Source organism: Saimiri boliviensis, chromosome 12 (assembly GCF_048565385.1).
Source record: "Saimiri boliviensis isolate mSaiBol1 chromosome 12, mSaiBol1.pri, whole genome shotgun sequence".
Classification (NCBI taxonomy): Eukaryota; Metazoa; Chordata; class Mammalia; order Primates; family Cebidae; genus Saimiri; species Saimiri boliviensis.
The window spans coordinates 62,754,841-62,826,132 of record NC_133460.1 but is presented as its reverse complement, the minus strand read 5'-3'; the positions used below and the strand labels follow the sequence as shown (position 1 = coordinate 62,826,132).

At 44.1% G+C, this 71,292-nt stretch overlaps 2 protein-coding genes across 2 annotated transcripts in view; one reads left to right on the top strand and one right to left on the bottom strand.

Moving 5' to 3' along the window:
- Positions 1–44,298: 44,298 nt before the first annotated feature.
- Positions 44,299–58,863, bottom strand: RGR (retinal G protein coupled receptor). The gene is made up of 7 exons (XM_003942563.4): positions 58,766–58,863; positions 55,883–56,039; positions 54,693–54,814; positions 50,754–50,907; positions 49,294–49,411; positions 46,129–46,242; positions 44,299–45,631 (listed from the first exon to the last, which is right to left on the bottom strand). Exons 1-7 carry the CDS (start codon positions 58,842–58,844, stop codon positions 45,500–45,502), a joined length of 876 nt encoding a protein of 291 aa, XP_003942612.2. The 5' UTR covers positions 58,845–58,863; the 3' UTR covers positions 44,299–45,499.
- Positions 58,864–63,015: 4,152 nt separating this feature from the next.
- Positions 63,016–71,292, top strand: part of LRIT1 (leucine rich repeat, Ig-like and transmembrane domains 1) — a 10,455-nt gene continuing 2,178 nt past the window's right edge. Inside the window, exons 1-3 of the mRNA XM_003942562.4 lie at positions 63,016–63,253; positions 67,241–67,707; positions 70,655–70,960. Of these exons, the coding sequence (XP_003942611.3) occupies positions 63,132–63,253; positions 67,241–67,707; positions 70,655–70,960 (895 nt within the window). The 5' untranslated portion in view covers positions 63,016–63,131. The remainder of the gene's footprint in view (positions 63,254–67,240; positions 67,708–70,654; positions 70,961–71,292) is intronic.

Sequence of the window (71,292 nt, the reverse complement as noted above, 5' to 3'; positions counted from 1 at the left end):
TAATTGAATAACCTTTATTTCTTTTAGCATGAAACCAGAGTGAGATGAACTTCTCAGGAAATCAGCTCAGCAGTTGCAAAGACAGAAAAAAAAAAAAAAGAAAAACCTCACCTTTTTATATAAAAAGCAGATACAACCTTTAACATACAAATTCTCAAGGTAAGCAATAACTTGTCCTCAAGGGGACTTTACAGTCCCATTTGTCACACACCTTTCATTTTAAATTTTCTTAGCAATTGGGGTAACCGTCTCTGTTAGACAATTGGCTTTTCCAAAGAAAAAATAAACTTCTTATGTCTTTATAAAAGGAGGTTGTCTTGCAACTTGGAGTAAGATACCTGCTGAACTTACCCTCCCAGCCTCCTACTGAACCTGAGAAATGGAGGTGTTATCTTCCTTGATTATTTTCAAAGTGATGATTCCCAGGCTTTCAGAACAGCATCCTTGGGTCTTAAAACTAATGAGACTAAGTTATCTTTTAAGAATATTTACATACATTTCAAAATGACAAAGATGTACAAGCTTTCTAAAATAAACGCCCTAAGCAAAAGGTGCTTCTTTTCTTATTTTTAACATGGAGAATATATGAGTCAGTTAGCAATTATAGGCTTCCTAACAAAATACTACAGATTGGGTAAGTTAAACAACAGATATTTATTTCCTCACTGTTCTTGAGGCCGAAAGTCCAAGATGAAGGTGCCAGTGGGGTTGGCTTTTGGTGAGACTGCTCTTCCTATCTTGGAGACAGTTACCTTTTCACTCCCTCCCATATGGCCTTTTCCCCATGCACAGGGAGAGAGATCTCTTGTGTCTCTTTCTCCTCTTAGAAGAACACCAGTCTTATCATACTGAAGTCCAATCCTTGTCATCTCATCTAACCTTAATTAACTCTTTAAAGGCCCTCTCTTCCAATAAAGTCACACTGGAGGGTAGGACTTCCACATGCACATTTAGTGTGGGGCACAATTCAGTCCTTTACATAGAGTTGAGCTTCTTATTTTTAGTTGGCCTTTGTCCTTATGGGAATAACAAGCCAGGCTGAGTCCTTCTCATCATGGGGCATGTATTGGAAGAAGAGATGATGAAAAGCAAGTACATTTATCACTTGCAAGTAATAATCAAGGAAAGAAACAGTGATGAGTGAAGGCCCTTGGCTCAAGGATGAGAAGATACCTGTGAGCTCCTGGTTAGCCAGGGAGTAAATCAAGCATTCCTGATGATTTGGAAAGAATGGAGCTAGAAAAACCAATTCATGGAAGCAGAATCATCTAGATAGTCAGTGATATAACTAAGTTGTATGTACTATTTAGGCCATCGATCAATAATTTATCAACATTCCACTTACATATTAGCTCATTTGTTTATGCGCTCAACATTTAATCACCCCTAGATTCATTGTACACATCAGTATGGCTGAAAACTACCCAGATAATTTTTTCCTTCCTGCAATCACTTACTACCACTGTAGATTCTATGAAATTATTAATTAGGTTTGAACTTAGATTTCAATTTCAAGCTGTTGTCATGTTGATTTTACACAAAGAATTATGAGGTGACATGTCAGAATTCTCTTCTTACCAGTACAGTTCACAAAACCCATGAAACGCTTATATGGCTTGAAGCATCATATGTGCTCAGTTTATGGTGAGAAAACAGTTATCTGCATTTCTTCCCAGTTTTAAAAAAACAGCCATCAACTAATTGAAAAAGCATAACTCACTCAAAATAACTGAAAGATGGTCTAAATAAATTTACAAGATTATGTAGTCTGATAACATCCACAGATAGATAGTAAACTTACATCGAAGGAGTTTGGGATGAGTCTTCACTCATGAAGTACTGAGTTTCAGAACTCAGTACTTCACTCTTCTCAATTTATGGCCATTCTGTTGGTAGGGTGGATTTTCATCACTGGAAGCAGATGTTACACTGCTCCTCCCCTCAGGCAGTCTGGCTTAGAGGAAGGCAAGTGAAGGCCAGATGAGACTGAGCCTGCACCCAGCTCCCCATGCCCATCCAACCCTCTGATTCTCTACCCTGTGCATCTTGAAGTCAAGTTAGGTATGTTTTAATGACTGCATCATAGTTTAAAGAGATGAAAGCGATGATGATTCATTGTGCATTTGTTAAACCAAGTTTCAGACATGATTAACGTGGGCCCTAGACACCAAGCATGGGTGAATTATTTTAGTCTCAGGAAGACAGGTTTTGTACTGTATTTTGTATTAGGCAGAATGAGAAAGTAGAGAGATTGGAGAGTCCTAGATAAGCTAATAGAGAATGGGTAGGACCCCACTGGCACCTTCTCACCCTTCTCCTGACCAGCAGACTGCTGGTTAACCCCGGCTTTGGTCTCACCTAGCTTCCTACATGGTTCATCAGTAGCAGTGGGGCACAATGCATTATCTGCTGAAACACAAAGAAAATGCTGATGCATTTCACATTTATTTCCTCAAGTCAATTGAGCTTTCCCCTAAAATACGGTCACATTATTAATTACTTTAAATCTTGTCTTTGCCACATATTATGTGTAACATTGAGTAAGTAATTTAACTTTTCTACGTCTCATTCCCTCATCTGTAAAATGAGGTTGACAATAGTGTCCCCTGAGGGTGGTTGGTGAGAATATTAAATAAATCAATATATGTAAACCTCTTAGAACCATGCCTAGTGCACAACAAATACTTCATAGAAAGATTCTTTGTTATTTTATTTTATTTTCTACAAGTTATTGGGGTGCAGGTGGTATTTGGTTACATGAGTAAATTCTTTAGTAATGTGTGAGATCCTAGTGCACCCATCGCCTGAGCAGTATACACGGCATTGTATTTGTTGCTTTTGTCCCTTGTGCCTCCCCCTCCTCCACCAAGTCATTGAAGTCCACTGTGTCATTCTTAAGTCTTTGTGTACTCATAGCTTAGTTCCCGCATATCAGTGAGAACATACAATATTTGGTTTTCCATTCTCGAGTCGCTTCACTTAGAATAAGTCACCAATCTCATCTAGGTTATGGCAAATGCTGCTAATTTATTCCTTTTTTGGCTGAGTAGTATTCCATCATGTATATGTATGCCAGTTTCTTTATCCACTCATTTATTGATGGGTATTTGGGTTGGTCCCATGATTTTGCAGTTGTGAATTGTGTTGCTATAAACATGCATGTGCAAGTATTTTTTTCAAATAATGACTTTTTTTCTGAGTAGATATCCAGTAGTGGTATTGCTTGATCAAATGGTAATTCTACTTTTAGTTCTTTAAGGAACTCCACCCTGTTTTCCGTAGTGGCTGTACTAGTTTATATTTCTTCTAGCAGTGTAGAAGTGTTCCCTAATTGCCACAACCATGCCAACATCTACTGTTGTTGTTGTTGTTGTTGTTGTTGTTGTTTTTGCATTCTTTGATTATGGCCATTCTTGCAGGAGTAAGGTGGTATTGCATTGTTGTTTTGATTTACATTTCCCACATCATTAGTGATGTTGAGCATTTATTAAATTGTTTGCTAGCCATTTGTATGTCTTCTTTGGAGAATTGTCTATTCATGTCTTAGCCCACTTTTGGATGGGGTTGATTGATTTTTTCTTACTGATTTGTTTGAGTTTGTTGTAGATTCTGGATATGAGTCCTTTGTCAGAAGTATATATTGTGAACATTTTCTCTCACTCTGTGAGTTAACTGTTTATTCTGCTGACTGTTATTTTTGCCATGCAAAAGCTCTTTAGTTATCTCTCAGCTACTTATCTTTGTTTATATTGCAATTACTTTTGGGTTTTTAGTCATAAAATCTTTGCCTAAGCCAATGCCTAAAAGGGTTCTTCCAGTGTTATCTTCTGGAATTTTTATAGTTTCAGGTTTTAGGTTTAAGTCTTTAATCTGTCCTGAGTTGATTTTTGTATAAGGAGAGAGATGAGGATTCAGCTTTATTCTCCTACATGTGGCTGGCCAGTTATCTCAGCACCATTTGTTGAAAAGGGTGTCCTTTCTCCACTTGATGTTTTTGCTTGCTTTACTGAAGATCAGTTGGCTGTAAGTATTTGGGTTTATTTCTGGATTTTCTATTCTGTTCCCATTGATCTATGTGCCTGTTTTTATACCAGTACCATGCTGTTTTGGTGACCATGGCCTTATAGTTTGAAATCAGGAAGTGTGATGCCTCCAGATTTGTTCCTTTTACTTAGTCGTGCTTTGGCTATGTTGGCTCTTGTTTGTTTCCATATGAATTTTAGAACTGCTTTTCTTGAACTCCCGACCTCAGGTGATCCACCCGCCTTGGCCTCCAAAATGCTCGGATTACAGGCATGAGCCACCATGCCCGGCCTTAGAACTATTTTTCTAACTCTGTGAAGAATGATGGTAAAATTTTGATGGGAATTGCATCGTGTTTGTACATTGCATGTATTTGTACGTTGCAGTATGCTCATTTTTACAATATTGATTCTACCCATCCAGGGCCATGTGATGTGTTTTCATTTCTTTGTGTCATCTATGTTTTCTTTCATCAGTGTTATGTAGTTTTCCTACTAGAGGTCTGTCCACCCTTTTGTTAGATATATTCCTAAGTATTTTTTTTCTTTTTTTTTGGGGGGGGGCGGCAATTGTGAAAGGGTTTGAGTTCTTGATTTGGTTCTCCATTTTGTCACTGTTGGTGTATAGAAGAGCTGATTTGTGTACATTAATCTCGTATTGGGAAATTTGCTAAATTATTTTATCAGTTCTATGAGCTTTCTGGAGGAGTCCTTTGGGTTTTCAAGGTAGATGATCATATTTTTAGCAAACAGAGACAGTTTGACTTCCTCTTTACCTGTTTGGATGCCCTTTATTTTTTTCACTTGTCTGATTGCCCTGGCTAGGATTTCCAGTACTATGTGGAAGAGGAATGATGAGAGTGGCCATCCGTGTCTTGTTTCCATTCTCAGGGGGAATGCTTTCAACTTTTCCCCATTCAGTATTATGTTGGCTGTGGGTATGGCATAGATGGCCTTTATTAAATTAAGGTATGTCCCTTGTGTACCGATTTTGCTGAAGGTTTTAATCAGAAAATGATGCTGGATTTTGTTAAATGCTTTTTCTGCATCTATTGAGATGATCATGTAATATTTGTCTTTAATTCTGTTAATGTGGTACAGCACATTTATTGACTTGCTTATGTTACCCCATCCCTGCATCTCTGGTATGAGTCACTTGATCATGGTAGATTATCTGTTTGATATGTTGTTTGATTTGCTTAGCAAGTATTTTATTAAGAATTTTAGCATGTATCTTTATCAAGGACATTGCTCTGTAGTTTTCTTTTTAGTTGTGTCCTTTCCTGGCTTTGGTAATAGGGTGATGCTGGCTTCATAGAATGGATTAAGGAGGGTTCCTTCTTTTTCTGTCTTGTGGAATAGTGTCAAAAGGATTGCTGCCAATTCTTCTTTGAATATCTGGTAGGATTCTGTGGTGAATCCATCTGCTTCTGAACTTTTTATTGTTGGTAATTTTTAAATTACCATTTCAGTCTTGCTACTTGTTATTAGTTTGTTTGGGGCATCTAATTCTTTCTGATTGAAGCTAAGAGGGCTGTATTTTTCCAGGAATTCATCCATCTCTTCTAGCTTTTCTAGTTTATTTCTGTCAAGGTGTTCGTAATAGCCTTGAGTGATCTTTAGTATTTCAGTGGTGTGAGTTGTGATATCATCTGCTGTGCTTCTCAGTGAGGTTATTGGGATGTTTCTCTCTTCTCTTGGGTAATTCTGCTAATGGTCTACCAGCTTTATTTATCTTTTCAAAGAACCAGCTTTTTGTTTCATTTATCTTTTGTATTTTTGTTTGTTTGTTTCTATTACATTTAGTCTGGTGTTGGCTATTTCCTTTCTTCTGGGTTTGGGTTTGGGTTTGGTTTAGGTTTTTCCTCTCATTCCTTGAGGCATGACCTTAGATTGTCTGTTTGTGCTCTTTCAGATTTTTGACATAGGTGTTAAGGGCTATGAAGTTTTCTCTTAGCACCTCCTTAGTTGTAGCTCAGAGGTTTTGATAGGTGGTGTAATTTAAATATGTCATTGAGTTTGACAAATTTTTACATTTCTATCTCAATTTGCTTTTAGACCCAGTGCTCTTTCAGGAGCAGGTTATTTAATTTCCATGTATTTGTGTGGTGTTGAAGGTTCCTTTTGGAGTTTATTTCGAGTTTTATTCCACTGTTGGTATGATAGAGTGCTTGATATAATTTCAGTTGTCTGAAACTTCCTGAGGGTCGTTTTATGGCCTATCATATGGTCTATACTGGAGAAAGTTCCATGTATTGTTGAACAGAATGTGTATTCTGTGGTTGTTGGATGAAGCGTTCTGTATATATCTGTTAAGTCTATTTATTCCAAGGTATAGTTTAAATCCATTGTATCTTTCTTGACTTTCTGTCTTGATGACCTGTCTAGTGCTGTCAGTGGAGTATTGAAGTCCTCCACTATTATGATGTTGCTGTCTACCTCATTTCTTAGGTCCGTTCGTAATTGTTTTATAAATTTGGGAACTCCAGTGTTAGCTGCATATATGTTTAGGATCGTGGTATTTTCCTGTTGGACAAGGCCTTTTACCATTATGTACTATCTCTCTTTGTCTGTTTTAACTGCTGTTGCTTTAAAGTTTGTTTTGTCTGATCTAAGAACAATTATCCCTGCTCAGTTTGGTGTCCTTTTGTATGAAATGCCTTTTTCCAGCCTTTTACTTTAAGTTTCTGTGAGTCCTTATGTGTTAGGCAAGACTCCTGAAGGCAGCACATGGTTGGTTGGTTGTTGAGTTCTTACCCATTTTGCAGTTCCGTATCTTTTAAGTGGAGCATTTGGGCCATTTACATTCGATGTTAGTATTGAAATGTGAGGTATCATTGCAGTCATCATGCTCTTTGTTGCCTGCATAGTCTGTGTTGTTTTGTTTTTGCTTTTTACCTTGTATTTTTGTTTTATTGGTTTTGTGTGATTTATGCATTAAAGAGATTCTGTTTGCATGTGATTCCAGGATTTTGTTTCAAGATTTAGAGCTCCTTTTATAGCGGTTCTTGTAGTGGTGGTTTGGTAATGGTCAATTCTGTCAGTGTGTGTTTGTCTGAAAATGACTGTATCTTTCCTTCTTAAATAATGCTTAGTTTCACTGGATGCAAAATTCTTGGCTGCTAACTGTTTTGTTTGAGGAGGCTGAAGATAGGGCACCAATCCCTTCTAGCTTGTAGGGTTTATGCAGGTAAATCTTCTTTTAATCGGGTGAGTTTTGTTTTACAGGTTACCTGGTGCTTCTGTCTCACAGCTCTTAAGAGTCTTTCTTTCCTCTTAACTTTGGATAATTTGACGGCAATATGCCTAGGCAAAGACCTTTTTGTGATGAATTTCCCAGGTCTTCTTCATGCTTCTTGTATTTGCATGCCTAGGTCTCTATCTAGGCCAGGGAAGTTTTCCTCAGTTATTTCCCTAAATATGTTTTCCAAACTTTTAGAATTTTCTTCTTCCTCAGGAATACCAATTATTCTTAGATTTAGTCATTTAACATAATCCCATAATTTGTGGAGGCTTTGTTCATAATTTCTTATTCTTTTTTCTTTGTCTTTGTTGGGTTGGGTTAATTCAAAGTCCTTATCTTTGAGCTCTGAATTTCTCTCTTCCACTTGTTCAAGTCTATGGCTGAGACTTTCCAGAGCATTTTACATTTCTAAAAGTATGAACAAAGTTTCCTGAATTTTGGATTTTTTTTTCTTTAAGCTGTTTGTTTCCTATAATATTTCTCCATTCACTTCTAGTATCATTTTGTGGATTTTTCCCCCACCCCCACGGGGCTTTGCCTTTCTCTGGACCCTCCCTGAGTAGCTTAACTAACCTCCTGAATTCTTTTTCAGGGGAATCAGGGATGTCTTCTTGGGTTGAATCCATTGCCGGTGAACTAGTGTGATTTTTGTGGGGTGTTGACATGCCTTGTTTTGCCATATTGCCAGGGTTGGTTTTCTGGTTCTTTCTCATTGGGCTAGGCTGTGTTAGAGGCAAGGTCTAGGGCTGAAGGCTGTTCTGATTTTTTTGTCCCATGGGGTGTTCCCGTGGTGTAGTATTCTCCCCGTTCTCCTGTGGATGTGGCTTCCTGTGAGCTGACTGCAGTGATTGTTGTCTCTTCTGGATCCAGCCACCCGGTGAGTCTACCTGGTTCTGGGCTGGTACTGGGGATTGTTTGCACAGAGTCCTGTGATGTGAACCATCTATGGATCTCTCAGTTGTGGATACCAGTGCCTGTTCCGGAGGAGGTGGTGTAGGGTGCAGCGAACCCATGAGGGTTCTTAACTTTGTTGATTTAGAGGTCTATGTTTGTGCTGATTGGCCTCCTGCCAGGAGGTGGCACATCCCAGAAAGCATCAGCTGCAGTAGTGTGGAGAGAAACCATTGGTGGGTGGGACCTTAGAACTCCCAAGATTATATGCCCTTTGTCTTTCCCTACCAGGGTAGGTAGGGAAGGACTGTCATGTAGGGCAGGGCCAGGTGTGCGTGAGCTCAGACTCTCCTTGGGCAGGTCTTGCTGTGGTTGCTGTGGTGGGTGGGGATGAGACTCCCAGGTCACTGGCGTTGTGTACCTAGGATTATGGCTGCCTCTGCTGGGTCTTGCAGGTTGTCAGGGAAGTGGGGGAAAGCTGGCAGTCACAGGTCTCACCCAGCTCCCAGGAAACCTGAAGGGCCAGTCTCACTCCCACGATGCCCCCTGCAGCATCCCCAAGTCTGTTTCCAGGTGAATGACAAATCAGGCTCGGAAACTTGCCGGAGGGTTTCCTTCTTTCAGCTTCAGCTTCTCCATTGGGGACATTTTCCACTTCCACAGCTGGGTCTCTCATCGTATTCGGGGTGTCTCTGGGGTCCTGAGGAAAGAGTCTGTTTCCTTCAGAGGGTCTGTCAGTCATCTCAGTATTGCTGGTTTGTTCTTGGAGTCAATCTGGAGCTAAAATTCACAGTGGAAGCCTCCACATGCTGCTCTGACTGGAGCTGCCACCTACTCCTGCCTCTCGTCTGCCTTGATCCATAAGTAGATTCCTAATTATGGAATTTGTGATTATTTTAAGTTATTTAAGGCAATTGTGTTCAGATCTTATTTTGCCACTAAAACTGCCTTGGAAATACGTTCTCTACCACTCATGCTAACAGTGGTTATAGTGACACAATTGCATAACAGTTTCTCCAGAAATAATTCAGAATTCTCGGACAGTTTTTATTTGTGTCATTCTTTGGTTTATTTGGACAGATTCCGTTTTCCTGTGAATTATATTTGACCTTGTACAGAAATGTAACCAAATAATTGAAAAGTAATTTTCTATTCATTATACTAGTTATTTAATCTCTTAAATGATTATATAAAATAAATTTCTTCAGAGCATAAGAAATAGTACATATAAAAATGCCTTTAAGAACTTGAAAAAAAAATGTTTTCAAGAGGAGTTTTGGTTGTCTGCTTTAGCTTGGTTTGTTTTTACTAAGCTCATTGGTAATTTCTGTCCAACACCCAGCATGACGGAGTCTAGTTGAGTTGGACAGGGTTTGTGTACTGAGTCTGAAGGTTAAAATCAAAAATACATGTTGAATTCCATCTCAGAGGAGGTTATATGTACCACAAAGTTGTATGTTTTTCATGGCGTATAATATGCTTGTCCCAAGTGTGGGTATTCTTTCTACCAAAAGCACTACATTAAAAAGGATCATTTCTATATCCCATGCCAAACATGCCTCCCTGTGAATTTTAGATGACTCATTTCCCACAAGGGAGGTGGCTATGGAGGCCAGCTTTGTTGTTTTTAGTTTCATGGGATTTTCTTCCAGGAACTGGAATGTAAAGAGTATGGCCATGATGCAAACTTAAATGACGATAAGTCCCAGGCTTGCTTTGAGAAGTTACCACTGATATGCATATGCACACACCCACGTGCAACAAAAACTTCAGAGGCCGAATGACAGCACCAGCAGCTTTATGTATGACCCTGATTGGAGGCACTGCACAGGTGTGAGAACTGGGGATATTGTTTGGATGTTTTGTCTTTTCTGACTCTCATGATGACACGTGATTCACCCAGTGTTGGAGGTGGGGTCTAGCGGGAGGTGTTTGTGTTATGGGAGCAGATCTCTCATGAATGGCTTGATGCCCTCCCCATGGAAATGGGTGATTTATTGCTCTATTAGTTTAGCTGGTTAAGAGTCTGGGACCTCCCTGTTCTCTTGCAATAAAACACCAGCTTCCCCTTTGCCTTCCACCACGAGTAAAAGCTCCCAGAGGTCTGACCACTAGTTGAGCAGGTGGTGGTGCCATGCTTGTATTGCCCGCAGAACTGTGAGCCAAAGAAACCTCTTTTCTGAATAAGTTACCCAGTCTCAGATATTCCTTTACAGCAATACAAAATGGACTAACACAACTGGGAAGTCCCGTCCTTGGGAAGAGCTGTCCCTAATCTTTTTGACAGCAGAGACTGGTTTCCATCTTGGGCAGCTTTATCCCAAAACCAGTTGGGATCGTTTTTGGATGAAACTGTTCCACCTCAGATCATCAGGCAATAGTTAGATTCTCATAAGGAGTGCACAAGCTAGATCCCTCACATGTACAGTTGACGACAGAGTTTATGCTCCTGTCAGAATCTAATGCTGGCTGATGTAACAGGAGGCAGGTCTCAGGTGGTAATGCTCACTTGCCTGCCACTGACCTCCTGCTGTACAGCCCAGTTCCTAGCAGGCCGCAGACCAGTCTCAGTCCACGGCCTGGGGAGTTAGGAACCCCTGCTCAGGAAGGTAAGAGCCAAAGACAATTGTAGTGCCAGCAAAGAATTCTACCAGGTGCATCAGGAGATGGCTTAACACCTTTGGAATCCAGGGTCCTCTGGTAGAAGGACATTCTACCGAACCTGCAGGCCAACGTTTCTGTGCATGTAAGGGGCTTATTTTAGGTAGCCCAGGGGTTGTGGTCCTCCGCTTATGAACCCCAAATATGTCTGGGGTAACACATGGAAGGAGAGGGACGATTGTTGGGCATGGAGAATTGCCTCTGAGATGCTACAGAAGAGGCAAGAGAGTCACCCCTGTGTAACACATAAGAATTACAATAAAGAATTGAATTTTGATCTTTTTCATGGACTGGTAATCTACACGACACATACTAAGAATGTAAAATATTTGAGTAAATTAATTAGTAAATACTGTATTAACATAATGTAAGAGATGAGGAAACTACTAACATTAATGATAATTTCAGGCGTTAAAAAGCAAATATGTACGTATTTTATTCTGAGGGTCTAAAAATACATTATGCCCAGCTAATAATGTAAAAAACTTTCCAGTTCTACCTAATTTTGATGGAGGACAATAATGACTTTTTTTTTTTTTTTTTTCAAAATTGAGGCATTAAATGTGTTCCAGGAATATGGACTTTGTCTTAATATTTTACCAATGAAATAATCGTTTGGGCTACCTAATGAAAGAATATGATGCCTTTTTTTAAGATGTTTACATAATAGAAGGGAGTCTAGCTTTAAGACAGGTCAAAATTGTCCATGAATATTTTATAAGACTCCTAGAATGAGTGGAAGATTTTAACCTCTAAGGTCCTTTTGTAATTCTAAAATTCTATGATATTGAAGTGGGATTTAAAAATTGAGTGAAAAGCTGTTCGTGTACAGGGAGAGTTTGATGCTCTCCAGAGGCACATCCAGGCGCAGCACATATGATTTGGGTGGATTAAAGTTCTGTTGAACCAACCTGAAGGAAGCAACACTAGTAAGGGTTGAAGTTTTCTCAAAAGAATTCAATCGATATTGATTTAGTTCAAGCACTGTAAAGTTTAAGTTGTAAAAACTGAGTCAATTTCTATTAATTTGATATCATAACTTTTACTAAGCATTCTAAATTTTCTATCCTTTTAAAAGAAAACCTGGGCTCTTTCCATGTCAGAAAATAGTTTAAGCAAAAAGATTAAGCTCTGAGTGTTTATATGAAAATATTCATGCACTTGTTGTCTAGCCGGCACTCAGGAAATGTTAGCTGTATTGTACTGAGGCACAAACATGTATTTGACAAGAGTTTGCTTTCCTTCAATCACTGCAGGAGTATTTGTTTTGTTTATTTCTCTACCCTGGAAACCTGGTGCTCAACAAGTATGAAACGGAAAATCGGCAATTGTGCTGTAGTAAAATAATAATAATATAGTAAAATGCTATTCTAATCATATTCTACTTTCCCCACCAAATTTCCCATAATAATCATACATTTCAGTAATAGCTCACTTTACTTTAGCAAATATGTTCATATTCATGACAGCATCTGGTTGCACCTATATAGGTAGATAAGAATTATCATTCTCATCTTATCAATGGCGGAAAAACAGAGGTTCAGGGAGATTAAATAATCCCATTAGTGACTAGGATACACATCCCTACTTCAAGATTCCCTGTTCAGGACATTTCTAATAAACATGAGGGTTTATGCCAACTTCAGAGGTACAGATCAAGAAAAGAGAAAGGCTGAACAATTTCTTCTCCATTTGATGACGTTTTGCTTGCTTTTGCTTTGACTTTGTGTCTTCTATAAACCTGCAGTGTAATCTCTATTTCTTCAGTACCTACTTGCAATCATTGTTACATTTTTATGTTATTTGTGGATAAAAATGGTAAGAACTATTTCTTTCACTCCAGTAAGACTATCCAACTTTCTAAATGTAAGATTTTTCCAAAGACACTTGTTCATGATGGATCTAGGGCACGGGGAGGAGAGTCAAGAAAGCGATTGTTCCTATAGTAGGAAAATGTTCCAACGAATTGAAACACATCGTTGTCTACATGGTTTTTGAAATTACCTTTAAGAAGCTTGCTTCAGTGGTTAGCTGTGCAGTGAAAAATTCTTCCCCACATATAAACAAATTTTCTCTGGGTCTGTGTGAAGCCTATTACATCACATATTTCTGGTCTGTATGGAAATGAAGGACATCTGCTTCTTTGCTTCTTGAGTAGTACTTAGAACATTAAAAAATTGCATTCTCGCCGGGCGCGGTGGCTCAAGCCTGTAATCCCAGCACTTTGGGAGGCCGATGCGGTTGGATCACGAGGTCAAGAGATCGAGACCATCCTGGTCAACATGGTGAAACCCCGTCTCTACTAAAAGTACAAAAAATTAGCTGGGCGTGGTGGCTCATGCCTGTAATCTCAGCTACTCAGGAGGCTGAGGCAGGAGAATTGCCTGAACCCAGGAGGCGGAGGTTGTGGTGAGCCGAGATCGCACCATTGCACTCCAGCCTGGGTAACAAGAGCGAAACTCCGTCTCAAAAAAAAAAAAAAAAAAAAAAAAAAAAAAAAAAAAAAAAAAATTGCATTCTCCTCACTCGTCTTTCCTCCGACCTCTTCCGAAGAATTGCACTTAAACTTGAAGAGAATAGTAATTACCTAGGCCACTGAAATTAAAGACATTAGGAAGATTAACCTCTTCTCTTGCTTTTGTAGTAATTGTTTTAAGTAATTTGTTTTTTTAGGAAGAATTTTTTTAGGTCTAAAATAGCAAGTATATGACCATTTATTAACCTCTTATTCAACCAGGTGATTTGGAACAAAGAGAACAATGGACACCATTCTTACTCCAGAATAGTTTATGATCTAATTTGGCAGGGCACAATAAACAAGTGTGGTACAGTGAGAGAGTCATTTCATGGTAACACATATTTGTGTGAGAACGTGGCAGGTCCGGGACTGTTTCTTGATCTTATCTAAGTGAGACCTCTCTAAATTCTGCAAGAATAGTATTGTTATCTAGGGAACACTGTGAGGAAAAGGTGTATCTAGGGAGGGATTTTAATGGAGGCATATGATTTAGGAATTAGAGGATTTTTCCATGAACATCAAAAGGTGTCACCAAAGGCAAAGATGTATGAATGAGCAAGTTGTATTCAGAGTATAGGGAAGTGGGCCACATAAGCTGGAGTCGAAGGTCCAATTTGAGAACAAGATGAACTCAGCTAGCTTATGTTAGATTATAGGGGGCCTTTGAGATTCCTTTGCCCCTGTGGTACTGTCCTATTGCTAAATGCACAATAATTTTCAGATTTTAATATTCCCTGTAACTCACTTTTTTGTACCTTATTTTTCAGATATTTATCGATCAATAACATGTCTGAATTATGGATTATTTTCACAAATCAGTGTTTGGTTTCTATCTTTTCTATAAAAAATGTGTTTTACCTTTGAAAACAAGTCTTTTTTGCTCTGCATTGATCCCTATTTTATTTATTTATTTATTTTATTGTACTTTAAGTTCTGGGTTACATGTACAGATCTTGCAGGATTGTTGTAAAGGTGCACACGTGCCATGGTGGTTTGCTGCCCCCATCTCCCCATCACCCACATCAGGCATTTCTCCCAATGTTATGCCTACCCAGCCTCCCCACTCCCTGCTGTCCCTCCCCTAAGTCTGCACCCCCCAACAGAACCCAGTGTGTGATGTTCCCCTCCTGTGCCCATGTGTGCTTATTGTTCATCACCCACCTGTGAGTGAGAACATGTGGTGTTTGGTTTTCTGTTCTTGTGTCAGTTTGCTGAGAATGATGGTTTCCAGATTCATCCATGAACATATGCGTGCATGGGTATTTATAATAGAATGATTTATAATCCTTTGGGCATATACTCAATAATGGGATTGCTGGGTCAAAATGAATTTCGATTTCTAGATCCTTTAGGAATTGCCATACTGTTTTACACAATGGTTGAACGAATTTACACTCCCACCAACAGTGTAAAAGTGTTCCTATTTCTCCACATCCTCTCCAGGATCTGTTGTCTCCAGATTTTTTAATGATCACCATTCTAACTGGCCTGAAATGGTATCTCAGTGTAGTTTTGATTTGCATTTCTCTAATGACCAGAGATGATGAGCATTTTTTCATGTATTTATTAGTCTCATCTATGTCTTCTTTTGAAAGGTGTCTGTTTATATCCTTTGTCCACTTTTGAATAGGTTCGTTTTTTCTTGTAAACCTGTTTTAGTTCTTTGTAGATTCTGGATAGCAGTCCTTTGTCAGATGGGTAGGTTGCAAAATTCCTTTCCCATTCTGTTGGTTGCCAATTCACCCTAGTGATTGTTTCTTTTGCTATGCAGAGACTCTTCAGTTTAATTAGATCCCATTTGTCAATTTTGGCTTTTGTTGTCCGTACTTCTGATGTCTTAGTCATGAAGTCCTTGCCTGTGCCTATGTCCTGAATGGCTTTGCTTAGGCTTTCTTCTAGGGTTTTTATGGTGTTAGGTCTTATGTTTAAATCTTTAATCTAACTGGAATTCAGTTTTCTGCGCATGGCTAGCCAGTTTTCCCAACACCATTCATTAAACATGGAATCCTTTCCCCATTGCTTGTTTTTGTCAAGTTTGTCAAAGATTAGATGGTTGTAGATGTGTGGCGTTACTTCTGAGGTCTTGGTTCTGTTCCATTGCTCTATATCTCATTTTTGGTACCAGTACCATGCTGTTTTGATTACTGTAGCTTTGAGAATGGTTTGAAGTCAGGTAGCGTGATGCTTCCAGCTTTGTTTATTTTGCTTATGATTGTCGTTTTATGGGCTCTTTTTTTTTTTTTTTTTTGGTTATATATGAAGTTTAAAGTGTTTTTTTGTTTGTTTGTTTGTTTGTTTCTAGTTCTGTGAAGAAGGTCAGTGGTAGCTTGATGGGGATAGCACTGAATCTATAAATTACTTTGGAAAGTAGGGCCATTTTAACGATACCGATTTTTCCTGACCATAAGCATGGAATGTTTTTCCATCTGTTTGTGTCCTCTCTTATTTCCTTGAGTAGTGTTTGTAATCCTGCTTGAAGAGGTCCTTCACAGCCTTTGTTAGTTGTATTCCTAGGCATTTTATTTTCTTTGTGACAATCGTAAATGGGAATTTACTCATTATTTGGCTCTCTGTCTTTTACTGGTGTATAGGAATGCTTGTGATTTTTGCACATCGATTTTCTATTGTGAGACTTTGCTGAAGTTGCTTATCAGCTTAAGGAGATTTTGGGCCGAGACAATGGGATCTTCTAAATATACAATCATGTCATCTGCAAATAGAGACAATTTAACTTCTTTTTTTCTTAATTGAATACCCTTTATATCGTTTTCTTGCCTGATTGCTCTAGCTAGAATTTCCAATACTATGTTGAATAGAAAGGGTGAGATAGAGCACCTTTGTCTAGTGCCAGTTTTCAAAGGGAATGCTTCCAGTTTTTGCTCATTAAGTTAGATGTTGGCTGTGGGTTTGTCATAAATAGCTTTTTTTATTTTGAAATGTGTTCCATTGATACCTAGTCTATTGAGAGGTGTTTTTTTTGTTTGTTTGTTTGTTTTTTTTGTTTTTCTTTTTTTTTTTTTTTTTAGCATAAAGGGCTGTAGAAGTTTGTTGAAGGCCTTCTCTGCATCCTTTGAGATGATGTGTTTTTTTTCTTTGTTTATGTGATGGATTACATTTATAGATTTACATATGCTGAACCAGGCTTGCATCCCCACGGTGAAGCCTACTTGATTGTGATGGATAAGCTTCTTGATGTGCTGTTGGATTCAGTTTGCCAGTATTTTATTGAAGATTTTTGCATCAATGTTCATCATGGATATTGGCCCGAATTTTTTTCTTTTAGTTGTATGTCTGCCAGGTTTTGTCTGAGGATGATGATGGTCTCGTAAAATATTTTAGGGAGTATTCCTTCTTTTTGTATTGTTTCGAAGCGTTTTAGAAGGAGTGATATGAACTCCTCTTTGTACATCTGGTAGAATTCTGCTGTAAATCCATCTGGACCTGGACTTTCTTGGTTGGTAGGCTATTAATTACTGCCTCAACTTCAGTCCTTATTGTTGGTCTATTAAGGGATTAACTCCTTCTTGATTTAGTCTTGGGAGGGTGTAAGTGTCCAGGAGTTTATCCATTTCTTCCAGATTTACTGGTTTATATGCATAGAGTTGTTTGTAGTAATCTCTGATGGTAGTTTGTATTTCTTTGGAATTGGTGGTGATACCCTTTTTATCATTTTGTATTGCATCCATTTGAGTCTTCTCTCTTTTCTATGTCATTAGTATGGCTATCTTGTCTATTTTGTTGATCTTTTCAAAAAACCAGCTGCCTAGGCGGGCGCGGTGGCTCAAGCCTGTAATTCCAGCACTTTGGGAGGCTGAGGCGGGTGGATCACGAGGTCAAGAGATCAAGACCAACCTGGTCAACATGGTGAAACCCCGTCTCTACTAAAAATACAAAAAATTAGCTGGGCATGGTGGCGCGTGCCTGTAATCCCAGCTACTCAGGAGGCTGAGGCAGGAGAATTGCCTGAACCCAGGAGGCGGAGGTTGTGGTGAGCCGAGATCGCGCCATTGCACTCCAGCCTGGGTAACAAGAGCGAAACTCCGTCTCAAAAAAAAAAAAAAAAAAAACCAGCTGCTTGATTTACCGATTTCTTGAAGAGTTTTTCTTTGTCTCTATCTCCACTTCTGCTCTGATCTTAGTTACTTCTTGTCTTCTGCTAGGTTTTGAATTTTTTTGATCTTGCTCCTCTAGCTCTTTCCATTTTGATGATAGGATGACGATTTTAGATCTTTCCTCACTTCCAATGTGGGCATTTATTGCTATAATTTTTCTTGTAGTCACTGCTTTAAATGTGTCTCAGAAATTTTGGTATGTCGTGTCTTCGTTCTCATTGGTTTCAAAGAACATCTTTATTTCTGCCTTCATTTCATTGTTTATCCTGTTGCTGTTCTGGTGCAAATTGTTCCGGTTCCATGTACTTGTGTGGTTTTGAGTGACTTTCTTAATCCTGACTTCTAATTTGATTTCACAGTGTTCTGAGAGATTGTTAGGATTTTCGTTCTTTTGCATTTGCTGAGGAGCGACTTACTTCCAATTATGTGGTCAGTTTTAGACTAGGTATCATGCAGTGCTGAGAGGAATATATATTCTGTGGATTTGGGGTGGAGATTTCTGTAGATGTCTGTTAGGTCCACTTGGTCCAGATCTGCACTCAAGTCCCGGATATCCTTGTTGATTTTCTGTCTTGTTGATCTGTCAAATAGTGACAGTGGAATGTTAGTCTCCCACTATTATTGTTTGGGAGTCTAAGTCTCTTTGTGGGTCATTAAAAACACCGCATGTTCTCACGCATAGGCAGGTGTTGAACAGTGAGAACACATGGACACAGGGAGGGGAGCACTATGCACTGGGGTCTGTCGGGGAGAAACAGGGGAGGGACAGCAGGGGGTGGGTAGTTGGGGAGAGATAGCATGGGGAGAAATGCCAGATACAGGTGAAGGGGAGGAAGGCAGCAAATCACACTGCCATGTTGTACCTATGCAACAATCTTGCATGTTCTTCACATGTACCCCAAAACCTAAAATGCAATTAAAAAAGGGGAGTATTCCTTCTTTTTGTATTGTTTCAAAGAGTTTTAGAAGGAGTGATATGCTTTATGTATCTGGGTGCTTCTGTATTGGGTGCATACATATTTAGGATACCTAGCCCTTCTTGCATTGATCCTTTTACCGTTATGTAAAAGACCTTGTCTCTTTTGATCTTTGTTGGTTGAAAGTCCATTTTATCAGACCAGGATTGCAACCCCTGCTTCTTTTTGCTCTCCATTTGTTTGGTAAATCTTCTTCCATCCCTTTATTTTGAGTCTATGTGTGTATTTGCACATGAGATGGGTCTCCTGAGTACAGCACAACAAAGGATCTTGACTTTTTATCCAGTTTGTCTGTGTCTTTCAATGGGTGCATTTAGACCATTTATATTTAACATTAATATTGATATGTGTGAATTTGATCCTGCCATTTTGTCACTGGTTGGTGGTTTTGCCCGTTAGTTGATGCAGTTTCTTCATTATGTCCTTGGTCTTTACCTTTGGATACGTTTTTGTAGTGGCTGGTAGTGGTTGTTCCTTTCCGTGTTTAGTGCATCTTTCAGGAACTCTTGTAAGGCAGGTCTGGTGGTGATAAAATCTCTCAGCAGTCGCTTGTCTGTAAAGGATTTTATTTCTCCTTCACTTATGAAGCTTAGTTTGACTGGATATGAAATTCTGGGTTGAAAGTTCTTTTCTTTAAGGATATTGAATATTGGCCCCCACTCTCTTCCGGCCTGTAGGGTTTCTGCTGAGAGATCCACTGTAAGTCTAATGGGCTTCCGTTTGTTGGTGACCCAACCTTCCTCTTTCTAGCTGCCCTTAACATTTTTTCCTTCATTTCAACCCCAGTCAATCTGATGATTATGTGCCTTGGGGTTGCTCTTTTTGAGAAATATCTTTGTGGTGTTCTCTGTATTTCCAGAATTTGAATGTCAGCTTGCCTTGCGAGGTTGGGGAAGTTCTCTTGGATAATATTCTGAAGTGCGTTTTCCAGCTCGGATTCATTCTCCCTGTCACATTCAGGTACGTCGATCATGCATAGATTTGGTTTCTTCACATAATCCCATAGGTCTTGTAGTCTTTATTCATTTCTTTTCACTCTTTTTTTCCTCTAATGTGGCCTTCTCATTTTATTTCATTGAGTTGATCTTCAATTTCTGATATTCCTTCTTCCACTTTTTTGATTAAACTACTAAAACTGGCGTGTGCTTTGTGAAGTTCTCCTGCTGTGTTTTTCAGTTCCATTAAGTCGTTTATGTTCTTCTCTAAGCTGGTTATTCTAGTTAGAATTTTGTCAAACCTTTTTTTCAAGGTTTTAAATTTCTTTGCATTGGATTAGAACAAGTTTCTTTAGCTCGGAGAAGATTGTTATTACCCACCTTCTGAAGCCTGCTTCTGTCAGTTCATTAAACTCATTCTCCAACGTGATTTGTTCCCTTGCTTGTGAGTTGTTTGCTTGTTTGTTGAGTATACTTGTCAATCAGGACGTTCATACACCTATGGTTTATGATTAACTCTTTTACCTCTGCTAGGAATTAACACAGAACATTCACATATGATTGACAAGAATGAGAATCATGTCTCAAGAATTAAAAAATAACTGAATCCTTTATTACTAAAAGAATGCTCAACTCAAGTGGACACAGATCACTCATTCTAACTTCATCACCTATAGCACTTAGAGCCAACTTTTGGAAAATGCACAGCTAAAACAGACAGTTTTAGCTGTGTATTTTGAAAAAGTGGTGTGTTCTACAAACAAAAAGCTACTTTTGTTGTTACTTTTGTTCCCCAGGAGAAATGGGAGTACTTTTCAGGGAACACGGGAGACACATGAGTCCTTTGCAGTCCATTTGTCTGCCTCTGAAGGTGAAATGAGAGTGTGAAGCACTATGGGAGGTGGCCAAGTACACAGGTAGGCTCGCTGGATAGCAGAGCTGCTGTCTTGATGATGTGGCCAAAATCATCATGAGCCATGTCTGAAAGAATTCATCACATTTCATATGAAAGCGTGTTCTCTGTTTGACTGTGCTGTTGTTTTTAATGAGAGTATCATTGACAATGCTGTAACCTGATAGCCCTACCTAATTGTGCTAAATGTAAAAATTTATTGGCTTGAGGAGGAGGCACCATAGGGGGAAAAGAAAGGAGAATGGTCCTGTGAATTGGGAAAAGGTGACTCTTCCTTTAAAGCATGGATGGGTTCAAAACCCTCCTCTTACTACTGAGTGTTTGGCTGGACACTACCAGTCGTGTGTCTAGGCAGTGTGTGTGTGTGTCTGTCTGTCTGTCTCCAGGCCTGAGCAGCAAATTCTTCTTCCTGTGGTAGCATGTTATTCAGAAACTTGGATAACCCCCGCCCTCCTAAAAACACAATACATGTCTGTTATGAGAAGTTTATGTTGATGATTGGTGAGAGGGTAGTGATTGAAACCAGCTCATTTCCCATTTACCACTGAGTTCAGGTCACCTTTGCTGAAGCGGGTTCTTGAATCTTCCTTTGTAGCAGGAACTCCTAAGTTAATCAATCCTTTTCAAGAGTTTCAGGCTGAAAGTCAGGATCTCTCAAGTTAGACACAGTGTTAAAATTTGAAACGGGCAAATTCTCATTAGAGACAAGGGGCCAAAGAGAGTTCCGATGAAATCTAATGTCTTTTAATGTTGACTTCAATCCAGTAAAGCTCTCGTTAAGCCATTTACCTGTGAAATTGAACCTTGGGCAGGCAGTGCACCCTCTGAAATTAGAGGTCGGGAGATTTGGATTTGATTTCCAGCCCTCTGCCAGTCAGTCAGCCACTCACTTTCAAGTGACAATCTTTTGGCGAGTCACTTTCTGTCTCCGTTTCTCAATTTTGGCAAAGAGTATTATGTGGGCCTTAAGGCCCACTGGGAAACAATCCCTTTTCCAGCTCAGTGCCTGGTTTGTTGAGTATACCTGTCAATCTGGACTTGAATACGCCTATGGTTTTGGATTAACTCTATTACCTCTGCTAGAAATTAATACAAAATATTCGCAATGGATTTACAAGAATGAGAATCAGTTCTAAAGAATTCAAGTAAAACGGAATCCTTTATTACTAAAAGAATGCTCAACTCAAGTGGACACAGATCACTCATTTTGACTGCATTTGCTATCGGACTTAGAGACAACTTTTTCAAAATATGCAGCTAAAACTGTCCCTGCTTAAAGTGCTAGACAAGTTTTTCAAAATATTTTGAAAAAGTTGTGTGCTCTACAAATAAAAAGCCACTTCTGTTGTAACTTATGGTCCCCAGGAGAAATTGGAGCTGTTTGCAGAGAGCATAGGAGACACATGAGTCCTTTGCAGGCCTCTTGGCTGCCTGTGAGGGTGAAATGAGAGTGTGAAGCACTTTGGGAGGTGGCCAGGCCCAAAGCTAGGCTAGCAGCAAAGCAGAGCTTCTTTTTGTTGGTGTGTCCCCAGTCATCATGAGCCATGTCTGAAAGAATTAATCACATATCATATGCAAGCATGCTCTCTGTTTGACTGTGCTGTTGTTTTTAATGAGAGCATCATTGAAGATGCTTTAACCTGATAGCCCTGCCTATTTTTTTCTACCTAATAATGCGTGTGCTTGAGGAGAAGCCAGTGTTGGTCGAGAAGGGGGAAGGATGTACGTGTGAACTAGGGAAACGTGTATCTCCCTTTGGAGCACGGATGGGTTCAAAGCCCTCCTCATACTACTAAATATTTCACTGAACACTACCAGTTGTGTGTCTAGACTGTGTGTGTGTGTGTGTGTTTGTATGTGTGTCTGTCTCCAGGCTTGAGCAGCACCTCCTTCTTTCTGTGGTAGCATGATGGAATTGAATATCTTTTAATGTTGAATTCAATTCAGTAAAGCCCTTGTTAATTCATTTACTGTAAAATTGAGCCTTGGAGAGGCAGTGCACCCTCTGAAATTAGAGGTCAGGCCATTTGGATTTGATTTCCAACCCACTGCCAGTCAGTCAGACACTCACTTTCAATTGGCAAGCCCATTGAGAACCAATCCCTCTTCCAGCCCAGTGCCTGGATTTTTGAGTACACTTGTAAATCTGGACTTTCATACACCTATGATTCTTGATTAACTCTTTTACCTCTGCTAGAAATTAACACAGAAAACTCACATTTGATTGACAAGAATCAGAATCATGTCTCAAGAATTAAAAAATAACCGAATCCTTTATTACTAAAAGAATGCTCAATTCAAATGGACACAGATCACTCAAGCTAACTTCATCATCTATAGCACTTAGAGTCAACGTTTTGAAAATACACAGCTAAAATATTCAGTTTCCACTGTGTATTTTGAGAGAGTGGAGTGTTCTACAAATGAAAAGCTACTTTTGTTGTTACGTTTGTTCCCCAGGAGACATGGGAGTTCTTTTCAGAGAGCACGGGAGACACATGAGTCCTTTGCAGTCCACTTGTCTGCCTCTGAAGGTGAAATGAGAGTGTGAGGCGCTATGGGATGTGGCCAAGTACACAGGTAGGCTCGATGGATAGCAGAGCTGCTGTCTTGATGATGTGGCCAAAGTCATCATGAGCCATGTCTAAAAGAATTTATCACATTTTATATGAAAGTGCGTTCTCTGATGGTGCGGTTGTTTATACTGAGAGTATCACTGACAATCCTGTAACCTGATAGCCCTGCCTAATTGTGCTCTATGTAAAAATTGATCGGATTGAGGTGGTAGCACTGTAAGGGGAGAAGACGGGAGAATGGACATGTGAATTGGGAAAACGTGTCCCATCCTTTGGAGCATGGATGGGTTCATAGCCCTCCTCTTACTACTAAGTATTTGGCTGGACACTACCAGACATGTGTCTATCCTGTGTGTGTGGTGTTTATGTGTGCATGTGTGTGTGTGTGTTTCTCTGCCTCCAGGACTCAGCAGCAAATCTTTCTTCCAGTGGTAGCATTTTATTCAGAATCTTGGAAAACCCCAGCCCTACTAAAAACACTTTACGAGTATGTTACAAGAAGTTTCTGTTGATGATTGGTGAGAGGGTGGCTCATTTCCCATTTGCTACTGAGTCCAGGTCACCATTGCTGAAGAGGTTTCTTGACTCTTCCTTTGGAGCAGAAACTCCTAAGGTAATCAATGCTTTTCAAGAGTTTCAGGCTGAAAGTCAATGTATCCCAGGTTACAACCAAAGTTAAAATTAGAACTGGGCAAAATTTCATTAGACCCAAGAGGCCAAAGAAAGTTCAGATGAAATCTAATATCTTTTAGTGTTGACTTCAATCCAGTAAAGCTCTTGTTAAGCCATCTACCTGTGAATTTGGGCCAGGGGGGAGAGTACACCCTCTGCAATTAGAGGTCCAGATATTTGGCTTTGATTTCCAGCCCTGTGTCAGTCAGTGAGTCACTGACTTTCAAGTGACAAGCCTTAGGTGAGACACTTTCTGTCACCGTTTCTTGATTTCTGCACAGAGACTTATGTGGGCCGTAATGCCCTCAGAGAAACGATCCCTTTTCCAGCTGAGCGCCTGGATTGTTGAGTAAATTTATCAATCTGAACTTTCATAAACCTATGGATTTGGACTAATGTTATTACCTGTACTGGAAATTGACACACAAAATTGACAGGACATTGAAAAGATGAGAATCAGTTTAAAGAAATAAAATATAACTTGATGTTTTATTAATAAAAGAATGCTCAACTCAACGGGACATAGATCACTCATTTTGATTTCATGAGCCATGCCACTCAGAGGCAAATTTTGAAAATACACAGCTACAGCTGTTGGTGCCATAAGTGCTAGACAAGTTTTTCAGAATGCAGGGCTAAAACAGTGCTCGCTTTAAGTGCTTTAGCTATCAGTGCTTTATCATTTAAATTGAGGGCAGTTTTAGCTGTGTATTTGGAAAACGTTGTGTGCTCTTCAAAGAAAAAGCTGCTTTTGCTGTGACTTTGGGTCCGAGGAAAAATGGGAGTCATTTTCAGTCAGCAGGGATGACACCTGAGTCATTTATAGTCCTCTTGTCTTCCTCTGAGGGTGAAACAAGAGTGGTCCTTGTCATCATGAGCCATGTCTGAAAGAATTATTCAAATTTCTTATGAGAATGGACGTGTGAATTAGCGAAAAATGTGTCTTCCTTTGGAGCATAGACGGGTTCAAAGCCCACCTCATACCACTAAGTATTTGGCTGAACACTACCAGTTGTGTTTGAGACCTGTGTTTGTGTGTTTTTTGTGTCACTGTGTGTGTGTGTGTGTGTGTGTGTGTTTCTCCAATCCTGAGCAGCAAATCTTTCTTCCTCTGGTAGCATGTTTACTCAGAACCGTGGATAAAGCCCAGCACTCCTGAAAACACAATCCATGTATGTTTGAAGAAATTTTTCTTGATGATGAGTGAGAGGGTGGTGATTGAAACCAGATCATTTCCCATTGACCACTGAGGACAGATCTCTAAGCTTAGAAGCAAAGTGAGAATTTGAACCAGACACATTCTCCTTAGAGACAAGGGGCCAAAGACTGGGCCAATGGAATCTAATGTCTTTTCATATTGACTTCACTCCAGTGAAGCGCTCGTTATGCCATTGAAGTGTCACATTGGGCCTGGGGGAGGCAGTGCACCCTGTGTAATTAGAGGTCTGAAGATTTGTATTAGATTTCCAGCCATCTGATAGTCAGTCACCAACGCACTTTCAAGTGACAAGCCTTTCTTCACAGGGATTTATGTGGGCCTTAAGGCGCATGGGGAAAAGATCTCTGTTCCAACTAGTGCCTGGTTTCTTGATTTTACTAGTGAATCTGGACTTGAATACACCTATGGTTTTGGATTGACTCTATTACCTCTCCTAGAAATTAACACACAAAATTGACAGTTGATTGACAAGACGAGAAGCAGTTTTCCAGAATTCAAATAGAACTTAATCCTTTCTTACTAAAAGAATGCTCAACTCAAGGGGACACAGATCACTCGTTTTGACTTCATGAGCTATGGGACTTAGAGACAGCTTTTTGAAAATACACAGCTAAAACTGTCGATGCTTTGAATGCTAGACAAGATTTCAGAATACACAGCTAAAACTGTCCATGATTTAAGTGCTTGCGGGGACAGTTTTAGCTGTGTATTTTTTAAAAAGTTGAGTGCTCTTCAAAGAGAAAGCTACTTTTGCTGTGACTTTGGGTTCGAGGGGAAATGGGAGTCCTTTTCAGTCAGCAGGGATGACACCTGAGTCCTTTGCAGTCCTCTTGTCTGCCTCTGAGGGTGAAATGAGAGTGGTCCCTGTCATCATGAGCCATGTCATAAAGAATTTTTCACATTTCCTGAGAATAGACGGGTGAAATAGTGAAAGGTGTGTCTTTCTTTGGAGCATGGACGGGTACATAGCCCACCTCATACCACTAAGTGTTTGCCTGAACACTACCAGTTGTGTGTGAGGCCTGTGTTTGTGTGTTTTTTTGTGTCAATGTGTGTGTTGGTATTTCTGTCTCCATTCCTGAGCAGCAAATCTTTCTTGATGTGGTAACATGTTACTCAGAACCGTGGATAAAGCCCAGCACTCCTGAAAACACAATCCGTGTATGTTTGAAGAAATTTTTCCTGATGATGAGTGACAGGGTGGTGATTGAAACCAGCTCTTTTCCCATTGATCCCTGAGGCCAGATCTCTCAGGTTAGAAGCAAAGTGAGAATTTGAACCAGGCACATTCTCCTTAGAGACAAGGGGCCAAAGACAGGTCCGATGGAATCTAATGTCTTTTCATGTTGACATCAATCCAGTCAAGCTCTTGTTAAGCCATTGAAGTGTCACATTGGGCCTGGGGGAGGTGGTGCACCCTGTGGAATTACAGGTCCGAAGATTTGTATTTGACTTCCAGCCCTCGGCCAGTCAGTCTGCCAGGCACTTTGAAGTGACAAGCCTTAGACGAATCCCTTTTTGTCTCTGTTTCCTGATTTCTTCACAGGGATTTATGTGGGCCTTAAGGCCCACTGGGAAAAGATCCCTCTTCCAGCTCAGTGCCTGTTTTCTTGATTTTACTTGTCAATCTGGACTTGAGTACCCCTATGGTTTTGGATTGACCCTTTTATATTTCCTAGAAGTTAACACTCAAAATTGACAGTTGATTGACAAGATGAGACGCAGTTTTCCAGAATTGAAATAGAACTTAATCCTTTCTCACTAAAAGAATGCTCAACTCAAGGAGACACCGATCACTCGTTTTGACTTCATGAGCTATGGCACTTAGAGACAACTTTTTTAAAATACACAGCTAAAACTGTGCGTGCTTTGAATGCTAGACCAGTTTTTCAGAATGCACAGCTAAAACGGTCCCCGCCTTAAGCATTTAAAGCGGGGATCATTTTAGCTGTGTATTTTGAAAAAGTCGTGTCCTCCTCAAAGAAAAAGCTACTTTTGCGGTGACTTTGTGTCCAAGGGGAAATGGTTGTCCTTTTCAGTTAACAGGGATGACACCTGTTTCCTTTGCAGTCCTTTGCAGTCCTCTTGTCTGCCTCTGAGGGTGAAATGAGAGTGGTCCCTGTCATCATGAGCCATGTCTGATAGAATTTTTCACATTTCCTATGAGAATGGACGTGTGAATTAGCGAAAGGTGTGTCTTTCTTTGGAGCATGGATGGGTTCAAAGCCCACCTCATACCACTAAGTATTTGTCTTAACACTACCAGTTGTATGTGAGGCCTGTGTTTGTGTGTTTTTTTGTATCACCCTGTGTGTGTGTCTCTGTGTTTCTGTCTCCATTCCTGAGCAGCAAATCTTTCTTCCTGTGGTAGCATGTTACTCAGAACCATGGATAAAGCCTAGCACTCCTGAAAACACAATTCATGTATTTTTGAAGAAATTTTTCTTTATGATGAGTGAGAGGTTGGTGATTGAAACCGGCCCATTTCCCATTGACCACTGAGGCCAGATCTCTCAGGTTAGAAACAAAGTGAGAATTTGAACCAGGCTCATTCTCCTTAGAGACAAAGGGCCAAAGACTGGTCCGATGGAATCTAATGTCTTTTCATGTTGACTTTATTCCAGTCAAGCTCTCGTTTATCCATTGAAGTGTAACATTGGGCCTGGAGGAGGTAGTGCATGCTGTGAAATTACAGGTCTGAAGATTTGGATTTGATTTCCAGCCCTCTGCCAGTCAGTCAGCAATGCGCTTTCAAGTGACAAGCCTTAGGTGAGTCCCTTTCTGTCTCTGTTTCCTGATTTCTTCACAGGGATTTATGTGGGCCTTAAGGTCCACTGGAAAAAGATCCCTCTTCCAGCTCAGTGCCTGGTTTCTTGATTTTACTTGTCAATCTGGACTTGAATACACCTATGGTTTTGGATTGACTCTATTTATTTATTTATTTATTTATTTATTTTTATTTGATTTTCGGTTTTGGGTTACATGTGAGGAACATGCAAGATTGTTGCATAGGTACACACTAGGCAGTGTGGTTTTCTGCCTTCCGTCCCCTCGCCTGTATCTGTCATTTCTCCCCATGCTATCTTCCCACCTTCCCTCCCCCCTTTCCCTCCCCCATTTACCCCCTACGGACCCCAGTGTGTAGTGCTCCCCTCCCTGTGTCCATGTGTTCTCGTTGTTCAACACCCGCCTATGAGGGAGAATATGCGGTGTTTGATTTTTGGCTCTTGTGCCAGTTTGCTGAGAATGATGGTTTCCAGGTTCATCCATGTCCCTACAAAGGACGTGAACTCATTGTTTTTTATGGCTGCATAATATTCTATGGTGTATATGTCCCACATTTTCCCTATCCAGTCTATCATCGTTGGGCATTTGGGTTGGTTCCAGGTCTTTGCTATTGTAAACAGTGCTGTAATGAACATTTGTGTGCACGTGTCCTTATGGTAGAATGATTTATAATCCTTTGGATATTTACCCAGTTATGGGATTGCTGAGTCAAATGGGATTTCTTTTTTTGAATCCTTGAGGAATCGCCACACTGTCTTCCACAATGGTTGAATTAATTTACGTTCCCACCAACAGTGTAAAAGTGTTCCTATTTCTCCACATCCTCTCCAGCATCTGTTGTTTCCAGATTTTTTAATGATCGCCATTCTAACTGGTGTGAGATGGTATCTCAATGTGGTTTTGATTTGCATTTCTCTGATGACCAGTGATGATGAGCAGTTTTTCATATGTTTGTTGGCCTCCTGTATGTCTTCTTTTGTAAAGTATCTGTTCATATCCTTCACCCATTTTTGAATGGGCTTGTTTGTTTTTTTCTTGTAGATCTGTTTTACTTCTTTGTAAATTCTGGATATCAGCCTCTTGTCAGATGGGTAGACTGCAAAAATTTTTTCCCATTCTGTTGGTTGCTGATTCATTCTACTGACTGTTTCTTTTGCCGTGCAGAAGCTGTGGAGTTTGATTAGGTCCCATTTGTCTATTTTGTCTTTTATTGCCATTGCTTTTGGCATTTTGGTCATGAAGTCCTTGCCTACACCTATGTCCTGAATGGTTTTGCCTAGATTTTCTTCTAGGGTTTTTCTGGTGTTAGGTCTGATGTTTAAGTCTTTAATCCATCTGGAGTTAATTTTGGTGTAAGGTGTCAGGAAGGGGTCCTGTTTCTGCTTTCTGCACATGGCTAGCCAGTTTTCCCAACACCATTTATTAAACAGAGAGTCCTTTCCCCTTTGCTTGTTTTTGTCAGGTTTGTCGAAGATCAGATGGTTGTGGGTATGTTGTATTTCCTCTGAGGCCTCTGTTCTGTTCCATTGGTCTATATCTCTGTTTTGGTACCAGTACCATGCTGTTTTGATTACTGTAGCCTTGTAGTATAGTTTGAAGTCCGGTAGTGTGATGCCTTCTGCTTTGTTCTTTTTGCTTAGAATTGACTTGGCTCTGCAGGCTTTCTTTTGGTTCCATATGAAGTTTAAGGTGTTTTTTTCCAGTTCTGTGAAGAAGGTCATTGGTAGTTTGATGGGAAGAGCGTTGAATCTGTAAATTACTTTGGGCAGTATGGCCATTTTCAGGATGTTGATTCTTCCTAACCATGAACATAGAATGTTTCTCCATCTGTTTGTGTCCTCTCTTATTTCATTGAGCAGTGGCTTGTAGTTCTCCTTGAAGAGGTCCTTTACGTTCCTTGTTAGTTGTATTCCTAGGTATTTTATTCTCTTTGCAGCAATTATGAATGGCAGTTCGTTCTTGATTTGGCTCTATTTAAGTCTGTTACTGGTGTATAGGAATGCTTGTGATTTTTGCACGTTGATTTTGTATCCTGAGACTTTGCTGAAGTTGTTTATCAGTTTCAGGAGATTTGGGGCTGAGATGATGGGGTCTTCCAGATATACAATCATGTCATCTGCAAATAGAGACAATTTGATTTCCTCCTTTCCAATTTGAATACCCTTTATTTCTTTTTTTTTTTTTTTGCCTGATTGCTCTGGCTAGAACTTCCAGTACTATATTGAATAGGAGTGGTGAGAGAGGGCACCCTTGTCTAGTGCCAGATTTCAAAGGGAATGCTTCCAGTTTTTGCCCATTCAGTATGATATTGGCTGTTGGTTTGTTGTAAATAGCTTTTATTGTTTTGAGATACGTTCCATCAATACTTAGTTTATTGAGGGTTTTTAGCATAAAGCGCTGTTGAATTTTGTCAAAGAGCTTCTCTGCATCAATTGAGATAATCATGTGGTTTTTGTCTTTGGTTCTGTTTATGTGGTGAATTACATTTATGGACTTGCGTATGTTGAACCAGCCTTGCATCCCCAGGATGAATCCTACTTGATCATGGTGGATGAGCTTTTTGATATGCTTTTGCAATCGGTTTGCCAGTATTTTATTGAAGATTTTTGCATCTATGTTCATCATGGGATATTGGCCTGAAATTTTCTTTTCTTGTTGAGTCTCTGCCGCGTTTTGGTAGTATCAGGATGATGTTTGTCTCATAAAATGATTTGGGAAGGATTCCCTCTTTTTGGATTGTCTGGAATAGTGTCAGAAGGAATGGTATCAGCTCCTCTTTGTATGTCTGGTAGAATTCGGCTGTGAACCCATCTGGACCTGGGCTTTTTTTGGGTGGTAGGCTCTTAATTGCTGCCTCTGCTTCAGACCTTGTAATTGGTCTATTCAGGGTTTCGGCTTCTTCCGGGTTTAGGCTTGGGAGGATGCAGGTGTCCAGGAATTTATCCATTTCTTCCAGATTTACTAGTTTATGTGCATAGAGTTGTTTGTAATAATCTCTGATGATGGTTTGGATTTCTGTGGAATCTGTGGTGATATCCCCTTTATCGTTTTTTATTGCATCAATTTGGTTATTCTCTCTTTTCTTTTTTATTAATCTGGCTAGTGGTCTATTTTGTTGATCTTTTTGAAAAACGAGCTCCTTGATTTATTGATTTTTTGAAGAGTTTTTTGTGTCTCTATTTCCTTCAGTTCTGCTCTGATCTTTGTTATTTCCTGTCTTTTGCTAGGTTTTGAGTTTTTTTGATCTTGCTCCTCTAGCTCTTTCAATTTTGATGATAGGGTGTCGATTTTAGATCTCTCTTTTCTTCTCATGTGGGCACTCATTGCTATATATTTTCCTCTAGAGACTGCTTTAAATGTGTCCCAGAGATTATGGTATGTTGTGTTTTCATTCTCATTGGTTTCGAAGAACATCTTTATTTCTGCCTTCATTTCATTGTTTATCCAGTCAACATTCAAGAGCAAGTTGTTCAGTTTCTGTGAAGCTGTGTGGTTCTGAGTTCGTTTCTGCATTCTGAGTTCTAACTCGATTGCACTGTGGTCTGAGAGACTGTTTGTTATTATTTCCATTCTTTTGCATTTGCTCAGGAGTGATTTATTGCCAATTGTGTGGTCAAGTTTAGAGTAGGGGTGATGTGGTGCTGAGAAGAATGTATATTCTGTGGATTTGGTGTGGAGAGTTCTGTAAATGTCTATTATGTTTGCTTGTCCCAGGTCTGAGTTCAGGTCCTGGATATCCTTGTTGATTTTCTGTCTGGTTGATCTGTCTAATATTGACAATGGGGTGTTAAAGTCTCCCACTATTATTTTGTGGGAGTCTAAGTCTCTTTGTAAATCATTAAGAACTTGCCTTATGCATCCGGGTGCTCCTGTATTGGGTGCGTATAAATTTATGATCGTTAGCTCTTCTTGTTGCATTGATCCTTTTACCATTATGTAATGTCCTTCTTTGCCTCTTTTGATCTTTGTTGCTTTAAAGTCTATTTTGTCAGAGATGAGAATTGCAACTCCTGCTTTTTTTTGCTCCCATTTGCTTGGTAGATCTTCCTCCATCCCTTTATTTTGAGCCTTTGTGTATCTTTGCATGTAAGATGGGTTTCCGAGATACAGCACACTGATGGGTTTTGGCTTTTTATCCAATTTGCCAGTCTGTGTCTTTTGATTTGGGCATTTAGTCCATTTACATTTAGGGATAGTATTGTTATGTGTGAATTTGATGCTGTCATTTTGAAGCTACCTGTCTGTTTTGTTGGTTAGTTGATGCAGCTTCTTGATTGTGTTGATGCTCTTTTACCATTTGGTGTGTTTTTTTAGTGGCTGGTACTGGTTGTTCCTTTATATGCATAGAGCCTCTTTCAGGAGTTCTTGTAGAGCAGGTTCGGTGGTGATGAAATCTCTGAGTGCTTGCTTGTTCACAAAGGATTTTATTTTTCCTTCACTTATGAAGCTTAGTTTGGCTGGATAGGAGATTCTGGGTTGAAAGTTCTTTTCTTTAAGGATGTTGAATATTGGCCCCCAATCTCTTCTGGCTTGTAGGGTTTCTGCTGAGAGATCTGCTGTGAGTCTAATGGGCTTCCCTTTGTAGGTAACCCAACCTCTCTCTGGCTGCCCTTAGCATTTTCTCTTTCATTTCAACCCTCGTGAATCTGACGATTATGTGCCTTGGGGTTGCTCTTCTTGAAGAATATCTTTGTGGTGTTCTCTGTATTTCCTGGATTTGAATATTGGTCTGCCTTGCTAGGTTGGGGAAGTTTTCCTGGATAATATCCTGAAGAATATTTTCAAGCCTGGATTCATTCTCTTCATCACATTCAGGTACACCTATCAAACGTAGATTAGGTCTTTTCACATAGTCCCACATTTCTTGAAGATTTTGTTCATTCCTTTTTGTGATTTTTCCTCTGTTCTTGTCTTCTCTTTTTATTTCATTGAGTTGATCTTCGACCTCTGATATCCTTTCTTCTGCTTGGTCAATTCAGCTGTTGAAGCTTGTGCATGCTTCACGAAGTTCTCGTGTTGTGTTTTTCAGCTACATCAATTCACTTATATTCCTCTCTATGCTATCCATTCTCGTTAGCATTTCGTCCAATCTTTTTTCAATGTTCCTAGTTTCTTTGCGTTGGGTTAGAACATGTTCTTTTAGCTCACTGTAGTTTCTTACTACCCACCTTCTGAAGTCTGATTCTGTCATTTCTTCACCCTCCTTCTGCATCCGATCTGGTTCCCTTGCTGGTGAGGAGTTGTGATCCCTTTTAGGAGGAGAGGTGTTCTGGTTTCGGGAGTTTTCATCCTTTTTGCACTGGTTTCTTCCCATTTTTGTGGTTTATCCACCTGTTGTCTTTGTCGTTACTGTCTTTCAGATTGGGTCTCTGAGTGAGCTTCTAGTTCGTGGATGCTGAAGTTACTTCTTTTTTTTTTTTTTTTTAATACTTTACTTCTAACAGTCTGGCCCCTCTGCTGTAGGACTGCTGAGGTCCTCTCCGTGCCCTGCTTGCCTGGGGATCACCTGCAGCAGCTGCAGAACAGTAAGAGTTGCTGCCAGTTTCCTCTTCCACTTTGTCGCAGACGGATGCTCGCCTACTGTCAGTCCATTCTCTCCTTTATGAGGCGACTCTTTGGATCTATGGGGGTCAGGGAGCTACTTGAGGAGACAGTCTATATTTTATTGGGGCTTAAGTCCTGAGCTGTGAGCTCCGTTGTTTATTCAGAGCTGCTGGGCAGGTACGTTTAGGTCTGCTGCAGCTGAACTCATAAAGCACTTTTTGTTCCCATGTGCTCTGTCCCGGGGAGTTGGGGCTTTATGAGTTTCCGTTGCACTACTGCCTTTTTTGACTTTTCTTTCAGGTCTGACCCGCCCAGATAGCAGCACGCCTAGCCACTGCCTGCCCCCAGAGGCTTTGCTGAGCTGCTGTGGGCTCTGCCCAGCTGCCCTGTGGTCTTCCCTGCAGTCCTGTTTCTATGGGCATAGTTAGAACTGTCTCGGCAACGGTGGCCCCGCCTCTGTTATGGCAGACTCTCTCTGTTGTGGCAGGTTGCCTCGGCGACGACGGCCTTCCTCCATAGTGGTGGAGAGTCTCAGTAATGGCGGACGCCCCTCCCTCACGGAGCCAGACCGTCCCGAGTTCAGCTGTCCTTGGTTTGAAGGGCTCAACCCAGAGGGTTTCCAATTACTGTTTTTGTTTTCCTTGTTGTTGGGGGTGGGGGGCTGGGACCAACCGTGTCTGATCACCTGGTGCCCTGACTCAGAGTCTTTCTTTTAAGTTGAACGACCCCGCATTCCAGTCACTTGTTGAAAAAGTGCCGGGATCTCCCGTACTGCGACTCACTGAGTCAGCTCAAACAGCGAAGCCAGCTCTGGGCAGATTTTTTGCCTAGGAATCTCCTGGCCTAACTCGCTATTTCAGATGAGGGGGCAACTCTGTGGCCTCAGGGCTCCAATCGTCAGCTAAGAGTGCTCCCAGACCAGTGGCTTTTGTACGGAGAACCGCGGCAACAGGGCATGGTCACATCAACCACACGGGCAAAATCAGCCCCACGGGGGCCAAAACAGACACACCGGCCAGGACTGCGGCGCTGGCGACCCCTCTGCCTGGGTATCTCCTGGTGTGTGGGCAATAAAATCTCATCTGGAAATGCGGCATCAACTCTCCCTCTGCACTTTCACTGGGAGCTGAAGTCCTGAGCTGTGCTTAGGCGGCCATCTTCCCAGCATTCCCTGGATTGACTCTATTACCACTCCTAGAAATTAACACACAAAATTGACAGTTGATAGACAAGATGAGAAGCAGTTTTCCAGAATTCAGATAAAACTTAATCCTTTCTTACTAAAAGAGTGCTCAACTCAAGGGGAGATAGATCACTCGTTTTGACTTCATGAGCTATGGCACGTAGTGACAACTTTTTGAAAATACACAGCTAAAACTGTCCGTGCTTTGAATGCTAGACAAGTTTTTCAGAATACACAGCTAAAACGGTCTCCGCTTTAAGTGCTTAACTACCAGTTGTGTGTTAGGCCTGTGTTTATGTGTTTTTTGTGTCACTGTGTACGTTAGCACTTAAAGCCGGGACCGTTTTAGCTGTGTATTTTGAAATACTTGTGTGCTCTTCAAAGAAAAAGCTACTTTTGCTGTGACTTTGGGTCCGAGGGGAAATGGGAGTCCTTTTCAGACAGCAGGGACAACACCGGAGTCCTTTGCAGTCCTCTTGTCTGTCACTGAGGGTAAAATGAGAGTGGTCCCTGTCATCATGAGCCATGTCTGAAAGAATTAATCACATTTCCTATGAGAATGGACATGTGAATTAGCGAAAGGTGTGTCTTCCTTTGGAGCATGGACGGGTTCAAAGCCCACCTCATGCCACTAAGTATTTGGCTGAACACTACCAGTTGTGTGTGAGGCCTGTGTTTGTGTGTTTTTTTGTGTCAATGTGTGTGTTGGTGTTTCTGTCTCCATTCCTGAGCAGCAAATCTTTCTTGATGTGGTAACATGTTACTCAGAACCGTGGATAAACCTCAGAACTGCTGAAAACACAATCCATGTATGATTGAAGAAATTTTTCTTGATGATGAGTGAGAGGGTGGTAATTGAAACCAGCTTATTTCTCATTGACCACTGAGGCCAGATCTCTCAGGTTAGAAGCAAAGGGAGAATTTGAACCAGGCACGTTCTCCTTAGAGACAAGGGGCCAAAGACTGGGCAGATGGGATCTAATGTCTTTTCATGTTGACTTCAATCCAGTGAAGCTCTCCTTAAGCCATTGAAATATAAAATTGGGCCTGGGGGAGGCAGTGCACCCTGTGGAATTAGAGGTCTGAAGATTTGGATTTGATTTCCAGCCCTCTGCCATTCAGTCAGCAACTCACTTTCAAGTGACAAGCCTTAGGCAAGTCCCTTTCTGTCTCTGTTTCCCGATTTCTTCACAGGGATTTATGTGGGCCTTAAGGCCCACTGGGAAAAGATCCTGCTTCCAGCTCAGTGCCTGCTTTCTTGATTTTACTTGTCAATCTGGACTTGAATATACCTATGGTTTAGGATTGACTCTATTACCTCTCCTAGAAATTAACACACAAAATTGACAGTTGATTGACAAGATGAGAAGCAGTTTTCCAGAATTCAAATAGAACTTAATCCTTTCTTACTAAAAGAATGCTCAACTCAAGGAGACACAGATCACTCGTTTTGACTTCATGAGCTATGGCACGTAGAGACACCTTTTTGAAAATACACAGCTAAAACTGTCCGTGCTTTGAATTCTAGACTCAGAACCATGGATAAACCCCAGGACTCCTGAAAACACAATCCATGTATGTTTGAAGAAATTTTTCTTGATGATGAGTGACAGGGTGGTAATTGAAACCAGCTCTTTTCCCATTGACCACTGAGGCCAGATCTCTCAGGTTAGAAGCAAAGTGAGAATTTGAACCAGGCACGTTCTCCTTAGAGACAAGGGGCCAAAGACTGGGCCGATTGAATCTAATGTCTTTTCATGTTGACTTCAATCCAGTCAAGCTCTCGTTAAGCCATTGAAGTGTCACATTGGGCCTGGGGGAGGCGGTGCACCCTGTGCAATTAGAGGTCCGAAGATTTGGATTTGATTTCCAGCCCTTTGCCCATCAGTCAGTCACGCACTTTCAAGTGACAAGCCTTAAGTTCTAAAGCTGGGACCGTTTTAGCTGTGTATTTTGAAAAAGTTGTGTGCTCTTCAAAGATAAAGCTACTCTTGCTGTGACTTTGGGTTTGAAGTTTTGGGGAACATTTCCGTGTGAGACCCCCAAACGGCATGAGTTTCACTGTATGGTGAGTTTGATCCCAAACACTGGAGTTTGATCCCAAACACTGATCCCTTTACTGGAGGCAGTCGAGATATCCGGAGAAAGGAATTTAAATATGGATGATCAGTTTCTAAGGTGGTGCTTCCTGGAGCAAAGCAGTTGACCGGAAGCAGAGAATGATGTTCAGGGCTTCATTCCAACTGTTTCTTCCTGCCTCCATCCTCCATTCTTATTTCTGATTATAATCCCAGTAGAAAGACAGGTAAAGCCTGGTTGATCAAGATGCACAGAGCTCCATTTCAAATGCTTATCCAAGCCAGGACAGTAGAGAATGAAGATGCCCCTTCACCATGCCAGGAAGGTTTGTCAACAGATGTTAGGAATCTGGGTCCTGGTGCAGGAAAGAATATTTGAGTGTCTGGAATAATCGCGTAATCACTAGGACAAGATGATTTCTGTTATGATGCTTTGAGCCACTGGGATGGTCAAGAAGACCTCTCACCCAGGAGAAGTACCAGCACACACATCAGGGCTAAGCAGCTCCAGTGCCTGGGCTAAGCAATTATGGGAGTGCAGATGCAGGCATTCCAAATAAACACCCATTCCTACCCCAGTGAGTCCATGGTAGAACATCCAAATATAATGCAGGCAATCAACTCCTTGGTCTTATTTGTCTGAATTTGTCCTCTTTCCTCCAACCAGTATTTTAACCCAGCTGTAGGAACCGATTCTGCATCATAATGCAATTTCTTTTTCTTTTCTTTTTTTTTTTTTTTGAGGCAGGGCCTCACTCTGTTGCCCAGGCTAGAGTGCAGTGGCACAATTCACTGCAGTTCTGACCTCCTGGTCTCAGCTGATTCCCCCCCGTTAGCCTCCCAAGTAGCTGGGACAACAGGTGTATGACACCATGCCTAGCGAATTTATTTTTATGTTTTATAGAGTGAGCATTACACCATATTGCCCAGGCTGGTTTTGAACTCCTGGACTCAAGTGATCCACCCACCTTGGCCTCCCATAGTGCTGGGATTACAAGAATGAGCCACAGCTTCCAGCCTATTTTTAAGACCCAATGGAGAAATAGTCACAATTTTTTCTTTTTTTCTTTTTCTTTTTTTTTTTTTAACTGTATCATTTCCCAAAATGTGGTATTTTGGTATCTTCAAGGTCTTTTTTTTTTTTTTTTTTTTTTTTTTTTTTTTTTTTTTTTGAGACGGAGTTTCGCTCTTGTTACCCAGGCTGGAGTGCAATGGCGCGATCTCGGCTCACCGCAACCTCTGCCTCCTGGGCTCAGGCAATTCTCCTGTCTCAGCCTCCTGAGTAGCTGGGATTATAGGCACACGCCACCATGCCCAGCTAATTTTTTGTATTTTTAGTAGATACGAGGCTTCACCATGTTGCCCAGGATGGTCTCGATCTCTTGACCTCGTGATCCACCCGCCTCGACCTCCCAAAGTGCTGGGATTACAGGCTTGAGCCACCACGCCTGGCTCTTCAAGGTCTTTAAGCAGAATTTTGGGCAGATCTTCATTTGTTCTTTACCTCAATGCCCCAAATTAATTAGTGGTGGTAGTGGTAATGGTTCTTCAGGGTATATGGTCATGCTATTCACCACAGTGCAATCAAATTAGAACTCAGGATTAAGAAATTCACTCAAAACCACACAACTACATGGAAACTGAACAACCTGCTCCTGAATGACTACTGGATAAATAATGAAATGAAGGCAGAAATAAAGATGTACTTTGAAACCAATGAGAACAAAGAAACAACATACCAGAATCTCTGGGACACTTTTAAAGCAGTATCTAGAGAGAAATTTATAGCACTATATGCCCACATGAGAAGCGATATCTAAAATTGACACCCTAACGTCATGATTAAAAGAACTAGAGAAGCAGAATCGAATAAACTCAAAAGCTAGCAGAAGAAAAGATATAACTAAGATCAAAGCAGAACTGAAGGCGACAGAGACACAAACATACAAAAATCCTTCAAAAAATCAATCAATCCAGGAGTTGTTTTTTTAAAAGATCAACAAAATAGACTGCTAGCCAGACTAATAAAAAAGAAGAGAGAGAAGATTCAAACAGATGCAATAAAAAAATGATAAAGAGGGTATCATCACTGATTCCACAGAAATAAAAACCACCAGAAGAGATTACTACAAACAACTCTATGCACATAAACCAGTAAATCTAGAAGAAATGGATGAATTTCTGGACACTTGCACCCTCCCAAGACTAAACCAGGAAGAAGTTGAATCCCTGAATAAAACAATAACAAAAAGAGGTAATCCTCCTTAACTTATTTTATGAGACCAACATCATCCTGATACCAAAACTTGGCAGAGACACAACTAAAAAAAGAAAATTTCTGGTCAATATATATGATGAAAATTGATGCAAAAATATTTCATAAAATACTGGCAAACTGAATCCAACAGTAAATCAAAAAGCTTATCCATCACAATCAAGTAGGCTTCATCCCTGGGATGCAAGGCTGGTTCAACATATGCAAGTCTATAAATGTAATCCATCACATAAAGAGAACCAAAGACAAAAACCACATGATTATCTCAATAGATGCAGAGAATGCCTTTGACAAAATCAACAGCCCTTCATGCTAAAAACTCTCAGTAAACTAGGTATTGATGGAATGTATCTCAAAATAATAAAAGCTATCTATGACAAATCCACAGCCAATATCATACTGAATGGGAAAAAACTGGGAGCATTCCCTTTGAAAACTGGCACAAGACAAGGATGCCCACTCTCATCACTTCTATTCAACATAGTATTGGAAATTCTGGCTAGCACAATCAGGCAAGAAAAAGAAATGAAGGGTATTCAACTAGGAAAAAGTCAATTGTCTCTATTTGCAGGTGGCATGACTGTATATTTACAAGACCCCATCATCTCAGCCCAAAATCTCCTTAAGCTGATAAGCAACTTCAGCAAAGTCTCAGGAAACATAATCAAGGTGTAAAAATTACAAGCTTTCCTATATACCAATAACAAACAGAGAGCCAAATAATGAGTGAACTCCCATTCACAATTGCTACAGATAGAATAAAATACCTAGGAATACAACTAGCAAAGGATCTAAAGGACCTCTTCAAGGAGAACTACAAACCACTGCTCAACGAAATAAGAGAGGACGCAAACAGATGGAGAAATATTCTGTGCTCATGGTTAGAAAGAATCAATATCATGAAAATGGCCATACTGCCCAAAGTAATTTATAGATTCAATGCTATCCTCATGAAGCTACCATTGAGTTTCTTCACAGAATTGGGAAAAAAAAAAAAACCTTAAACTTTATATGGAACGAAAAGAGAGCCTGCATAGCCAATAGCCAAGAAAATCATAAGCAAAAAAAAAAAAAAAAAAAAAAAAAAAAAAAAAAAAAAAAAGCTGGACTCATCACACTACCTGACTTCAAACTATACTACAAAGATACAGTAATCAAAACAGCATGGTACTGGTATCAAAACAGAAATATAGACCAAAGGAACAGAACAGAGCCATCTTTCCCAGAGAGAAGATGAGATGGGTGATAATATTCTACTGTACTTACATTTCTTTGTGAAATAACTTAAACACATTCTAGAATCAATGGATCTTAGAGTGGGAGGAATCTTAGAAGCCAAATTTAGTGACTTTTAAATTGGGTTTTGTACAATCCTAGGGTTCTGCAGAAGTGGCACTGGGTGTTCTGGGGCTGGGGGTACCAGCTGGGCTGTTGGTCCTCTCCACTATCATCTGTTTCAGTGACGAGCTTTGATGTAACATTGTATTAGTTTGTTAAAGCTGCTATAACAAAATACATAGACTGGGTGGCTCAAGCAACAGAAATTTATTTTGCATGTTTCTGGAGGCTGGAAGTCCGAGATCAAGGCGCTGGCAGTGTTGGTGTCTGGTGAGGGCTCTCTCCTTGGGCTGGGCCAACTTTTCACAGTAAGCTCACATGGTATTTCCTGGAGGTTTGCATGGGGTGGGGTAAGAGAGAGTTCAGGCTCTCTGGTGTCTCTTAAGGACACAATATTACGGGATCAGGCCTCCACTGTTATGGGACCAGGCCTCCACATAACATTTAACTGTACAGTAACTCATTTAACTGTACTTCCAATACAGCCACACTTGGCATTAGTGTTTCAAAAAGGGAATTTCAGGGGACACAAATATTCAGTCCACTACAAATATCTACTGGGGAGAAAAAAATTTCGATAGTGTTTGAGAACCTTTTCCTGTGTCAGAGCCCCCAGGGACTGAGATGACAGAGGGGATGGACCAGAGCGGGTCTTGACCCCCAAGGCTACCCAGTGAGGGGACAGCAGGGCCTGGTCACACCACAGGAGTGCATGTTATGGGGCCCTCCTATGTGGATTGTAATTTAATGAAAACTCTTCTTAGAAATAATGGCGGTTTGCTTACACAGGACTATGTGGTTTAAAAAAGAGAGAAAGAAAAGAAAAAAGAAAAAGATGGTTCCCAAGTCAAATAGAAATCTTTTTAAATCCAGAATGGGGCTAAAATTGGCTACGAATTGAAAGTCAGTGGGGGATAATTCCCTTGAAATACAATTAAACCAAGTACACAATGAAGCACAGAGTGCACGCTGAATCTATCTAGAGCCTGGGATAAGTGTTTAGTTTTGTGATAAGGACTTGTAGAGATTTTAAAGGAATCTTCTGGGCTGTCTTGATAACACTTATTATACCAGATTCCACTTACTTGGACACAGCTGTACTGTAATTCCTACCTTTGATTTCCCAGCTATTATTAACACCTGTATTTTACTCACAAATGTAATGAAGAGATAAAGAGACAGTGGACATTTTCCAGCAGTATCTGGAAAGGATCTTGGTACTGCATTGTCACATCAAGCACGTGTCTGACACACAGCAGCTGTTTGGTAGACATGTACTGGATGGATACATGAATATGTCAGAACTAAGTGACACAGACAGGGATTTGGGGTGAAATGGATGCTGGCTTACAAATGAGGAACTGATTGCTGGAGGTGGCATTTTCTGGTGCTTGGTGCTTGCTGGTTCTGGACGTCCACCTGCCTCCTGGTGGCCCCTTCCAAGTCCAGTCTGTGGGTCTGCATATCAGTGTGTTCTTTAGTGTAGAGTGTGGCTAGAGGCCAGGACAAAGGAAGGGTGGGAAGATTCTCCGAGCCTCCGATGAAGATGCCCTGAGTCCTTGTGCTCTGCAGGTGAGGCTCTGGCACCGTCTCTGCTGTTTTCACACTTACTTTTTCCTTCCTGACTTCTCCGGACTCGGTCTTCACACCTTGCTCTTGTTCCCTTTCTACCTGCAGCTGCAGTTCTCCAGGGCTGCATGGAACTTGGAGAGAGCATTGTGGTGTCTGTGATGACTAACGTGGGCACCTTGTTGGTGTGTCCCCCTAAAACTCACTGTGTCTGCAGGGGGTGGCATTAATGGGACATGAATGAATGAAGAAAAAAGACCTAGAGGTGCCCGAGAAAGAGTGAGCAGTTGCTCCAGAGGAGCCTGGGAGGGAGGCAGAAGAGGAAGTCTGGTGGGAAGGACATTCAGCCAAGTCAGACTGACGGGGCTTATCTATTTCTCCCCTCTGCTCTGTGGGAAGGAGCTTGCTTTCTCCTGCCTCCATGGTCCTGGGTCAGCTGCGCCTTCTCATCAGACTTCCTCAGTCACCTTGCCCACCATCTCCATTTCCCCGCAGGACCCTGGGTCTCACTCAGGACCCTGCACTTGCCACATCTGCTCGCAAAGTGCTGACTCTGTAGGAGCTGCTGATATACATTCAGGGGCTCCTTCGTATATACATAATGGGGACTCCTGGATTAGTGTCACAAACCCAGAGGCCCATGGGCTCTGCGGGGAACACAAAACTATAGCCAGGGATAAAACACTTGAAGGAGGTAGAAGTAACATTTTTTCTTTCATGTTTTTGTGATTGCAAGAGTGGTAAATATTCATTGTAGAAAATCAGCAGAGAGCTTGACGGCTGTGAATCCATCACCCTGAGGACTGGGCAGAGCAAAGCAAGCCTGAGAAGGATTTAGGCCTCTGGGGGCTGTGGTCTAACTTCTGCCAGGCCAAGTGCCAGGGATGGGAGGACATTGATTTCTATCCAAGTTCAGTGACTGTGCCAAGGGCCCATGAGGAAGTGGACTTTAGACAGGATTCAGCCACCTCCTTTGTTCTCTTCCTCCAGAGGCAGCTGAGTTGCTTAAAGGAAGGCAGGGGTGCAGGGGAGGCTGTGGGGCAGGTGGGAAGGAGGGCAGAGGAGAGGCCCTGCACGCAGTGTCTGTTCACAGGGCACAAAGATCCTAAACGTGCTTGGGAATATGGGCAGAAAAGCCCGAAGGTGATGAGTCTCTCCAAGCCCAGCCCGTGAGTGGGAATTGGGGGTGTGGGCAGACACGGGGTTCTGAAGTGAGTAGCTTCTGGCGGGACTGTGGTCATACCGCACCAGGTGCTGCTTCAGCCCTTCCGATGTCCTGCCAACCCAGGCCAGGGTGGCCATGCCCAAGCCTACCTTTCCCTCCTCCAGGAAGCCTTGGGGATGCAGGGCTTGAGCTTAAGCCATCCCTGAGAGCAACCTGGCCAAACTGCCTTCCTCCCTGCCTCTCCTCTGAGCACAGGTGAGGACGCTGATGTGTTTGGCCTTGTCTCCTTCTCTTGGGGGCCCAGGATGGCTCTAGTCACAAATCCAGAGGCCCACAGGATCCACAGGTAGCACAGGCACTGCAGCTGACAGAAGAGCATGTGTCCTGGTCAACAGGCCAAGCTGCCCTGAGCTCTGCAAACTGGAACCTTGTAGGAAGGCAGCCTGGTAAGGCCTCATCTTCTGACATCTGGACTTAAATAAATTCTCCTGATTTTTCAGTGTTGGCAATGAACCTCAAAACATTTTAAAGGAATGTGCAGGCCAAGCCTCATATTACCAGAGGCTGTCTTTGACTGGCACGTGCTGGTGGCACTCCATGAGCACTTACAGTGCCAGGGAATGTTCTGCCCACCATCTCCATTTCCCTGCAGGGCTCTGGGTCTCACCCAGGACCGTGCACTTGCCAGCGAATGTTCAGGTCCTTTCCATGCAGTCAGGTTGCCACTGCCGTCATCTTGCCTCCCAACTTGGAAAATGATGCACAGGCAGAAGTGACTGGCAGCAGATCACAATTTAATTGGTGGTGTTTGAACGCTGGCAGCCTAGCTTGAGCTCCCACAAGCAAACCCCGAGGCTTTGACCTGTTTCTATGTAAGACTGAGTCCCTGGAGGGTGTGGCCAAGATTTAACAAGCGGCTCTGTTTTAATGAGTATCTTCTATGTGCTTAGCAAGTACATGTTACCTTCCAGCCTCAAAACAACCCTGTGAAGTACACTTAACATCCTTATATTAAGGGTTAGAAGATTTAGAAGGAGTGATGTTAGCACACCCTGTTCAATAAATGGTGCTGGCAAAATTGGATTGCCATATGCAGAAGAATGAGACTGGACCCATATCTCTCACTATATATAAAAATCAACTCAAGACGAGGCACAGTGGCTCATGCCTGTAATCCCAGCACTTTGGGAGGAGGGTGGATCACCCAAGGTCAGGAGTTCGAGACCAGCATGTCCAACATGGTGAAACCCTGTCTCTACTAAAAGCAAAAACAAAAACAAACGAAAAAAATAGCCAGGCTTGGTGGTATGTGCCAGCAATCCCAGCTACTCAGGAGACTGGGGCATGAGAACTGTTTAAACCTGGGAGGTGAAGGTTGCAGTGAGCTATGATGGCGCCACTGCACTCCAGCCTGGGTGACGGAGCAGGACCCTGTCTTAAAAAAAAAAAAATCAACTCAAGATGGATTAAAGACTTAAGTGTAAGAACTGACACTATAAAAATCTTAGAAGAAAATCTAGGAAAAACTCTTCTGGGCATTATTGGTCTAGGCAAAGAATTTATGACAAAAACCTCAAAAGCACAAGCAACAAAACCAAAGAAAGACAAATGAGACTTAATTAAACTAAAATTTCTGCACAGCAAAATAAACCATCAACAGAACAGACAACCTGCAGAAGAGGAGAAAATATTTCCAAACTATGTTGTCCAGTAGGGGACTATTATCCAGAATATATAAGAAACTCAACTCAACAAAAAGTCCAAATAATAGCATTAAAAAATGGGCAAAAGACACGAATAGACACTTTTTTCAAAAAGAAAACATATGGGTGGCCAAGAAGCATATGAAAAAATGCTCAACATCACTAGTCATTGGAGAAATGGAAGTTAAAACAAGAATGAGATCTTATCTCACACCAGTGAGAATGGCTATTATTAAAAAGTCAAAAAATAACAAATATTGGTGAGCATGCAGAGAAAATGGAACACCTGTGCACTGTTGATGAGACTGTAAATTAGTACAACCCTTGTGGAAAACAGTAGGGTGATTTCTCATACTGTCTTAAAAATGGAGCTGCCATTTGATTTAGCAGTCACACTACCGGTATCTACCCAAAGGAAAAGAAATCAGTATATTAAAAAGAAACCTGCCCTTGTATGTTTATCACAGCACTGTTCACAGTAGCAAATATATGGAATCAACCCATCAACAGATGATTGGATAAAGAAAATGTTCATATATATGGAATACTACACTGCCATATGAATGAGACTGTGTCTTTTGCAGCAACATGGATGGTCATTACTTTAAGTGAAATAACTCAAACACAGAAAGTCAAATACCACATGTTCTCACTTGTAAGTGGGAGCTTAATAATGTGCACACATGGACATGGAGTTAGTGGATATTGGAGGTTCAGAAGGGTGACAAGGTGGGAGGGGGTGAAGGATGAGAAATGACTGAATGGGTACAATGTGTATTATTAGGGTGATGGTTACACTAAAAGCCCAGACCTCACCAGTAGGCAATCTATCCATGTAACAAAACTGCCCTGTACTCCCTTAAGTTTATTATTATTTTAAAAAGGAGTGACTTTCCTGAGGCCTCTCCGCCTTGAGTGTAGAGGGCTACGACTGACACTCAGGTCCATCTCTTTCCGTGCAGCCTGGTGTCTTTTCGAATCCTTGTGTCCAGCCTGGGGCCAGGCTCCAGGGGGCCACTGAGGATGGTGGGAGAGTGTCCGGGCTTGGCCGCTGAGGCTGCTGGGCAGGACTCCTGGGGCAGCCTCCTGGCCTGGGGCTCAGTCCAGGGTGGGAGCCTCATTTGGCTCGGTCCTTCTCGCTCTTCTGTGGTGAGAGGCACTGCCAGATTCCCCTGCAGACCATCTCATTGCCCAGGGCATAATTGATGGCATTGATCGTGGGCACCATTTTGGCAATGAGGGCGGGCACCTGTTGTGGCAGAAAAATCCAGGAAAGAAGCTTCAAAGCCACTGCACCTCTCTCTGGTCCCACCTGGTGACCCCAGTCACCCTCCCCCTGCAGCTGCCAATCGTTGGGTTCTGCACGCTTGGAGCCCTCCCTGACTAGCTGGCGGAGATGCAGGGCTCATGGAGCCCCATGCAGCCACACTCCTGTCCAGGCACACCTGCTCCCCGCCTGGGCACCAGTCTCAACCCCTGTTCACAGAGTCTTTATGTACACCATCTGGCTGGCTGTCCCTGTCATCTCACATGAGATTTGGGCAATGTCAAAAGCAGCCTGGTCTAACTCAGGAATGAGGTCGGGGATTAGGGGGGCCAACTAATGCTCTATGCATTGTGAGTATCCAAAGGAAGAAACAGAGAGGAAGAGACTGGCACTGAGGACATAAATCCAGAAAGAGAAATGAGGTGAGACAGACACAAAGATGAGAGGGGTCTAGTTCTGGGTACGAGAAGTATCCATACCATCTGCAGTTTGGGGGAGATGGAAGTCACGTCTGCGATGACTGCATATAGATACAGGATGGCATAGGGGCCCCAGCCGAGCAGCAGTGTCCTGGCTGGCAGAGTGGTGTTCACCTGGGGAGAAATTGTCACAGGAAACGTCAGCTTGCTCCAGGCAGCCCACAGCCTTGTGTGGCCAAGAAGACTAGGTCAGCGCTCAGCCAGGCTGGGCTTCAGGAGGGGGCTGAGTCCGCAGGGAAACTTGAGACCAGAGGGGCTCTCTGTTGTTTAAGGCTGTGTGACCTTGAGCCTTTTATTTAAACTTGCCTGACCTCAGCTGCTGTGTCTGTACAATGGCCTGATAATATCTGACATGGCTGGAGGCTGAGACTGGGGTGGATATGAGCTTCCTCCTGGGTCTGTACTCTTTGTTTGTTTGTCAGATATAGACAGGGTCTCACTATGTTGCCCAGGCTGGTCTCAAACTCCTGGGCTCAAGCGATCCTCTCACCTCGGCCTCCCCACGTGCTGGGATTACAGGTATAAGCCACTGTGCCTGGCCCAGGTCTGTGCCCTTTAAGAGGAATCCTGGGCTCTGTGACTGCATGTACAAGTGGCTCCAGGCTGAGCTGCCAGCAGGCCTCAGTCCTAGAACCAACTCACCATCTGCAGCCACAGCCACCTGGTGAGATCACCCAGTCTCGGCTCCCCCTACAACCAGAGGGGAAGGGGCTTGTCCGGAGAGAGGGAGATGCTGGGGTGCCGCCTGGGGCCACGAAGGGGCGAAAGACTCGAGCTTAACTTCAGTGGGAGCTGCCAGGTCCCTGCCCCACACAGACAGGAGGATGTGCAAATTCTGACGCTAAAGTTCGTGCCTGTTTCTCCCAAAATGACTTTCTTTAACGAAGAGGGTAATTAACTTGGAAGAGAACATATTTTCTTCTATCTTGGATTTTTGAAATATGCTGACCAAGAGACATTTTTTTTTCTCTTACTTTTTATTTGAGGAAAAAAAAGAAAAACAAGAAAGCTCAGCACTGTCGGGCACTCTCGGGGGCCGAGGCCGAGAGAGGTGGACTCCCCTGGGGAGGCTGCTCCATCCCGGGAAGCCGCTGGGCTCGGGATGGGGTCCCGGCGTGTGACCTTGTTGATGCCACCAGAGACAATGGTTTAAAGTCAACCCAGAAAAATGAGGCGATCATGGTGGCAGCCATGTTTCCCGCTTGACTGAGCCTCCAATAAATGTGGACTTTGCGCCTCCAGACAGGGCTTGGGGCGGGCATCATGCAGGATAGCCTGGAGCTGGCACCTATGCCAGCGGCAAGCTGGGAGCCAGGAGAACGGATTCGGGTCCCAGCAAAGCCCTTGCTCTCCTTCTGTGACCTCGGGGTCCAACTAAAATAGATTTGCACAGTCCCTTTCCAATTCACAATAAGTAAATAAAGTGGCAGATGCAGTGACTTAAAAAGAGAGTGTTTCTTTTATGTGCTGTGTTTGACTACGTGGGTGGTGGAGTGTGACAGCTAGGTTTGAATCCAGGTGTGTGGCTTTTGGTGAGTTGCTTAGTTAACCCCCTTCTCAGCCTCAACTTTTTAGCAGTGACACAGAGATAAGAAAACCTCCTTCTGGCCGGGGGTGGTAGCTCAAGCCTGTAATCCCAGCACTTTGGGAGGCTGAGGAGGGTGGATCACCTGAGGTCAGGAGTTCAAGACCAGGCTGACCAACATGGTGAAACCCTGTCTTTACTAAAAATACAAAACAAAGTGAGGCATGGTGACGGGTGCCTGTAATCCCAGCTACTAGGGAGATTGAGACAGGAGAATCGCTTGAACCCCGGAGGTGGAGGTTGCAGCTAGTCGAGATTGTGCCACTGCACTCCAACCAGGGTGACAAAAAAAAAAAAAAAAAAAAAAAAGATGGAACAAGAAAACCTCCTTCATCATAGAGTGGTTGCAAAGGTGAAATAATACTTGTATTTGAATTTGTTCTAATCTTTGTTGCTTATTATGACTCCTTTGCTAGAGGTCATCCAGGTGACCAAGTTAAAATAAAACCTTGGCAAGGGAATAGTAATGCAGAAATTAAAAAGTGACCAGAAGGGCTTATTTTGAAGTATTGTATTTCTTGGACAAATGTTCCTGTAGGCTTGATTTTTATCTTGTGGGCACCAACCTGAGACTGTGATTAAATTAAACATCTCAAAGCAGTTTAAAAGTAGCATTTAAAAAGCCTGTAATTTTGTGCCAAACCTCAGATCCTTGGGAAGAATTATGTGGAACAGCATGGATGGTGTTGGGCAGGGAGCCCTGGTTCCAGAGTTGCCTGATCTGGATGAATCTGAGCAGTCCTGATCCTTGCTCCCCAGGCCTTGGCGAGCTGAGCAAAGGAAGAGTGGCTTCCAGTTCTAACATCCTATACTGTGTACAAGCTGGATTATCTCTTGATCATTGAAAAATGCAGAAAACCCCTGGTTGCTGAATGTCACATTGTTCATATTCCCTGGTGTTCCTGAGAGGAACCGAGAAATTTCTGCTGCTCTTGAGGCAGGAGAATAGCAAAGGGAATTGGAGGTTAAAGGAGGAATGAGTAGAAGCAGAAGCAAGGTGAAGAGGCGATGAGCAAGAAGCAAGACAAGAAACAGAAGTTGAGCAGCCAAAACAAAAATAAGAGTAAAAAGTGAGTAAGAAGCCCCCATGGCCGTCTAGATCCGGACCAAACCGGTTAGAGGCAGTTCCTCAGAAATGGGCATGCGCATTGGAGAGAAAAAGTATCCTTAAAATGACCCTGTATAATAATAAGCTCATTAAAGCTCATGCATATGCACTGCATATCATACATGTACTTAAGATTATGGGATGGAGGTGACAGGCAAGGGCACAAGTTACCAAAGTAACTAAGCAACCCATCTATTAATCAAACAGCAGACTCGCTAGAGATTAGGTAGCTTTGGGAACCTTAAATACACCAAACTGGTGTTGATCTCATTTATCAGAGATCAGTCCACTCTCCCCTCTCCGAGAGTGTAATACTGTGCTGAATAAACTTTTGCTGCTTCGCTTTGCTGCAAAAGCAATAAATGTTTGCTCTGCTATTTGTGTGTGTCACATCCAGTTCTTTGTTCGGGACACCAAGAGCCAGGAGCTGCACAGCACCGTCTGATAACACTCCAGTGGGGGCGGTTCTTACCTGGAGATGGCCACTTTTCCCCAGTTTCTGCTCCATGAGCCGGTAGGATGTGATCGTGATGAAGAGGGGCATGGCAAAGTTGAAGAAGGACATGGTGAAAAGGAAGCTGCTGAAGTTTCTGCAGGCAGAGCGGGTAGAGGATTGGGGTCAGCTCCCAGGGATGGCCAGCGGCTCTCAAGGACCCACCAGCTCTGCTCTAGATAATCAGATGTGGGGAAATGCCCCATTCAGACAAGCACTTAGTGTGGTTACTCCCGGGTCCCAGGTGAACTTCCTTTAGGAGCCAGGGAGCTATGAGGTCCCCCTAGAACTTGCCTTTAGAAGCCAGGGAGCTGCAAGGAGGAAGAGGTCTCTGTCTTGTTCAAGTGCTCAGACCTGCTTTCCTCTTTGTCCCCCAAGCATAAAGAATGGGAAATTTTAGTTTGGGAAACATGTTCACCAAGTGGTGGGGATGTCAGTGGACCAAGAGGAACATTCGAGGAGCATTCTAGGCCCAAGGGTTTTAAAAGGAGACTATGGATAACAAGAAGATTGGATATTATTCACTGAAGAAACGGTTGAAGGGACCACAGAAGAGCCTGGGGTCCCAGATAGTGGTCATGGGGAGGTGAAGGGACTGACCGGGAATGGTGGGAGACCCAGGGAGGCAGATTGCCATTTCCTGAGTGAAGACTATGTCACCTTGGAGCTGTCCACCAGGCAGGGGCAGCTGGAAGGACTGGACCCTGCTGGGGAGTGTCATGAAGGGACACTTGGACCAGGCCCAGCATTCTCAAGAGAGCATCACCTGGAAAGCCTGTCATCCAGTGTGGATGCCTCATGATTAAACACCCTGGGTAAAGCAGATGAATGCAACGTGACTCTGGTGGAAGCAAGAGGGGCTGGAGCCCATGTGACTACTCCCCAAGGCAGCTCCTAAAGGATTCTCCAAAGCCCTTGCCTCCCTAGAGCCGCCTGATGGGGCAGTACCAGAACAGGAGCTCCATGAGGGTGGGAACCCTCATGCATTCAGTCCTATCTCTCCAGGGATTGCCTCATAGCATATGCTCAGGTCATTTCCTCCCAATGCAAGGACCTTAATATTTTTTGAATCTATTGTACCAAGGGATAGCTCCCTCTAGAAATTGATGAGGTCAGAGCCATGACGGCCAACTGTGCTGGGACAGTTGGTGGCACAGCTTGGTGACTGCTTTCACTGACACAAGCCAATGGCTTATTGTATGATGTCTCTTTTTGGGTTCAATTCTGGGCCCTAATTTTCATAACATTCCCATCACCTGGCCAGTTTTCAGAACAGGCTTTTTCCAGTCCACCTGCAGGTGAGTATCATGACTAAGGAGTTGAGATTTTCTGGCACATGTTGCCATTTTCTCATTTGGATTTTCATCTTGGGCACCCCTGGCATAGAATGTCAAAGCTAAGATTCCCATGGAGCCTCAAAGATGATCCTCCCACCTCACCTGTCCCCCTTGGAGTAGTCCAGGGTGCAGCATGTCCCCAGTGGCTCATAGTCATAGTGGCCCCAACCCAGGAGAGGCAACGCTGCCCAGAAGGTAGAAGACAGCCACACGAAGAGCACCAGAGAGACGGCCGAGTTCCATGCCAGTTGGCTGCCTGCACAGGACAGAGAAGGAAGAGAAGGTTGTAAGGAGCAGATGGTGTGGTAGAGTGAGAAAGAATGGACTTCCCGATCTCAAAGTGTGTCCCTGAATCCCAGCTCTGCTGCTTAATAGCAAAGAGCTTCTCTGAGCCTCAGTATTCTCGCCCACAACGGGAATGATAATCCTTGCCTCAGAGGATTGTTATGAAGAATGAAATAGATAATGGATGGTGAAATTCTCCAGATGGACTCACTATACTACCTTCTTCAGAGGACAGAGAGAAGAAGGGAGTGGCAAAGAGGCAGTTGTGTTTTCAAAGCCAAGGTTCAGAAGGAGGCATGGGCAGAGGTTCAGGTGAGGGTCATAGGGGATGGAGGCAGAAGTCTAAACTTACCACCACCCTCAGCACTTGCTCAGCATCAGGCCACTGCCCCTGCTTCCAGGACACCCTCTGAGAGTACTTGACTAGGGGGTTGGGGCTCAATCGCAGTGCCAATGTCAGAGGCTGGGTCCCAGCAGCATCTTTTGATGTGAATCAGCCATGCTAATTTGACCTCCTCTGGTCCCCACCCTCCTCTCTGCTGCAGCGTCATTGAGTCTTTCCCATTCAGTGGTTCCTCCTGAATCTGGCTTCAGGATGCACTTCTCAGGTGCCCTTCTCTGTCTACTGTTCATTTGTTACACCGTTTCATACATAAGATCCCAGGGCAGGGGACAGGTCTCCAGGGGGGGTCTCATTGAGAGAGAAGAGCATATCTACAACCTCCCTCATCTGACACTTTGATTCTACTGATATGGCCCCAGATGCAGTTTGCTTGGATGTGCCCTTCTGATATGAACCTAATGTCTGTGTCCCCTCAAACTTGTATGTTGAAGCCCTAATCCCCAATGTGATGGCATTTGGAGGTGGGGCCTTTGGGAGATAACTAGGCCAAAAGGGTGGAGCCTCCATGATGCGGTTAGTGCCCTTATAAGAAGAGACACAATTAGCTGGGCATGGTGCATATGCCTGTAGTCCCAGCTGCTCAGGAGGCTGAGGCAGAGAATCACTTGAACCCGGGAGGCGGAGGTTGCAGTGAACTGAGATCGTGTCACTATATTCTAATCTGGGCAATAGAGTGAGACTCTGTTTCAAAAAATGGAAGAAGGAACACAGGAGTGACAATATCTCTCTTTTTCTGTGAGGACATGGCAAGAAGGTGAACATATAAACCAAGAAGCAAGCCCTCACTGAACCTGACCATGCTGGCACCTTGAACTTGGACCTCCCATCCTGCATAATTGTGAGAAATAAATTTCTGTTGTTCAAGCCACCCGGCCCATGGCATTCTATTATAGGAGCCTGGGCAGACTAAGACAACTCCCATCCCAACTGCGGGCACAATAATCATCTGCATGAATAGGAAGACTCAATATACTTGAGATGTCTGTTCTTTCTATCTTTTTTAAAGTTTTTTTGAGACAGTCTCACTCTGTCACCCAGGCTGGAGTGCAGTGGTGTGATCTTGGCTCACTACAACCTCTGCCTCCTGGGTTCAAGCAATTCTCCTTCCTCAGCCTCTCAAGTAGCTGGAATTACAGGCACCGGCCACCATGCCTGACTAATTTTTGTATTTTTAGTAGACATTGGGGTTTCACCATGTTGGTCAGGCTGGTCTTGAACTCCTGACCTCAAGTAATCTGCCTACCTCCGCCTCCCAAAGTGTTGGAACTACAGGCAGGAGCCACGGTCCCTGGCCTCTCCCTCCCTTTCTCCCTCCCTCCCTCCCTTCCGTCTTTCCTTCCTTTCCTCCTTCCTTCCTTTCTCCCTCCCTCTTTCTTTTCCTTCCTTTCTTCCTTCCTCTTTCTTTCTTTCTTCCTTCCTTCCTTCCTTTCTTTCTTTCAGACTCTCATTCTGTTGCCCAGGCTGGAGTGCAGAGTGGTGCCATCTCAGCTCACTGCATCCTCTGCCTCCTGGGTACAAGTGATTCTCTGTGAGCACAATAATTAATACCTATCTGGTCCCTGGTGCTGCCTCAGACTTTCAGCTTTAGAAACAGATGCCTACAACCACCCAGTGATGGAGTACATGAATTCAGACTTCCTTCTTCCCCTTTGCCTGTCTTCACACTGCTCTGCCATGCCCTCGGTATTGAAAGGGCTTTGATCTGAGGACCCTGGCGCAGGGATTAACTGATTAACTGTTCTATATTGAGGCAGAAAAGCCTGTTGCTGTCTGAGGTGGTGGTAGTGGTGGTGGTGGTGGTGGTGGTGGTGGTGGTGGTGGTGGTGGTGGTGGTGGTGGTGGTGTGTGTGTGTGTGTGTATAAGATGGTCCAAAGGAGCATTAGGGGTGGGGACTGGGATAGAAGTAGTAGGAGAAGTGCTCCGAAGTCAGGTGGACAGGAGGGGCTACCCATCACCATTCAAAATGATGAGACTGAAGGCAGCATTTTGGCCTGGAGAGAGGCATATGATAGGAGAGACCCATGAGGGGCAGTGACTTTGCAGAGAAGGAGGCTGTACATGTGACTGTGGCAGGGGAATTTCTATAGATTCCAAAGAGGCCACGCCATAGCTTGAGACTGTGCTGGCCATAGACCTCACAGCAGCCTCTGTGCTGGGCAAATTCATAGCTCAGGACTTGGAAGTACAAGGTCATGACCAACGGCAGCGCTACCCTTAGTAGCTGTGTGACCCTAAGCAAGCTGCTTAACTTCTCTGTGCCTTTGCTTCTGAGGCTGTGAGCTGAGGGTTTGCTAGGAGGGTGAGCTGAGCCACAGTTCCCCAAAGCATATTTATGTACCCCTGGTGGTGAGCAGGGTTCTAGATGGTCTCTGGGTGAGCATGTTTTCATTTTAATATGTATTAAAAGTATAAGTACATTAAAGCTGTGATTTCCCAGATATTGTTTAGAATGAGCTTGAAGCAAGTGTTTACATTTTAAAAAGTGAGTCAATTTTAAGAAAAAAAAAATCAGGTCAGTTGCAGTGGCTCACACCTGTAATCCCAGCACTTTGGGAGACACAGGCGGGTAGATCACGAGGCCAGGAGTTCCAGACCAGCCTGACCAACATGGTGAAGCACCGTCTCTACTAAAAATACAAAACTTAGTTGGGCGTGGTGGCATGTGCCTGTAATCCCAGCTACTAGGGAGGCTGAGGCAGCAGAATTGCTTGAACTTGGGAGGCAGAGGTTGCAATGAGCTGAGATCGCACCACCGCACTCCAGCCTGAGCAACACAGCGACACTCTGCCTCAAAAAAACAAAAAGAAAAAAAGGTCAAGGAAAAACAGAGCCGTTTGCACACTGATATGGCCAATTATGAAGATGGCATTTTACAATGCAGCTTGACAAATCTAGAGCTGGAGCAGTTTTCATGAAGCCTCATGGAAGAGTGAGGTGCCAGGGCACATGCCCAGCTACACACACATACACACAGCCTCTCTGTGCCTCAGTAGTGCCTGTCTGCAAGGGCATTTTCTGTATCCCTGATCTTATTTGATTTTCAAAATAAAACTGAGGTTGGTTATTAAAATCATCTCACAAAGGAGGAGACTAAGGTTCAGAGGGGATCCCTGACTTGACCAAGGTTGTAGTCATGGCAAGAGAGCCTCAGCAGGTCTCCTGCACACTCTCCCATCCTCCCTCCTTTCTTGAAATGAGTGCCCACACATGATAGGCATGCACACTTACAGCCACCCACACTTCCCTGTACTGGGAAACGCGGAGCAGCAGCTAGTTCTGACTGTCCCTCCCTGCCTCTTATTCTCTCCACACTGCATTGGTGTCCCTCCACTCCAGGAGCCCAGATACATACGGGTGCAGTAGTGGTGATAGCGCCCCCAGGCGATGGCTGCACTGCCGCAGATGCTGGCCAACGCTGTCACAAAGCCCTGGAAGCCGTGAACCTGGCAGCCGTCCGAGCCGTAGGGCCAGCGCCTGTGGGAGACACTGGGCACCAATGACCCCTCCCCTCCGACCCTTTCCACCTCCCATACCTGCCAAGTACAGCTTGGAGTGTGTGTTCCCTGCATGTCCAAAGAGGCCCTTGATATCGCTGTCTTTGCTATGAAGCTTTAGATCTAAGTCACTGGGCTGAAGGGGTGGAGCCCAGTGCACACTCTCCAGGCTGGGCGACTTTGACTGCACTACGGTTGGGCCATAGGCTCTCTCTGCGTGATCAGATGCCTCTGTCACAAGAGAGCTCATGCCTGTATTTGATAGGTGGGGAAACTGAGGCTCAAAGAGGCAAAGATACCGAAGCCAAGGTCACAGGTCACATAGATGAAAGGAAAGTCAGAGGGGAGACCCTAGGCCTCCCTATTCCCAAGTGCCAAGCAAAGTTGGAAGCTTCTGTTCATTGTGGGAGGAAGAATTCTCACTGATGCAGACCCCCAGGCTGGTGAGCCCTGAGCATGTACATCCAGGTGGGCTCCAGCCTCCATCTGTAGCAACCAAAAGCAGAATGAGAATGCCCAGTCTGCTTCAGAAAACAATCTTATAAACGCTTCCTGAAGCTGTGATGGAAGGCCCTGGTTTGTGTATAAGGAGGTATTAGACACTAGCCAAAACCCTGTTTGCTTTCACAAACACTTACTTAGAGCTCTAGGTGTCAAGCATTATTTTAAGTTATTTACATACAATAGAAATAAATACTTCCAACCACCCATCTGAGTTAGGAAATAATATCCAGTTTATGGAAGAAGCCTGGAACTAGAAATGCTGAAGCCAGAATGCAAACCTAGGTTGCTTGGTTACAGAACCCACGCCATTGATGTCTACAGCCTGTCATCTCTTTCATCAGGTTTCAGCAACCCCTGCCTTCCAGAAATCAGCTGCCGTTCTTCAGAAATAATCTGGAATTTAGGCCATTTTAGCCTTCCCACGCTTAGCCCTTGGCCAATTTTCTGTAAATACGAAAAATGCCTTTGGCCTGGCTGCCCAGGGTCCAGAGGTCAGGCCCCAGGCAGGATCCCAGAGCCTGTGGATTGGAGAGGGGGCTGGTACCGGAGGAGGCTGGATGTGGCTGCAACGAGGGCATTCAGGCTGATCCCACTGTCGGCAAGAGCCAAGCTCAGCACCAGCAGGTGGCAGGGAGTCCGCAGCTCCGGGGTCTTGCAGAAAGAGAAGATGGTCAGGCTATTGAGGCTGAGACCGGAGAGAGCTGAAAGGAAGGGTGGGGGCTGGCATTGGGGCTGCTGAAGCCCAGCTGGGGTCACAACAGGGTGCATGGGATGGATGGAGCATCAGCAACCTCCCGGACAAAGAAGACAATCAATATAGCATGTTTCATGCTATAACAATCATAATCACTGACACCTGCAGGGCACTTATCACACACCAGGCACCAGGATAAGCACTTTACGTGAGTCATTTCATTCAGTCTTCACTTGGACTCTCTTCTCCATTTATAGCTGGGAAACTGAGGCTCAGAAACTGTAGCTCAGAGACTAAGTACATAGCTAGTAAGTGGTAGAGCTGGAACTTGAATTCCATTATGTCCTATTGGATTTCAAATTCCTTTTGGATTTCAAAATGTTTACTCTAAGGGCTGTAGAGCAAAGTCAGAGAGCCACCAAAGGGAAGAGTCGACCTTAGAGCTGAGAGCTGCCTAGGACACCAGGCAGGGGAGTGAACATGAAGAAGGTGTTCTCTGGCAGCAGAGAGACCTGACCTTGAATTTTGGCTTGGCAGCCTCACTTACTGCTCCTGAAGCTCTCTGAACCTCAGCTTCCCCCATCTAAAGTGAGGAACAGGAAAAACTCCTACCTGCAAAACTGTAAGAAGCACTTACCTGCACGACAATGTATGGAAGAGCATTCCAGGAAGGAATAGCAGATGCAAAGACATAAAATGATACAATGAGATACCACCTTACTTCTACAAGAATGGTCATCATTAAAAAGTCAAAAAACAACAGATGGGGCCAGGCGCGGTGGCTCACGCCTGTAATCCCAGCACTTTGGGAGGCCGAGGCGGGTGGATCACGAGGTCAAAAGATCAAGACCATCCTGGTCAACATGGTGAAACCCCGTCTCTACTAAAAATACAAAACATTAGTTGGGCATGGTGGCGTGTGCCTGTAATCCCAGCTACTCAGGAGGCTGAGGCAGGAGAATTGCCTGAACCCAGGAGGCGGAGGTTGCAGTGAGCCGAGATCGCACCATTGCACTCTAGCCTGGGTAACAACAGTGAAACTCCGTCTCAAAAAAAAAAAAAAAAAAAAAAAAAAAAAAAGCAATAGATCGATGGCATGGATGTGGTAAAAGGGAAATGCTTATACACTGCTGGTGGGAATGTAAATTAGTACAACATCTATGGAAAACAGTATAAAGATTCCTTAAATAACTAAAAGTAGATCTGCCATTTAATCCAGCCAAAAAGACACACCCACATCTATGTTTATTTTGGCACAATTCACAATTGCAAAGATACAGAATCAGTGTAAGTGCCCACTGACCAATTAGTGGATAAAGAAAATGTGGTATATATACATCATGGAATAATACTCAGCCTTAAAAAGGAATGAAATGATATCGTATGCAGTAAATTGAATGGAGCTAGAGGCCATTATTCTAAGGAAAGTAACTCAGGAATGGAAAACCAAATATCATGTGTTCTCACTTACAAGTGGGAGCTAAACCGAGAGTATGCAAAGGCATACAGAGTGGCGTAATGGACTCTGGAGACTCAGAAGGGAAAGGGTGGAAGAGGGGGTAGAATTTTTAAAACCTACATATTAGGTACAACCTAATATGGGTTGATGGGTGCACTGAAATCTCAGAATTTGCCACGATGTAATTCATCTATGTAATCAAACATCACTTGTATCCCCGAAGCTATTAAAATTTTAAAAATATTTTTAAAATAAAATAAAAACCAAAGCATTACATATATCATGATATTTCTAATCATCAAGAATGAAATAAAAATGTAAATTTAAATACCTTCCAAAAAATAAAGTGGTAAAGTTTTATGGCGTGTTTGAGGACCTGGAAGGGATGCTAGATTGTAGGGTCCTCAGGAAAGGGAGACACAGGCTGGGGCCACTAGACAGTTGTGTCTAGGGCCTTCAGGACCAATCCAATGACTCACTTCCTCTCCATCGTCAGTTCTCATTAGGTGAGAAAATGTGCTGATGTTTTCTCTGGGTCTGCTTTGAACCAAAGCTGCATTTTCCATCAACCTGGCTTGGGCTGGCCCAGATCAGGATTGACACTGTCTCTAGCTCTGGCCTCAACGAGTATCTGAGGGATTCTGGGTTGGGATAGGTACCTGGCGGACCCAGGTAGCCTCCAGAGGGGAAGTGCTTAAGCTCATGGGAGTAGACACAGTGAAAATAGTGGTGAGGCTGGAGAGGATGGGAGTGAATGAACTTAAATACCCTGGAATCTATTTAGGCTAGCACTTTATGCCCGTTATCCCATTTAATCTTCACAATCAACCATTCAGAATGTCAAGGCATTGAGGGCAGAGAGCTGAAGGGACTTGGTTACAGTCACTCAAGAGCAGGTGGCGGAGTTGTCTGTCCCCAGAGCTTTTTGGGGGACTTATGTGGGATTCTTAGCAGGATTTCCAAGCAGTGGATTAAATTTTCTCCCAGCTGGAGGGACATGAAAAGTCCTAAAGCCTGGCTCTTGATCATCTCCTGGGCAGATGTCCCCTCTTAAAGTCTCTCCCTCCCCGGCCCTTGCCTGGCTTACTCTCTGCTCCCACAGGTTCAGGTGGCAGAACAACCCCTGAGTCCAGGCACAGAGGGGAGGCAACCAAAGGAACCTGACACCCAGCTGGCTATGGGGACCTCTCCTCTCCTTGCCAGCTCCACATTGGTGGCCTGGGTCCTCAGTACCCACTGGAGCCCTGCTGTACCCCAGGTTCTGCCTGGCTCACCTTCCACCAGCAGCACCATCCCCACAGCCAGCACCTCGAGCTCCCCGAAGCCAGTGGGCAGGGTGCTGGACTCTGCCATTCTTGCTCTCCCTTCGTCAGTGACCCAGCTGTCTCTGGCTTCCCACAGCCAGGCCCTCCCTTTTAAAGGGCCATCCCACATGTGTGCAGGCACATGCAGGTTATTATACTGAACCTTGGGCTTTTTCTGGATGCCTCCCTCCTGTAAATGGGTCCTCTTGGCCCAAGCAGAAGGAACCCATTCACGAGTTGGACAATGCAGCCTTTGTGAAGCCAGAATGGAGCCCTGTCTCATTCATTTCAGCCCCACTGCACAGGATTAAGGTCAGGGAATCCAAATGTTGTGTGTGGCTGAGAGCCTAATTGGAAAAGAGTTGCATAACCAGGGGAGGGGAGCAAGCAGAGGAATTTGAGCCGCAGCTGTTCCTGACAAGTCCGGTGTCTGTGCGCGTGTGTCCTCAGGCTCACATGCGTGTGCTCCAAAGCCCTGGGGAAAGGGTGAGGTTTGGGAAGTTACCTGCTGTCAGAGGAAGAACCCCAACTGGGACCAGAGAATGAGGTTCTGGTTCCAAATCTGCCACTAACTAGTTACGTGCCCTGGAGTGGAACCACTGGACTCTTCTGTTTACTTTTCTGCAATGTCAGTGTCTTTTGTCCCTGTCGTTTGTGTCAGTCCTGGTTAGACATCGTGAATGTAAACCGCAGGGCTGCACTTCCTGTCTCTCATAAAGCACTTGAGCCCTACAAGCATAAAACATCTCCTAGGACACTGTCTTAGAACAGAGGGGCTGCTATCCTGTCAGTTCCTCCCTGCACCCGCCCCCCTCCCCACTAACAGCTTAGGTTGCTACAAATGACTTCTTGGTACAATGGCTCTTTATGCACTGTTATGTGCTGGCTCATGGTAAAATTTGCACCAGGAAACACTGATCTAGGGCACCTTAACTCATTTTCGGATAAAGAAACCAAGCCCCAGGGCACTGTCGGCAACACAGCTAATATTGAATGAGGTCAGGCACTGTGCTAAGGAATCTTCTGACCAGTCCTACAATGAATTAGATACCATTATCCTTTCTATTTCAGATGAGGAAACTGTGGCTGAAAGCTGTTAAGAATGTTCCTGAGGCCGGGCGCGGTGGCTCAAGCCTGTAATCCCAGCATTTTGGGAGGCCAAGGCGGGTGGATCACAAGGTCAAGAGATCAAGACCATCCTGGTCAACATGGTGAAACCCCGTCTCTATTAAAAATACAAAACATTAGCTGGGCATGATGGCACGTGCCTGTAATCCCAGCTACTCAGGAGGCTGAGGCAGGAGAATTACCTGAACCCAGGAGGCGGAGGTTGCAGTGAGCCAAGATCGCGCCATTGCACTCCAGCCTGGGTAACAAGAGCGAAACTCCGTCTCAAAAAAAAAAAAAGAATCTTCCTGAGGCCATGTAGTAATTTATGGATGGAGCTGAAACAAAAGCTAGGTCTCCTATTCCCGAGGCTCAGGCACTATTCAATAGCATCTTCTGATGCACTCTGGTAGAGCAACCCATTCTGTTCCATCAACATCCACTTCCCAGGCCTTTCCTCTCATGGGTCCTCACTTATCTCCAAGCCAAACCCCTCCTCAGGGCCAAGCTTATGATTGCACCCTCCAGAGCTTCCCATGTTCTTTTTCAATTTCTACCTTATGATGTTGGCTATTACCTGTGTCCGCCCTTTTTTCATGCCTTCAAGATCACAAAATGCTTCATGAGAAAAAAAAGTAGGGCAAGGCCAAGATTAAAGGGTAAAGTTCATTTAGGCAAAAGACAGAAGCAGAAAGAAGCAGAGATGTGGGGGCAGGCAAGCTGGTGGCTGGGTTTGGGGAGGAGGAAGTATAGCCGGGAAGCGCTGAGAAAACCCTACTGGCTGCATTGGAAGGATAGAATGAGAAGCCTCTATTGTCAAAACAGACCTGGCCAAGAGTTAGGCAGATATGTGTGCACTGGGGCCCCAGATATCTTTGCGGGCCATAACTCACTGGTCTAGGCCTGGCTGGACCCACAGGCCTGAGGGACTGGGGAACCTTCTAGAAAAGCCAAAGAATTTAGGTAGGGCATGTTGGACTGGAGAACAACGCCTTGGGGTCAAATGTGAGAAATGAATGAATGAATCGGCTGAGTGTCTACTACTGGGAATAATCCCTGGTCAGTCCCCTCTGGCCTGTTGAGTAGATATGGTAGGACGAGACAGGATTAGGAGATAATAGGTAAAAATTGAATTTGAGCTGGGTGCAGTGGCTCAGACCTGTAATCCCAGCACTTTGGGAGACTGAGGCAAGAAGATCTCTTGAGGCCAGGAGTTTGAGATTGGCCTGGGCAACATACCAAGACCCGGTCTCTACAAAAAATAATTTTTTTTTCTTTTTTTTTTTTTTTGAGACGGAGTTTCGCGCTTGTTACCCAGGCTGGAGTGCAATGGCGCGATCTCGGCTCACCGCAACTTCCGCCTCCTGGGTTCAGGCAATTCTCCTGCCTCAGCCTCCTGAGTAGCTGGGATTACAGGCACGTGCCACCATGCCCAGCTAATTTTTTGTATTTTTAGTAGAGACGGGGTTTCACCATGTTGACCAGAATGGTCTCGATCTCTCGACCTCGTGATCCACCCGCCTCGGCCTCCCAAAGTGCTGGGATTACAGGCTTGAGCCACCGCGCCCGGCCTAATTTTTTAAAAATAGCCAAACGTTGCCGGGCGCGGTGGCTCAAGCCTGTAATCCCAGCACTTTGGGAGGCCGAGGCGGGTGGATCACGAGGTCAAAAGATCGAGACCATCCTGATCAACATGGTGAAACCCCGTCTCTACTAAAAATACAAAAAATTAGCTGGGCATGGTGGCGCATGCCTGTAATCCCAACTACTCAGGAGGCTGAGACAGGAGAATTGCCTGAACCCGGGAGGCGGAGGTTGCGGTGAGCCGAGATCGCGCCATTGCACTCCAGCCTGGGTAACAAGAGCGAAACTCCGTCTCAAAAAAAAAAAAAAATAGCCAAACGTGGTGGTGCTTGCCTGTAGTTCCAGCTACTCAGGAGGCTGAGGCAGGAGGATGGCCTGAGCCCAGGAGTCTGAGGCTTCAGCGAGCTATGATTACACCACTGCACTCCAGTCTGAGTGACAGCAAACCCTGTCACTATAAAGCAAAGCAAAGCTTTATGGATGGTTTGGGATAGAGGTATAAAGCAAAACAAAGCTTTATGGAAGGAGAATTTCCAAAGGCACTTATTAGAGGCTGGAGTTTTGTCTCCACAATAAAATCTGAAAGTGCCTTCTCTAAGGACTCTTTGACCACTCCTTTGGGACCCTTCTTGGAGTATGACCCCTTGAGGAGGGTGTTGCCCTTTTCCCTCATTGCGGAGCCATCCCCACCTTTGGCATTCGTAGTAATTCCTGGAAGGGCTCAGCTGAAACAGCAGTGCTCTGAGTCCCATATCCATGGGGTACTCAAGGCAGGCAGCTTTTTGCCTGGCAGCCTGGGACAGTTTGTGGGCTCATGAGAGACACCTCTGATGTCTCCTCAAAATGTTTGAACCTGTCCAGTTCCTATGTAACCAGGGACTTGTAAGTACCAGTGAAACTGGGTACTTATAACTTGTGAGAGAGCTTCCATTCTCACAAGCTGTCAAGGCTTTGGCATTTGAGTTTAATTTTCATAAACACCCTGCATAAAATAACTTTACTTCTCTTTGTCAGATAAGGACACAGAGGCCAAGAGATAATGTGACTCACCCAAGGTCACAGCCCATTAATGAAACAGCTGGGATCTGAACCCAGGAAGCCTCGGTCTGGAGCTTGGGCTGCTTCTAACGCCTTTCACACCATCAGGAAGAGTTGCTTTATTTCATTGCTTTTTTTGCTATGAGACAATGTCACAAGAAAGAATTTCCAAAGGGCCTTATTAGAAATTGGGGTTCTGTCTCCATCTTCACTGGCACTCGTGGAGTCTGTGTTGTCTGTGGCCTGGCTGGGATGGGGTGCTTTGCAGATGACAGTCCCATGGTTGCTTGCCTCTGGGAAGCTGTCTACTTGTCCTGCTTTGCTGTGCCCTGGCCCCTCTGGGCCTGTGGCTGTTGCTACAGAAGGGGGTCCCCCACCCCCACCCTCAGGACTGAGTGATTCAGACAGCAATAAGCCGCTGAGTGCTGCGGCTGGGACTCCCCTCCCTAATCCCCAGCCTGTCCGTGTTTATCCGATGGCCTCAGGAGGAGGTGTAAGGGGCTGGCGAGCAAGTGGGCAGCTGCTGGGCTTGCTGGGCTTGCTGGGCCAGTGGGACTGAGCAGTCCAGGGACAGGCCCCTGCCTGGGCCAGAGAGGAGCCAGGAGCCATGAGGGTGGCAGTGGGCATGCTCTGGCTCTTGGCCCTCGGGTGGCCTCCCCAGGCCCGGGGCTCCTGCCCCTCTCAGTGCAGCTGCAGCCTCCACATCCTGGGTGATGGCAGCAAGGCCAGGTATGGTACCGGGTGCATGGGATGGACAACCCAGCTTCCACTGCTCTGCCAGCTAGGCTGGGTTGGGAGGAGTTGGAGCTGGGGCCCTGAGACCAAGACCGGGTGAGATCTTTAGCTCCCCTAGCCCCTGAGGTCCAAGGATTCTATAGGGTGGTCTGTGCTGCATTATTCTCCAGCAAGCAAGGGGATGACTCTGTCAAAGAGGTACCGGGTACCTTTGCATATGGGCCTGAGGGTGAGGCACAAGTGTGCCAGTTTTAGAAAGTCCTTCCTGAATCCTCCTCCAGGCTCATGGTGGAGAAGAGCCCTCCTTAAAGGCTCTGGAAGTCTCCCTTACTGCTTTCTTTTCTTCTCCTTGCTTTTTCCTATTCCCTCTTCTTTTCTATATTTCTCCAGCTCCTTCTTTCCCAGGCCTCTTGCACTCTCTTGCCTGACCTCTCTACAACTCCCAGTCATATCCCAGGGATTTCCTATGATCCCACCCACGATGGGACCACTTGCCTCTCATTCTTCCCCCTTTGGATCTTGGATCTTCTCTGATCCCAGAGAAGAAGAGATCCCAGAAGCCTCAGCCTCAGTCCCTTTTATGGGTACTCCAAAAAGCCAGGAGTACTCATTCCATGAGAAGCATGCTTCCTTCCAACCTCAGCCTTTTTCTTGATTTTCCCCACCCTCTGTCTGATCCCTCAGAGCACTTCCATCCTCTCCTTCTCTCCTCCTATGGGACACTGTGGCTTGTGGACCCTTGCTCTTCCACTACTGCTCATTTCATTTTCTTCTTTTCTTTTCTTTTCTTTTTTTTTTTTTTTTTTTTGAGACGGAGTTTCGCTCTTGTTACCCAGGCTGGAGTGCAATGGCGCGATCTCGGCTCACCACAACCTCCGCCTCCTGGGTTCAGGCAATTCTCCTGCCTCAGCCTCCCGAGTAGCTGGGATTACAGGCACGCGCCGCCATGCCCAGCTAATGTTTTGTATTTTTAGTAGAGACGGGGTTTCACCATGTTGACCAGGATGGTCTCGATCTCTTGACCTCGTGATCCACCCGCCTCGGCCTCCCAAAGTGCTGGGATTACAGGCTTGAACCACCGCGCCCGGCCAATTTTTTCTTCTTTTCTTTAGCAATCTTTACCCCATCTTTCCTCCAACTTCTTCAGCTTACCCATTAGCGACCACTGTGTGGTTTCTGAGCCACTTATGGCTTCTGATTCCAGAAGCAATGTTATTGGAACTACCCTTTTAATAATCTTGGGAATGAATGTCAAGTGGATTGGGGGATGAGAGAAGGCAGAGAAATGAAGAAGAACCACCAAGAAAAGACACCCTGCTTGACTTGAGAAACAGAATGAGCTCCACTGTAGCCCAAGTGTCCAATGCATCAACTCACATGGAGGGTAGGGGTCCTCTCCCCAAGAGAAGCCAGGCTGAGCCCTGAGCAGGCTAGAAATATCCCATGGTCAAGGGTGGTGTCGCTGGAGTGACAAAAACCCTCCTCACCACCCATAGAAAGCATAGAGCTGAAATCCACACAGCATCATTGACGAAACCAGTCCTGGAACCCAGGCATTCCAGTTCAGTTTTCAGAAACGTTATCTGGTGATGCCACTATGCGCAGGGACCAGGGATGAATTACAGGCAGCAGAGCTAGGCTTAAGATGGAAAATGAGTTTCGAGGACCGCTAATGTAAGTCAGTGGCCATTCCCTCTTCTGAAGCCAGAGGTCTTGGTTCTACCTGCCTGACCATCCCATGGCTAACATGCACCAGCCCCTCTGCATGAAGGGTCCTATGAGGCCATAAAGGCTGTAGCAGGCCCTGAGGTCCCCTGTGGCTCTGGGTACAGACTATGCAGTTAGACGGAAGCTCCTTCTGCATCTCAGAAGCCTTCCTCAGATCCCTCTCTAACCTGGGCCTCTCAGAGAACCTAGCCTTTATGTCTGAGCTGCTGTATTGTGAAGTATGTACTTGTGGGCGCTAGGGTTGCCTGGGAGGACCTGGGCTGTGCACCTGAACGGATTTGTACCCATGATGTTTGTCCCAGTTTGCCCCTGGTTTTACCCCACCAGGAGTTGTGCTGTAGGTTTGAGCTATGATGTAGGCTTTGGGTTCTTACGGTTTCCTTTAACTCCTCTTTTGATGATTTTCTCCCTCCTCCAAGATAAGTTTTTTTTTCAATCACCTATCTTTCTCTCACCTACATCCAGACCTTCCTCCTTGCAATACCCAAACATGTATTTGTTTTTTGAGACACAGTCTTGCTCTGTCACCCAGGCTGGAGTGCAGTGGCACGATCATAGCTCAATGCAGCTTCCAACTCCTGGGCTCAAGCTACCCTCCCAACTTATTCTTCTGAGTAGCTGGGACTATAGGCATGAGCCATGACACTTGGCCAAACCTACTTTATTATCTGGAGTTATTATTGCTGTAAATGCATTCTTCCTGAGCTAGATTATGCACTGTATGGGGACAGGGGCTACGAGATTGATTGATTCTCTTCTGAATTGTCCATCACTCAGTAGAAGTTCCATGTATATTTGCTCAAAAGGAGGAAGAATATCTGTACTGTTTGTGGGCACTGTTTACAAGGAAAAACAAGCCCAGTCCAGCTGCCTTTAAGTGGGGTATATGAGTGATGCCAAGCGATGCTGGTGATGTGTGTGCACTTCCAGGAGAGACTGATATGACCAGTATGTTATGCTAGTACAAGAGGTTATGCTATTACAACCTCCCTTAGATGGGTCTGTTCTGTGGTTGGGGGGCTTAGGATTTTATTTTCAGTTTATGTAGTATAAAACACAGCGCTGAAAGGTAGGTTCCTTGAGGGCAAGGACTGCCTCCCATTTTCTCTCTATCCTCTGCTTTAGCGTCAAACTTAATAGAATAAGGTTTAAGAAATGGTTTGGGTAGAAGAGCTGATAAGACTGACCTGATCTACTGTTAGTGCTGAGATGCAAACATTTATGACAGTGATCCACACCCTTGGGTTCATGCAGGGTGGCAGGCAGCGTGCTGCGCTTCTACATGCATTATCTCATTTAAACCCCATAACCACCTTGTGGAGTCTATTTGATGGCAAAACTGAGGAAAATAGAGGTTACGGAATGTACTCAAGGACTCACAGCCAGCAAGCAAAGAGCCCAGGTATGAATCCAGCTGTGGGGCTGCCAAGTCCTGGCTCTTAAACACCTTGATCATTACCTGACCCCCCAGAATTGGGAGAGATTCGAGGCACTTTCATTTTTTATATCCTTGTTATATTTTTTGTGGAATGATAAACCAAAACAGTTAAAAAAATTGAGGTATAATTTAACAAACAAACACTTGTGTGTGTGTGTGTGTGTTTGTGTGTGTGTGTGTTTTTGAGACGGAGTCCTGCTCTGTTGCCTAGGCTGGAGTGCAGTGGGGTGATCTCAGCTCATGGCAAACTCCACCTCTCGAGTTCAAGCGATTCTACTGCCTGGGACTACAGGCACATGCCACCACGCCCAGTTAATTTTTGCATTTTTAGTAGCAAGGAGGTTTCGACATGTTGGCCAGGTTGGTCTGGAACTCCTGGCCTCAATTGATCTATCCGCCTGGCCTCTCAAAGTGCTGGGATGACAGACGTGAGCCACCGCGCCGGGCCACACTTTTAACATATATTTGCAAAGCAGCAATGCCCAACGTCATTATGGGGTTTATTAACACTGTTCATTCTCAGTGCACTGCGGGTGCTGCGGGCTGTTATAAGTCATAAAAGTGCAAGGGTGAGGTCTTGCAGGACAGTGAAGACCAGCTGACCTTTCTGGGACCCTTGTGAGAGGCTCTGAGAGCAAAGGGAACAGTGGGACTGCGTGCTCTGGGCCCCTCTCCAGGTCCCCGCCACAGCTTAAACTCTGGTGTGGGTGACCTGTGATAGGAGCAGAGCCAAAGGCCTCGCGGAGGGCGGTGGCGGTGGGAGATTCCAGACCCGGCAGGATTCTTGCTCAACTCTCCCCCGTTTCTGCGACCAGGACGGTGGTGTGCAACGATCCCGACATGACCCTGCCCCCGGCGTCCATCCCCCCGGACACCTCCAGACTGCGCCTGGAGCGGACGGCCATACGCAGGGTGCCTGGCGAGGCCTTCAGGCCCCTGGGCCGCCTGGAGCAGCTGTGGCTGCCTTACAACGCCCTCAGTGAGCTCAACGCCCTCATGCTGCGGGGCCTGAGACGCCTGCGGGAGCTGCGGCTGCCCGGGAACCGCCTGGCCGCCTTCCCCTGGGCCGCGCTCAGGGACGCCCCCCAGCTGCGGCTGCTGGACCTGCAGGCCAATCGCCTCTCGGCTGTGCCCCCCGAGGCCGCGCGCTTCCTGGAGAAACTCACCTTCCTCGACCTCTCCAGCAACCAGCTGCTGAGGCTCCCGCAGGAGCTGATCGTCTCCTGGGCTCACCTGAAGACCGGTCTCTTCCCTCCCGGCCACCACCCCAGGCTGGTCCTAGGTAAGAGGCGGCATCCTTCACCTGGGGTCTTAGGCAAGTGACGCTTCTCTAAGTTTCAGTTCTTTATTTGGAAAATTGAAACGATACCTGCCTTCCAGGTTTAAGCAAAAACAATGAGATCCGGCCGGGCGCAGTGGCTCACGCCTGTAATCCAAGCACTTTGGAGGCCAAGACGGGCGGATCACCTGAGGTCGGGAGTTCAAGACCAGCCTGACCAACATGGTGAAACCCCGTCTTCAAAAAAAACAATGAGGCCGGGCATGGTGGCTCAAGCCTGTAATCCCAGCACTTTGGGAAGCCGAGGCGGGTGGATCACGAGGTCAAGAGATCGAGACCATCCTGGTCAACATGGTGAAACCCCGTCTCTACTAAAAATACAAAAAATTAGCTGGGCATGGTGGCACGTGCCTGTAATCCCAGCTACTCAGGAGGCTGAGGCAGGAGAATTGCCTGAACCCAGGAGTCGGAGGTTGCGGTGAGCCGAGATCGCGCCATTGCACTCCAGCCTGGGGAACAAGAGTGAAACTCCGTCTCAAAAAAAAAAAAAAAAAAAAAAGAGGTCCACAAGAGCGGCGGGTTTATGAGCTCAAGCCCCAAGCCAGACTGTGGCAGTTCAAATCCCAGTCATAAGAGAGGTCTTTTCAGGTCACACAACCAGGAGAAGGCCTCTGAGACTCAATTTCCTAACTCAGAGCTGAATGGGTTAGTACACTACACCAGCTGGACCTGCTATTTCTTCGATTCCTTCCCATTCCTAACAAACCAACGGCTTATCATGGGAACTAGATCTCCTTTCCTGCCCAAAGCACCTGCCTAGCCCTCAGAATAACAGAAGAGGCATAATTCATTCTGGAAAATTGACCTGAATTCTACAACTCATACATGAATAAATACAAATGTTTAAAATATTGCAGAAGAGGCTAAAGACCCTTTTGTCCTCTCTCCCCATTCCAACACCTTCTCAAAAGTAGTTACTATTATCATATTTATATTCAAGCTCCTTATCTGTTCAGATACATTTCATATGCATATGTATATACGTGTATACACATACCTACATGCACGCAGAAAAGTTATGTGTGTGCTTTACATAAAATTGTGTTGTATTATACATACTAACCAACACTAACTTTTTGACTCAACATTGTATCTTGTAGCTATGTCTAAATTATTACAAATGGGTCAAGTTCATTTTAAAAACTACTGCACAATATTCTATAGTATACTATGTCTGCACTGTGTTATAAATATAATTATACCATAGTTTAGTCATTCCCCCTTTAATGGACTTTTAAAATTGTTTCTATTATTTTGTTAACACATATGATGCAACAGAGAACATTCTTGGCACATTCTTGTACACATAAATGTTTCTCTAGGATAGGAACTGACAGGTGGAATTATTAGGTCACAGAGTGTGCATATTAGACATTTAAAAATCAATCTGACCCAGGTACAGTGGCTCACATCTGTAATCCCAGCACTTTGATAGGCCGAGGCAAGTGGATCACTTGAGGTCAAGAGTTCGAAATCAGCCTGGCCAATATGGTGAAACCCTGTCTCTATTAAAAATACAAAAATTACCCAGATGTGGTGGTGGGCACCTGTAATCCCAGTTTCTTGGGAGGCTGAGGCAGGAGAATCGCTTGAACCTAGCAGGTAGATGTTGCAGTGAGCTGAGATCACTCACTGCACTCCAGCCTGAGCAATGAGTGAGACTCCGTATTTTTGAATGCCTTCCAATTCTAGGTGCTGGGAATACAGCAGAGAATAAAAGAGATGATAATCTATTCACTCATGCAGCTAACAATTAAAATGGCCAAAATGTTTAACTTTTGCCAGTCTGGCAAGTGAAAGTCTCACTGTTGTTTAACTTTGCCTTTTACATTCAGTCTTTCTGGCCCTATTGTCATAAAGCAAAAGCCAGGTAGCTCACCACTGGAGCCAGGCATTGATGAATCTTGGGTTGCAGGTGTATCACTAAGTGCATTTAACCAGCGATGTAAGGCAGCAGCCACTGGTGAGATGGGGTGAGGGGCAGGTAGGAAAAGGAACTGGCACCCTTGGGTTCTGCTCAAAGAGACCTGAGAGACATGAATATACAGTCACATCCGAATGCAGCCACCCTAACCCTTTGACGCCCCCCTTTCCAAATGTATTAAATAAATCACTGATTATTAGATATACTATCAAATAAGTCTTTGGGGACTAAAGGGACATCATATCAAGTGCATCTATCTTGCATTTCAATAATGCAACCCTATAAGAAGGAATTGTGCCTCAGAATTGAGGACACATGGTACCCCTCATTTATATGCACATGGTACCCCACTATCTCTGTAATGTTCTTTGACACTGCTTTCAGCTCTATAAGAATGTTCAGTTTTAGAGTAAAGACAGTAGGGGACAGATCCTAGGATTTGATTTTCTGGCCCTTTCACCCTGCTGTTTATGCCCATGTGAGTCTATGTCAAAGGGACCGTGGATCAGAGCAGACACCTTCACTACTGGGATGATGCTGAAAATACCACTGATACTGGGAGAACCGGCATCAAGGATCAGGGGTCAGTGATGCATGTCTAGAAATGGGATTTTGTCATATTGCAATTATTGTGGAAATACTGCCTGGCCAGCGGCCTGAAAGAATCAGTCCAAGAATGGCAAGGGTAATTGCCAGTTTTGTCAGTATGCTATATAGCTACCCAGTACTTAATATGATTTATTATTGTTTATGTTTAAAGCAATCCTGAAAAGAAAGTAATGCTATCATTTAACACAAGAATCAAATTTCAGGTCATACAACTGGCAAGGCAAGGAGCTGGGCCCAGAGGCCAGTTCTGCTGACTCTGAATGAGGACCTGCCTGTCCTCCCAAAGGAGAAGGGGTGTTGGGCCTGAGGACCTTGAAAATCTGTCTGTATATCTTGTCTTCTGTTTTACCCCTGCAGGGCTACAGGACAACCCCTGGGTATGTGACTGTCAACTCTATGACCTGGTCCATCTTTTGGATGGCTGGGCCCCAAACTTGGCCTTCATTGAGACCGAATTGAGATGTGCCAGCCCACGCAGCCTGGCCAGAGTGGCCTTCAGCCAGCTTGAACTGAGAAAGTGCCAGGGCCCAGAGCTCCATCCAGGAGTGGCCAGCATCAAGTCCCCTTTGGGTGGCACAGCATTGCTACGCTGTGGAGCTACTGGAGTCCCTGGGCCTGAGATGAGCTGGAGGAGGGCCGATGGCAGGCCCCTTAATGGTACAGGTATGTGAGCTAAAGGGAGGATACACTGAGACCCCAGACTGGGTAGGACAAAGTAGTGCCCCAAATGGGGAGTTGGCAGGGCCAGAGGGAAGTTGTCTAAGCAAGGCTGGGCTTCCATCTGCCTGAGTTGAGTTTGACAGGGGCTTCCCAGAGGCAAGTCATGGTGACAATAGATTCAACAATGACAACGTCTCTTGACCTGTCCTATCATATCCCACCAGCCACTCTGTAGGGACTCGGGGCCCACCTTGAGAGAACAAAAAGCTGACTTTTTGGTGAAAGTCTGTCTTTTAGTGTATTAATATTTATAAGTTTCCCAGTTGTAAATATTA

Excerpts from the sequence above, each read along its gene's own strand:
- RGR (XM_003942563.4), bottom strand. The coding sequence starts at position 58,844 with ATGGCAGAGTCCAGCACCCTGCCCACTGGCTTCGGGGAGCTCGAGGTG. Across the intron at positions 56,040-58,765 it reads GATGGTGCTGCTGGTGGAAG|CTCTCTCCGGTCTCAGCCTC; the intron begins GTGAGCCAGGCA and ends CCTTCCTTTCAG. Across the intron at positions 54,815-55,882 it reads GCCACATCCAGCCTCCTCCG|GCGCTGGCCCTACGGCTCGG; the intron begins GTACCAGCCCCC and ends TGTCTCCCACAG.